Source organism: Culex pipiens, chromosome 3 (assembly GCF_016801865.2).
Source record: "Culex pipiens pallens isolate TS chromosome 3, TS_CPP_V2, whole genome shotgun sequence".
Taxonomy (NCBI): Eukaryota; Metazoa; Arthropoda; class Insecta; order Diptera; family Culicidae; genus Culex; species Culex pipiens.
Window position 1 is genome coordinate 27,590,629 of NC_068939.1, and position 60,948 is coordinate 27,651,576.

A 60,948-nucleotide genomic window follows, 5' to 3' on the forward strand; every position below is an offset into this window, starting at 1 on the left:
ATTAGCCTATTCCAGCCTCCATTTAAAAAGAAAAAACCTGAAGTTCTGCAGAAAAAATAAGTTATCATCGTTTAGCCGTTACAGGTACAAAAAACCGCTCATTTTGCTCAATGAGCAAAAATGAGTGCGGGCACGAGCGATGAGCATTTCCGCTCATAAAATAAATGAGCAAACGTGAGCCAGCTCGCGTAGCGCTCCTCCTCACGAATGAGCGATAAAAGCTCGCTCATGAGCGGATGAGCGCTCAAAATCGCCAATGTCGAAGTGTAAACAAAGAGTAGGTATATCCTGCTCACGCCAGTTGATGTTTACATTAGAAACGAGTAGGATAGACCTTTTGTTGACAGTTCAAGAGAAATTTGATTTTTTGACATGCTTTTTCCTTTTCAACTTTACCTGGTGGCGACAATTCACGTTGCTACCTTTGCAGAGTAAAACACCCTAGGAAAAACATCAATTCACCAGCCTTCGATAGCTCAGTTGGTAGAGCGGTGGACTGTAGATGTGCTTTGTCAAGCTACCAATAGTAATCCATAGGTCACTGGTTCAAATCCGGTTCGAAGGAGTTGTTGTAACATTTTTTTTGTTATTGCTTGATTGGAAAAAACAAGTTTACTCAACAGCATTTGACGTTTGAAAACAGCTTCTAAAATTCTTTTTAAATTAAAATCAAGTTGTAAACAGCTTAACTGCCCACCATTGAAAAAACGGCTAATATCCATTTGGCAAAAACGAGATATTAGCACCAGGTCGTAGAGGATGTTCCAACGCATCTCCTGGATTTTGAATTTCACTGAAATAGTGTTTAGACTTGGCTGCCGATGCGAAAAACCAAACGGCTAATATGCCTCTCTTATGGGAACTTGCCTTGACGGAGGTTTCGTGACAAACACTAAAACGCGTTTTTCTCGGAATACTTGATTTGGCATAATAGCCGAATTTTCAATTATGGGCAGTTAACCTGAAGTGAGTAAGGGAGATTTGTAAAATAATTGGTTCATAAAGTGACAAGTAGCAAATTGGATGAATATTGAACCCAACCGTAACCTGGGTTGAAACGGGACACATGAGGCGAATTGGGACAACTGTTTTAGCCTTGTTACTGCACAATATTAAGAAATTTTAATTAGTTTCGGATAGAACAGACACAAAACAACAGAGAAACATCGTACATCGATTTCCAAATTTCAAGCTTTTAATTGCTTTAGACTGAAGTCCCGATTTGCTCCAGTTGACGGTATCAATTCTGTGGTCACCCTAATCAAAACGCTCACCAAGATTCTACCAAGAACGCTCAACGATCTTCTAACCGCGCTCTTCTTCTTGTTCTTATTCGCCACCCGAACTGCGTCCGCGCGCTGCTCCCCCGTCCATCGAACCTTCGATAGCTCAGTTGGTAGAGCGGTGGACTGTAGATGTGCTTCGGCAAGCTTTCAATAGTAATCCATAGGTCACTGGTTCAAATCCGGTTCGAAGGAGTTGTGAAGCTTTTTTTCGTTTTTTCTCTTTTAAGGAACGCGAAGAGGAGCAACAGGAGCTGGAAACGAACCGGGAAAACGCGGCCATGGTCGCCGAGCTGCAGCACATTACGGTCGAGGCCGTCACCCGGCGGGACACCACGCCGAAAATTGTAAGATTTTCTCGACTGTTTTCTTTCGATTTGATGATTTTACAAAATAAAATCTGTTTCAGAAACCGATGCCGATGGTGATGCGCAAGAACCCGTTCAAGCGCGCGGACAGTGCGTCCAAGTCCTCCCCGGCGCCGTCCAACCCGCTCGGTCACCTGACCGGCAAAGCCATCGGCTTCAACTCGCCCAAGACGCTCGACCCGGAAGAGGTGCCATCCACGCTAGAACCGGAGAACAACGAGAACCAGCCGAAAAACTCCGCCACCGGCCCGAAGTTCATGCCCTGGTTCGAGGACAACAAGAACCGCCTCAAGGAGCAGCACCCGGACGCGGCGACCGACGCCGAGCTGATCAAGATTGGCATGCGGCAGTTTAAGGCGCAAAATACGGCGGCGGCGACACCGCAGGTCGGTGCCGGAACGCCCGCCACCGAAAAGCGCAAGCTGGACGAAACGGACAAGGGCGAGTCCGGGGTGGCCAAGCTGGCCAAGTTTGGCTTCACCAAGAACTGACTCGCATTTTTGTTTAGGTTTAAGCTATGAATTGTGTTATCTGTTAGAATATCTATTAAGTGATTAAAAGAGACTCGGAAAAAGATTTCAAGATAATTAATTTTTCGAACTTCCAAATCGGGGACTGATATCAACCCCAAAAAGGCAAAAAGGGATAAAAACGATTAATTCAATCATTCAACCTTTTTTCCTCTTGAAAATGGTTTAAAAGGAGGCACAAAATTTGTGTCGGGATGTAAATGATTGACATGCGACATCCGAAAAAAGGCAGCCGCGTGTGGCAAACCAAGAAAACATCCCCCCGAACAATTAAACGGTTTCAGAGGGAACGGTATGAATTTTCCATTAATTGTGGTTTTTGTGCTGGCGACAACAATTAACGGGATTGACAAGTGAAAATTTAAAACGTGACCGTTTCGAATGTGGCGTGAAATTGTGACACGATTTTCGGTCTTTTTTTACGATTAACACTTGTTTTTATATGATGAAAAATTAATTCATTCGTAACGATTCAAAATCCCTTAAAGATTTACAAATTTACAGCATCAAACCCAAAAATCAACCTCTGACAAAAAGTGGCGAATTCCAATCTTGCCTCAATTCAGCTAAATAAAGCACACACATAAAACCATAAACGTGATGACGAGACTTTGCCGTTTCCCGCGTGCTCCTCGTGCTTCATGAACAAACACGTTTTACTTGGCGGGGCACATGAGGAACTGCTGCTAAGAAATTGCAAAGCCGGTCCTGGCACTTTATGGGAAAGGAATGCCAGGTATTTCGTCGGAGGCAGCAGATCTTGCCTCCGACCTCCAGACGAAGAGTTGAAAAGGGAAAATCAAGAAGCGAGGTGGTGTTTGCGCGCTAAACAAGTTGGCAAAACGGATAAAATTACAGAAGAATTTGGCAGTGCTTGAATTTGTCGAAGAATGTGTTTTGCAGCAGTGAATCTGGCTGACGGCGATTAATTTCCTTTCCCGAGAGGGTCGTTGAATGAGTCACCTCGGAGGATGTGTCGTGTCGTGGGAGCGCCAGATGCACTTTAGCAGCATCCATCAATTCGACATTATTGATTTGCAACGGCCAACCACCCAACAGCCTAGAGGGAAATGCAAATGTAACGACAGAGTCAGCGAGACGTTTGAAAAAGAGTTGAACGTGGTGACAGTTGCACATGTCCGCGCGCGCGCGCGCTCGAAACCACAATCCATTTCCACGTGTCCACACTCAATCATCCGCGTCAATCGATGAAACCTCCCGAACCAACTCAGCAAAAATTATCAGTTTCCATTCACCAAACCACACAGCACACCGGATTATCAATCGTCATGTCCTCGAAACGGGTTTTCAGCTAATTTTGCTACTGTTCGAGTCCCACGTGATTTACCCCCTTTTCACACGTGATTTTATCCTTTTTCCTCCACGAGAACCTCGTTTTTTAGCAATCGATACATCGAATTGCTGGTTCATTGAGCACACACCGGTGGTGACGAAGTCAATAATGAAACCTCATCGAAACGCCATCAATCATAGTTACTTTGTGAGGTGGCCCGGCCCAGCCGGAAGGGTGGAGTGTTGATGAACTCCAAAAAGGTTTCGGCCGAAACTACAATGTGTGTTGTATTCAAGTGGATATAAAATATTTTTTTAAAAACCGCTCGGGGAAAATCATGTCACAATTTCACGCCACATTCGAAATGGTTACATTTTAGAGTTTCACTTTGCAACTCCATTTTACCCTCAAGCGTCATTCGAGTTACATTGCTGTTAATATATTTATAAAGATTGAAGAGAAACACGCGTTTTGTAGTAGATGATAATTTTCCTTTCATTTATTTAACCCTTGAAGTTAACCATAGGAAAGGTAGAGAAGAGAGCAAAATCTGTTTATTATAAATTACTCAGAAAAATAGTCAATATAAAATAGTTCAATGCCGCCAAAAAATAGTTTTTCAAAGTTCGTTCTATCATAGGGGTGAACAAAGTATGGCCCGCGGGCCAAACGTGGCCCGCGAGGTGATTTTTTGTGGCCCGCGAATCCATTTTGAATGATCATGAAAAATGGCCCATTGACCATTTGTAAAGTAATTTTATATTTTTGTTTAACAGAAGGGTTTTTTTTTAAATTTTTATGCTAACACAAATATTCTGTTCAAAAATCTTTCTAATTGAAACAATTTGACAAGTTTCAATGGGGAAATAGTCAATGAAAATGATAAATTTCAATACAATTTTCCTCAAAAAATTTCAAAAATATTGAATTAAAAATTCAAACTCAAAAAATGTGGACATGTTCCATATTAATTTAACAGTCATAATGACCCATTTTATGAACTGAGCCTCAAATTAAATTTATAGTTAGAAATCTTCCACCTCGAGATTCAAACTCATGACAGTTGGATAACGAATCTGATTGATTATGAACTGATTCAGGCTGTCAAAAATTGGTTGAAAGTGGATTTTATATTTTTCAAATTTGAAAATCGGCTTGAAAAATTAGAGATTGTAATTTTTTTTCAAAAGTTCTTCTGAAATTTGAGTACAATTAACTGAAACCAATTTAAATTGCATTCCTGTACATATTCTGGTTTATTCAAAAATAGTTTGAACTACCAACAAGTTTTTTTTTCGCTGAAATGTTTTTTTGGTCATATTTTACATTTTTTTAATTGTAAGGATTGCATATCTATACGGGTGTATAAAACATTTTTTCATTGAAATGTTGAAATTCTGGTTTTTTATTATATTTTTTTTTTTCAAAATCATTTTGCCATCCTTCGACCATGCCTAGAGTCGAGCGACAAAAACTTTTTTAAACATTTTCAACGGCCCTTTTTAAAAATATAAAAAAAATCGAATGAATAACCAAGTACATTCAACTAAATACTATTTTTTCAGTAGATAACAACATCAACAGAACTTTTTAAAATTATCATTTTCTGTTTGCTTTTATTTTAAAATGACGAAAGTGTAAAAAAAATACATAAATTTCTAAAAAATTCAGCTGCTAGGTGTATTGTTAAGTCTTTTAAATTAAAATAACGTGATTTATTTTTTTTTAAACATCCCATTGTTTACATTTGGCCCGCAAGCTTATTTCAGCTTCAAATTTGGCCCAGCTTCCAAAAACTTTGAGCACCCCTGTTCTATCAGGTTCTTTCCAAACTGTCCCTCAATTTTCAATTGATACTATCTTGGAAACCGTTGGATTTTCAACGTTAAAAAGTGAAACTTGTGTGAAACTTTCCCAACTTTTTGAAAAATGTACATTTTTTGAAATCGCGACTTACATTTCAATATGACCAAATTATATGTAAGTCGTGATTTAAAAAATGCAAAAAATGTGTTTTAAAGAGGTTGAGAACATTTCACAAGTTTCACTTATTAACATTGAAAATCTGATCACTGGTTTCCAATATTATTATCATTACATACTTTTTTAAAAGGTCCTATGTACATAGGAAGCCTATGGCGCATTGGGCTCAGCAACCACATCAAAAATGTTAATAATAGAAAATTTATCTCAGCCTTTCGAATATTTTTTTCAAAGGTGGAAACAATTTAAAAAAAATAGCAAAAGACAGATTTCTTGAATATTATCCCTTTTGAAGCTATTACTAAAAAACGGAGCACATTACAAAAAATTTCACAAAAGTTCTTTTCGATTAAGAATTCTATTTTACATTTAATAATTTTTTAAAAACTTTTTTTGTGTGCATTTCCGATGCAATTGCAAAACATTGGAATTTCACGGCAATTTCACGGCAATCTAAAATCTGCTTAAAATAAACGTAAAATTATGTTATTTTAGCGTAGTTAAGAACAGAAAGGTGTCTAAAAAAGTTAGTAGTTGTTCAACATGTCCCCTGGTCAAGACCCCCTGACACAATTATTTATCTCCAAAACTGTATATTAAAGGTAGAATCAGTAAAAAAAAAGTATGATAAAATTTGGTTTGATTTTATAAATTTCAGCAATAGGGAAATTAATTAAAATGAGTTAAATTGAGTATTTAAATTGATTAATTTAGCATTTCATAAAACTTTAAGCAAAACTTCATTAAAAGCAGTTATTTTTTAAACTTATTGATAATTCCGGAAAATTATAATACATTGCAACATGATTAGTAAATTGTATTTCAACATGTATTGTATTTTAAATTGATTTAAAACCAATTGAAAAAAAGCGTATTATATACACAAAGAATCCTATTTCCTCACGTCATATACATTGTTCATCGTAATTTCAATAAATTTTACGGAGATTTAAAAATGAATAAGCTCAAACCTATTTGAGATTTTATTTAATTGTTGTGTTTAATAGCGTTCCTTTTAATTCATTTAAGAATTTGGCGGAATAAATAAATTTTGCTTACAAAAATAGTTTTAAATCTTCTAAATATTTATTTTACTTGGAAACTGCTTTCAAAATTCTTGTTAAAAATCTTGAGTTTGAATCGAAAACATTCTGGAGAAACAAATTTTCGAATGTTTTCGTAGCACTTTTATATGGACTTCCTTTAAATTTGTATAAAGAAACTAATGATGCAAAATGACTTATTTGGATATAAGGAATCGATTTTTTTTTGATGAAATTCTAATGAACTGCATACCGAAAATCGTCAAAATATCAATGAATTTATGAACATTTTTTGCCTTCCTCACCTTACTGAGGAAAGGCTATAAAATCACTCGGAAAATGAACTTTTTAATTAAACCTCCTAGACCTACTTTCATTTGTACATATCGACTCAGAATCACCAGCTGAGCAAATGTCTGTGTGTTTGGCTGTATGTAGACATGTGTACCAAATCAATGTCACTGGAATATCTCGTCACTGGCTGAGCCGATTTTGATCGTATTGGCCTCATTCGATTCGTCTTGGGGTCCCATAAGGGCCTATTGAAATTTAGAAGATTTAGTAAAGCACATCAAAAGTTATACTTAAAAAACTGTTGCATATAAACTTCACAATTTGCAAAAAAGGGTGGTTTTTGCATGAAAACCTACCATATTATATATTTTTAGAAAGGTTTTGAAATGACCTTTCTTGTGGATTAAGAATTTTCAAGATCTGACTTACCTTTCTAAAATTACAAGCAGTTTTAAAAATGGTCTGAATTTACATAACCTCAATCTATTTTTCCATGGGTTTTTGCCTTCCTCACTGATCGCCACGAAAAAGCCGTGTAGAGGGATGCCATTTTCCTCAAAGGCGGTGTCTGTATAATCTTGACAAAAAGTCTGTAGGCAGTCTGTTTTTATTTACTTATTTTATTAGGACCTCTTAGGTGCTGCGATCACGTTAGGGGAGATCCATAAACCATGTGGACACTTTAGGGGGTTGGAATCACTCTAAAAATGAGAGGAAGGCACCAACCACCTAAAGGTGGATTAAGTAACGTTTTTTTCAAAGGTTTACGTCTTTTCCCGATCTGTTGTCCCAAAATTAATAATTTGCAAAAAGTTTAACAGTGCCCTATTTGAATAAACATATAGAACAAAACTTTGTATATTTTTTTTTAAATGCAGTCATCAGGGATGACATTGGGTCTGGGGTAAAATTAAATCATATCAAAATGCTGGAATTTGCATCACCCAATCTCACCCCACGATGACGGTAGTATGCATTCTAAATATTTAAGTGTATTTTAAATATTTAAAAATAGTAAATAGTGTTTCAATGATAATTTGAATTTTCATCAATACAGTCCAGACTCGATTATCCGAAGCCTCGATTATCCGGAGTCTTGATTATCCGAAGGTTTGTATGGGACTTCGGATAATCGAATCATGAACAAAACATTTTTAACTTACTTTTTACATCAACTTGGAACTCTGCGACCCCATTTTTGTTAAATTTGAATGTTTTGTTGCATATTAAATTGAAGAATGCATTTTTTCCAAATTATATCAACGCCATTTTGGCCGCCATCTTGGATTCAAAAATTCTAAATCACTTTAGGGTGCGTTCTTTACGTAACGCAACAATTTGGATTGTAAGACCCCCTTCCTCCTCGTAACAAAATTTCCATACAAATTAAAAAAAAAATTATTTAGCGTAACACGGCCTCCGACCCCCAAAAAAAATCAAATCGAATAATCGAGTCTAGGCTGTATTAAGTAACATTTCTTACATAAAAGCAATCGCGTTTCAGCAGCTTATCATTATTTTTTTAAACATTTTAAATAATTATCAAACAAAAAAGTACACGACATCAAATTGACAGCCAAAACATTTAAAATAAACCGGTTTTTAGAGAAAATTTAGCTATATCATCAAACGTTTAGGTTGCATCTAATGAGAAAAGCCGAAATCTTGCTTGTTTTAACCCAATTTAATATTTCAGAAATTTTTTAACCTTAAACAAAATGTTAAAAGATGTCTTCAAAAACAATGTAATACAAAAGAAAATTAACTACAGAGACAATTAAAACCAGCTTGCAATACAATTAAAAGTACCGGAAGTAATAACCTCTTGTAACTACTGCAATTTACCTTCAGGGCAAAAATTAACGACCCATATATGGAAGACTTACATGACGAAATAAGTGATCTTTTTCTTTCTCTTTATCGTTGTTCAGTTCATCGTCATACAAAAAATGCCCTACTGTATAGTTCCTTCGAACATTGCACAAAAAATATATTTTTTCCATATCAAGGTCAACGAATTGGACTTTGGCGGGCTCAGAAATTGATGCGTTCATATTTCCCACGCTTGTTAAGTAAGGTAAAAATGTAAAGCAAGTCTAAAAAAAATACCGAATCAAAAATTTGCGCAATTGCTACTGCGCGCGAATTACGGCGAGGCGATATTAAATTATCCGGAAATTGTAGCTGCCCGTTGATGGAAGGGTTCGCACGCAGGGTGAATTACGCTGATGATCATCTTTTTTTTGACTGATTCGTTCGAATCGTGTTAATCATAGTGATTCATGGCATGGTTGGAGGGAAAAGCCTACCGTGGGATTTTAGTTTCTTTATCTTTAATTCGGATTTTTTTTAAAATTATTAAAATTAAATTTAATCTTATTTTTCCAGAAAATTTTAAAATGAAGTATTTAAATTTTACTCAAAACTGAAAAATTAGACGTTTTACAACACATCAAACTTATGGTGAAAGCAATCCAGGAAGCAGCATCCTGCCCCCCAAAATGACACTTTTCTTGCGCAATGAAGTTAAGTGCGCAGAGCACGCAAAACACCACGTGTGGAGCGTCGCAAGGGTATGATAAAGTGCAAATAATTGGCTCTTCCTTGCTCTGGCCTGGCCCCCATCAAATCAGACCTAATAATTACAACCCGAATAATGACCCTGGCCCAGGCCCAGGCCCTGGTGGAGATCGAACTCGGTAATTAATTCCAATTTTTCTCATCGCTTCCTTTTTGGCCCCGGGCGGGCCTTCGAAAGGACAACTTTACTCGTTCCCACACGTGTGTTGTTGTGGGTCCTCGCTCCCTCGCCGCCATTCATAAATGGCACCGTGGTCCAATCTCTCCTGGTCTCTTGGTCCTGTAGATTGGTCGCGGAAGGTGCTCCCCCAAATTTACCGTGGTGTTACTTTGACTGACGGTTGGACACGATTGGAAAGGAAGGTTTTTCCCATACTTTTGGATCATCATGGGCAAGCGGATTTAACAGTCTAAAATTATTTGTATTTTTGTAATTGAATTAAAAATACCAAAATGATGTTGTTGTAATTTGTGCAATTTGTTTTGAAAAATTCAATTTTTAGGGTCAAGTTTGGTAGTGTTTTTAAATTACATCCCCAAAATATCAAAGTAAAACTTGGGTAGATGTCCCTATGTTGGGCCTTCTTAGCATGGTGAAATTTGAATTTACTGTATTCTCAGTATATTTTTCATGATTTTAGCTATAACTCGTACATAATCCATTTTCTTAAAAAAATAAATAAAGTTACATTACATAAGCTGAAAAATTAAATTGTGTTTTTCGCCCCTAATTTTGTTACATTGCTCTTTTGATCCGGACTACGATGTACCTAAATTCGACACATCTTCAGATTAATTTATTCCTAATTTTAGAGAAAAGAAATGTTTTATTTTTGTTCAAATATTTCTGAAAATTATCGATGAATAGCAGAATTTCGTTAAGTTAGGTTTGGTAGGTCAACTTTAGGTTCGCTTTTACGACTGCGACTCAACTCTAAACAACCCTAAAATAAAGAAACTGCAGGTGATGTTTTAGTCAAGGGGTTGCCAAACTATTCCAATTTTGAAGATATTTTTGGCCGGGAATTCACATCCAAATGTGCGCGCCCGATACAGTCTAATTGCCATTTTTTATTGACAGTCACAGGAATTGAAAGCGTAGGGCATCTGTTGACAAATTTAAAAAGCTGTCACAGAATCGAGAAATGCTTACGTCTTTTGCATAATAATAAATTTAAAAAAAGTAAAATTCATGAAGGAAGTATTAGACTATGACAAACAATCAAACAAACTAGACAAGACACAAACCAAAAACGCATCACAAATAATCAAACAATTAAAACTACACATTTTTGGTAGCCATATTTATTTTCATAAATAAGGCCGTTATTAATATTTTTCAAAGTTTATGTCTCTCGGCCTTGACCAAAGTCGTGAGGCAAAAAAATTAAAAATATGAAAATTTAAATTACAAGCCTAGGTTTCAACATTTGGATGAAAAAAGTGTTTTAAAATTCATTTTACACGCATCCAGTTTCTTTTTAATCATTTGTTTTCAAAATATCGATGCTTTGACGAACATTTTTTTATCGCAAAAAGAAAACTTTTTGTGGCACTGTACATTGGTATTTCATAAACATTTAAAATATGTATGATTATAAACGCAGGAAAATGCATTTTATTTGCTTTTCAATTGATAAAACTTTAACTTCCATTAAAATTTTGAAGTTTTTCGAAACAATTTTTTTTTGCCCCCCTGATTATTCAGGCCGACTTTAAAGGGGAGATGGGGGGAGGGGGGTTTCGATATAAACTTTGAAAAATATTAACAACGGCTTTATTTGTAATAATAAAGGGGGCAATTAAAATTTTACAGTGTAAAAGTTTGGTCAATCAGTTTTTTGGCTCGCAGCATCGTTTGCCAAGCACGCAAACTCTTTGTAAACTAATTTTTTCGCAAACAATATGGCGGAGCAGGCAAACTGTTAAACACCAAAAAGTTGCATGTCTCAAGGAGGTATTAGACTATGACAAACAATTAAACAAATTTGCACTTTTTGACAGTTTGAAAGTCAGCCTGCATAAATTTTGCTTTTTTGCGAGTTTGACAAACTGTCAAACACGAAAAAGTGTGAGTAAATTTAAACATTTAAGAAGTAAAATTACTCTTTTTCTGACATAAAAGAGAGGTATTACCATGACTTGTTTCAATGTGTAAAACAATTACAGAGGTTTTAAAACATTTCTTGGCCGCCTTGGAATTGGCCGTCTAATTTTGCATAAAAGTTTCACGGAAACCAAATTTCGAAATCATTACAATTTGAGGCTGCAAGTTATTGAAAAAATGAAAGAGGAAGGGGTCGTACCGCCCTTCCGTCCCGAGGTTTCGAAAAATGGACCTCGGATTCGTGATCACCAAATCAAGATTTAAAACGAATCCTTTTTTTTTGTGGAAGTGAAGATTTTTAGTGGCCAAAAATCAGCCCTGAAAGTTTCGTATTAATTGAACAGCATTAATTTCAAAGTTAATGTTTTTTTACTGTTCACTTTTCCCTTTTAACTTTCTACGTTCACTGTTTACAGTTCACTTTTAATTTTTCACTTTTCAATGTTAATTTTTGATTTTCCCGTTTATTTTTTTTGTTTTCAGTTTTCAGTCGATTTATAGTTTTCAGATCAGGTATTTGCTTTTAATTTTTTAACCCCTTCCCGCCCAGAGCAAATTCCAGATTTTTTACGTTTTTCTACATTTCTCGTAACTGGATCGACCAAATTAGATGATATTTTATTGGTTATAAGTTAACATTCTAGGTCGAACAAGGTTAAAAAAATGCATGGTGAAGACAAAATATTGTGGTGCTTTGGAGTAACCATGGGCGTTAGAGGGTTAAACGAACGGAAAGCAGTGGAAGCGAGAGAGATTTGAAAAAATGAGCATTGCTCTTTCGCTCACTGTCTTGCAGGTTTATGACATCAGAGTCGAAATTGTAGACGATGGTGTCGTAACGCTTTGAGGATTGGAGTTGGAATCCGGATAAAAATCACAGAAATCGTCGTCGTCGTGCTAACTTGTTGTACGTGCATTTTGGGCCAAATTGAGTTAAGAACGCCATTTTGTGCAGCTCACAATGCCCTACCTTTTGACCTTCACAGATCCCCAAAATTCGATTTCAATCCTGAGATATTCAATAAAAACCAAAAAACTCCATGCATTGTTGTCACTCTACATTTAAAGAAGATTCAATCATGGCGTGCTATCTTGTCACTCCCTGAAAATTGATGTAAGTGCGACAACTGGCCAAAGGGATTTCTGGTCAGAACGCGTTTGACGCACGTACAAGTTAGACTACCGTAAACATCTGTAATTATAACTCGGGACTACATCAACCAACTTCAACCAAACTTCGGGACAATGCACAGAATGGTCAGCCAAACAAAACGTGTTTGTTATTGTTTACATTGCGTGCTCTAGTTTTTGTTTATTCAAGGTCAAACATTAAAACGCGATTTTCTCGGAACGTTGAAATGGCGGGTGCGACAAGATAGTACGACGACGTCGAAATATCAGTTCACAAATTCTTGTTGAGTGGTGTTTTTTAAGTTTTCAAAGGTCCTGCTCAAATCCTTCCGCTTGTCTGTGCCCCGTCAAACCCGTTGGAAACACCACCGGAACGTCCCCAAAACCACACTGGACCGGTTTTTCGTCGCTGTTGTTTCCACGCTGCATCAAGTTATAATTTTGAAAAGCCCACTAAAGTTACCTGGCGCACACCTGTGACGTCTCTCCGACCACCCCTCCTTCCCCTCCCCAGTGGAAATTGTGTTTGATTTGCCTTTATTTCATAAACGCTCGTGCACTTATTTTGCGCTTCGGTTTTCGTGCCTGCTTGTAGACGCCATACATTTTTTTTTCATTCATAAAACTGTTGTTGTTTTTCTCTTCCCGGCTTCTCGAGCTGCTGGACCATGTTCCTTTTTCCCAATTTTATTGCCATTTTCGCTGGAAGTGACCACATGGAGCAACAACAACAACAACATCGCCAATAACTGCCTATAGTAAAAAGTTGATTGCTGGGTAAATTTATGAATGAAATGCACCGTTACTCGCGATCACTCATGAAGCGACATCGTAGTATTGCTTGAGGTGGACGATGGGGGGAAACGGACAGGTTCTACTGGTTCTGCAGGATACCCGATCGAATGTTTTGTTGTGACTCTTCGGAACTCGTTGGTGAGCCCTGTTGTGGTCAGCAGTATAATTACGGCCAGCAAACCTGATCCTGACAGGAAGTGTTCTACGAAGACGATCAATCAACCATCAATGAAAAACCTGAAAATCTTGTTCGTACAAATTATCGCGATGTTGTTCGCTGGAAGTTTCGGGAAAAACAAGGAGCTGACGATGGTCGTTTTTATCTTGTGTCGTCAACCTTTGAATGATCTGAACGGTTTTTTTTGTGATTGGGGAACGAAGGCCTCCAAAACATGGAAAAGCAGAATAAATTCTGAACATTAACGTCATGATTCGAAATCCGGACACTTAGAAGCATATCATTTTTGTTATAGCTGGCAAAAAATCATGTAACAAGTTGGAAATGTAGAAATATCATCAGGATGTAGTATAAACAGTCAGTTTTAAGAGAATGCATGCAAAATATGTCTTTTCTAACAATTTTTCATCAGAATTTTAAAATTAAAATGACTTGTTGTGCTTCGAATCCCGGACACTGATAAAAGCTGATTCGAAATCCGGACACTTTTGCTTCGAATTCCGGACACTCGATTTTACTTATGAATCGCACAAATTTGGACTGAAATGTTAGTGAATGGCATTCTTTAGGTCTCAAATAAGCTGTTAACATCAAAACAATCGATATTTTATATGAACATATTCTAGAATTTGAGGAAATCAAAACCATAAATTTCTGCTTTGCCTTCCCGGTGCATCGGACGCCTATGAAATATTTCAGTGAAATGTTTCACATTTTTGGTAAACTTATAATTTTATTTTATATAATTGTTTTGGCATTAACTACAGCGTTCAAACAAACTTTAAATGAAAGTTGATGTTAGAATTCATCAAATAACACAGCTTTGACATTCATAATGCGAACTTTTAGAGCACTTCTGGTACTTATGTACCCGACCTTCTCCGATTTCAATGAAACTTTGTAGACATGTTCTAGTAGGCCTATATAAGCCATTTTTGTATATATGGAGCCAATTGTACTCGTAAATAACATTTGAGAAGGGCGTAAGTTATTTAAATATTTTTGCAATTTGCATTTTAAAAATGACTGTACCTCGAAGCCGTTGCATCGTATCAAAAAGTGGTCAAAGACAAACTTGTAGGAAATTGGACGGGCTTTCTGAAAAAATAATCCACTGTAATGAAAATACACGCCGCTTCTATGTGATTTTTTGATTTTTAAGTTTAAAAGTTAAATTTAAAGGTGATGTCACGATTTTTTTTCGTTCAAAATTTTTGAGGAAATAGCCTAAAATGTTACAAAAAAACAGACGAAAAATGCAGGATGGTATATCTCTCCTTAAAAAATACAAAAATCATTTACTAAAACTGTTTTTTTGAAAAGTGGTCTAAACGTCAACATTTTCAAAAACCGATAGTGGTAATCAATTTCCCAGACAATTTTACATAAAAGTTGGCAATTTCTATATGACAGACTTCATTTTTCATTAGTAATTGGCAAAAACCAATGAAAACCCTATTTTTTCAACATTTTTATTTTTAAAACCGCTGTATCTTCCCAAGGATTGGACATAGGATAATGGTCAATATGGAGACTTTTATGTAAAATTGTCTGGGAAATTGATTCCCACTATCGGTTTTTGAAAATTTTGACGTTTAGACCACTTTTCAAAAAAACAGTTTTAGTAAATGATTTTTGTATTTTTTAAGGAGAGATATACCATCCTACATTTTTGGTCAGTCTTTTTGTAACATCTTAGGCTATTTCCTCAAAAATTTTGAACGAAAAAAATCGTGACATCACCTTCAAATTTAACTTTTAAACTTAAAAATAAAAAAATCACATCAAAGTGGCGTGTGTTTTTATTTCAGTGTATTTTTTTCAGAAAGCCCGTCCAATTTCCTACAAGTTTGTCTTTAACCACTTTTTGATACGATGCAACGGCTTCGAGATACAGTAATTTTTAAAATGCAAATTGCAAAAATATTTAAATAACTTACACCCTTCTCAAATGTTATTTTTGAGTACAATTGGCTCCATATACACAAAAATGGCTTATATAGGCCTAGGATAACATGTCTACAAAGTTTAATTGAAATCAAAGAGGGTCGGGTACTAAAGTACCAGAAAAATTACTGATTTGAGCTGGAATTGCTCTATATCCAAATAATTGATAAAACAAGATGAGGTGTCCGGGTTTCGAAGCGTCCGGGAAATCGAATCATGACGTTATTTAGTTTACCCTATCGAACACATGTTTCAGATAATTTTCAATCCAACGACTCTTTTCACCAATCACGAATCGTAGTCCAAGCCAAATGCTGATTTCCCTGCGGAACAATCGATCCAAACTCAAAAATCAAACTGTCCATAAAGCTCTGTTCAAAACGTGCCACTGGACCGAGGACCAACGATTAACGCACCTTCATTAGGCAGCCCATTCAAATGAGTTACGATCGAAAATATTTTGCATCGTAAATAATTTTAATGCCCACGCACGCGGAAACTCACTGCCATCATCGATAAGCGATAAATTTTAATTTGCACCATAACTTTAATTTGCGCGCAACGTGCCTTGCTGGCCCAAATTAAACAGACATTAAAATTTAAATCTCACTCCGGGGCGTGAACGACATTTCCATACGATTTATCAATGCAGTCCTCGCGTCAGGAGGTCAAGAGACGTTGACCGGTTTGGGCTCGTAAATTGAATTAGTACCACCCCAACCGAAAATGTGCCATGTTTGTGGCTTTTGTTCCCAACAAGTTTGGGCCATTGGTTGATTTTGGGGTTGTAATTTAATTTCTGTTTGATGGCACGTTATTCATACGTGTTCGCATGTCGAGGGAGGGAAAAACAGATCGATCGATTTTCACCCTTCTTCCTGGATTCTTCCAGAAGCAAATTTGAATAAACGAGCAAGAAGAAGGTCCCTCGAAAATCGTCCAGTAATGAATTAAAGGAAGTTCTGTAAGTTGAAATTAACATTTCCCCTTTTGCCACCCCATGAGAAACGCATTAACAGCGAGAGAGGACACTTTTTGAAGTTTGGCATTTGGGGCACGTGGCCGAACGTGTGCCACCTACAAAATTTCACTTTCATCTCAGACTTGCTACACAACACCCCACACAGCGAGGTTGTTGTCACCGGATGCATACGTACTTTATGCCGTTTTCGATGAGTTTTATTGTTGCTGTTACTTGGTGGCGTTTCCGAGGTCGTTACTTTTATTACTAATGTTTTGTTTGTGCCAACGGGGATTATGCTGTAGATCTTGGCGATTGCGCAGAAATAATAAAATTAATAATGGCGGAAAGTATTGAAAAATTGAAAGCATGTACTCTGAATCCTTTAAAAATATTATTTTTTTAAATCTGATGAAATAATCATTAAATGTAGAAAAAAAATCACTTTTGACGTTGTCATTTGAAGATCTGTTATTTTTTCCATGATTTTTTGAACGTAGGATGAATTCGCAGCTGTTTAAAGTAAGTGGAATGACTGTATCCCTTGACCAAAGTCACCAAATTCTTCAGAAAAATACACTTACGTTATAAATTGAACGTTATAAATGTTAAACTGAGCGGTCTCCACAGTTTAAACATTTCAATTTGAAGTTTATTACTTGTACGTTTTAAAATCATTTTCAAATTGGAGCACTAAATCTTAATTTATTGTAATTCTTAAACGTTTTAAAAATCACGAATTAAAAAAGCATTGGCCAAAGCAAAAAAGCAATTTAATAAAAAAAGTTATTAGTATCATCACTAAATTCCTTAATAATTCCTTATTGTACCTTAAAAAAAAAAATAAAAAAAAACTGTTGACAATTTGAAAACAGACAAAAAAGACAAAAAAGACAAAAAAGACAAAAAAGACAAAAAAGACAAAAAAGACAAAAAAGACAAAAAAGACAAAAAAGACAAAAAAGACAAAAAAGACAAAAAAGACAAAAAAGACAAAAAAGACAAAAAAGACAAAAAAGACAAAAAAGACAAAAAAGACAAAAAAGACAAAAAAGACAAAAAAGACAAAAAAGACAAAAAAGACAAAAAAGACAAAAAAGACAAAAAAGACAAAAAAGACAAAAAAGACAAAAAAGACAAAAAAGACAAAAAAGACAAAAAAGACAAAAAAGACAAAAAAGACAAAAAAGACAAAAAAGACAAAAAAGACAAAAAAGACAAAAAAGACAAAAAAGACAAAAAAGACAATAAAGACAAAAAAGACAAAAAAGACAATAAAGACAATAAAGACAATAAAGACAATAAAGACAATAAAGACAATAAAGACAATAAAGACAATAAAGACAATAAAGACAATAAAGACAATAAAGACAATAAAGACAATAAAGACAATAAAGACAATAAAGACAATAAAGACAATAAAGACAATAAAGACAATAAAGACAAAAAAGACAAAAAAAGACAAAAAAGACAAAAAAGACAAAAAAGACAAAAAAGAAAAAAAAGACAAAAAAGTCAAAAAAGACAAAAAAGACAAAAAAGACAAAAAAGACAATAAAGACAATAAAGACAATAAAGACAATAAAGACATTAAAGACAATTAAGACAAAAAAGACAAAAAAATTGAGCTTAGTTTTAAAGACATTAAAGACATTAAAGACAATCAAGACAAAAAAATTGAGCTTAGTTTTAAAAATATTTTTTTATCAAAAAGGTATTTTTTTTATTTCTCAGTTATAAAGTGAAAGTCAAATGTTTGAATTTTTGTCTACTAAACATTTTTTTAAATCGGATAAATTAACTAAAAAACGGCCTACACTTTATCAAAATTTCAAAGCATAATTCGAATGCAAATCCAATTTTACATTCAAACCTGAGCCAACAATTTCTTTCTGCTCACGAGAAAATTAGGCTATTTATATCATGTATGGATTGTTTTTGAATTAATTTGTAATTATAAGAATCTACAGATCTCTGCATATTGTTATTTTTGTATTTTGTGTTTTTGTAATGAAAAAATATCAAAGACAGATTTTTGAAAAAATAATTTGGTGTTGTTAAGATTCCTAAAATCAATTGTTTAATAAAATCATAATGTAACTGTGAATATATTTTAAATTTATTTGAGTTAAAATTCTAATTACAATCCATTGTATCAACATTTTGACTAAAAAAGAGCTGTGAAATGTTTTATACACAAGTACAGTTTCTTTAAAAACTTACAAAGTACAAATAAAAAAATATGAAATATGACAATCCGTAGTCTCAACATTTAAGTGAAACAAGTGTTTTTAAATGAATTTTACACTAGTTATGTTGTTTTGCAATCATTTGTTTTAGAAAAATGTAAAATTAGACGAAAACTTTTTTTTGCGAAAAAAACAAATTTCTGCGGTACTGTTCATTGAAAATTTTCCAAATTTTAAAACATTTTTTAATAACCCCAAACATATTTAAAATAATTTTAAACGCAGGTAAATTCATTCTAAATTGATTTATGCTGATTGCACTTTAATTTCCATTGAAACATTGATGTTTTTTCGACAAATTATTGTTTTTGCCCCTCATTTTTTGGGGATTTCGCGGGGATAGGAAGGGAGGGGGGGGGGGGTATGACAATTAAAACTAAAAATATTTGTACCAACCTTATTTGAACATAAGAAATCGATGAAAAAAGTTTCACAGAACATAATAATAAAACTTATGCAATCAGTTTGCAAAAATGTACAGAATTGCTTCAGAGTATGATTTTTTTCGTGGAATCTCAGAAACCCCCCCACTCCAACGTAATAGATCAGATTATTGCAGCAAGCTAAACTATATAAATAAATAGCGAAAGTTTGCGTGATTCAGTCTGTTTTCTAATCACCATGCAGTTCCTTGTAATACTGATAATTCTGCTGCCATCGGTTGCGATTGCCACGAGTGCGATTGATGAGCGTGAGTATTGTCTTTAAATCATGTTTTTTTGTGTTTATAGAGGACAAGCCAATTATTGCTTAAACTTTGATTGCGCTATCCAGAGATTGCAAATATCTTTTGAACTATTGTGCATTCCATTCTATATTTGCAGAGAGCAGTTCCAAGCAGCCGAGTATAGCCGTCATGGTTCGAGTAGTTCAGCTTAACCTCCCGAACTTGAAACGTAGTGTCCGTGCTCCCTGTGTGCACCAACCGTGCCGGACTCCGTTTCGTGCTGGAGGATCAAAGCCCGAGCATTACAACTATAACTACAATTGGTTTGCGCCAAAAAGTGGAGTGAAAATTCTGGAAAATGAAATAGTCGAGCAGGAAGTCAGAACTGATGTTCAAGCAAGTGATAATAATTAAGCTCAGCTTGAATTGTCAGGAAAACTCAAAGATTATTTTTATGAAAAGTATAATTGTCTATCTCAAAATTTGCTAGAATAAACACAGAAGATATTTAAATGGAAATAACCTTTAACCAATAAATAACAATTTGATGCAAGAGCAAATCATAAGTTCGATTGCTTTCCACGCAGCGAAAAAGAAACCATTTACACAGTTCCCTCCAAGGGAGGGAACATTATATCCATCAGGATTGGTTCTAATTGCACCTCTGGTGTATTATGGCTAATGCTCGCCGTGCCGTGCACATTGCGGTCTCGTCGTAAAATCCCCTTCCCCTTGGAAGCATATTTTTGTCGTTTTGATCCTTGAAAAACATTCGAACCGAATTTGCTTCCTCGTTTCATTTTCCGAGGGGTGAACTGTGAGATTTTTTGCTTGAGCGTTGAGAGGGGGGAAAATAACATAATTATGTACCTCTGCGGAAAAATTACGCTCTCGTGCGATTAATCCACTGCGTGCTTGTGACAAGTATTGTTTTGACCTTTTTGTGAACTGCGAGAAACTATTCAATTTCCCACATCGAGTCATCGCGATGCGCAAGTGAGGGAGGACTTTTTCCTGAGAGAAACAAGAAATCGACCGATTCCCAAGAGAACCAATCCACTTTCTCATGAATTTCATGAGAAACGAATCTTTCTCAGCGCGCACGGTAAATTTCGGTTGGTCCTTTTAATTGAGTAGCGACTGCACTCAACCGAACCGAAATATAAGGACAATAAAAGACAATGCTAACAAGCCCTCTTCAGTCAATTGAGTGCGTTCGACAGGGAGCTCGCAATAATGGACTCATCACTCGCCATTCAACGCCCGACCGACCAGCCTAGGAAGGTCCTTTTAATTGTCCTTTTTGTTGTCTTTGCAAATTTTTAAAGTCATCTCCCACTTTTGACCGAACCACGTGTCAGGCAGGAGTGCAGAACAGATGGGTTTGTTTGTGGTGGGCGCGCGAATTTCTAAACCGAACAGTTGCGCAAAATCTGCCCACTCATTCGGGAGTCGTTTGTTTGAAAAGGTTTGTGGCGTGTAATTCAATTAGAGTGGTCAACTTGTTATTGTACTGGACACGCCGCAAAGTGGGCGACAATTGATTTCACTTAATTTTGAAAGTTGAACTCTTTTGTGTGCAAAATGTTCAATCCTCACTAAATTTCTGAAATTAGATTTGTCTGATGTAATATAAGGCTATTGCAAATATTTTTAAAGTTTTTGTCAACCCAAAAATCGTCTTGAAAAAACAGGGGCAAACCCAATAATTTTTCAAAAATCTTCAAAATTCAGCGATCAGCTGAAATCAATTTGAACCTGCATTTCTCTGCGTTAATTTTATCATATTCGGGTTTGTAAAAAAGTCATTTGAATTTTAATGAATTTTCGCTTTAAATACCATTAAAAGTTTTTTTTTTCGACAGTACGATTTTTGAAAACTAATGGTTTCGAAATCAACTGTACGGCTACATAATGCATTTTCAATATTTTTTCATTGAAATGTTAAAATTCTGGCTTGTAATTTAAATTTTAATATTTTTTGCTCCCCTCCCCGCTCCCCGGGATCTCAGTCAGAGTCGAGGGAAAAACACTTTTTTTAATATTTGCATCGACCAAATTTCTAAAATTTGCATAATGTCGTTGCAAATATTTTTCTTATATTTTTCAAAGTTTACCCCCGAGAATCAAAAAATGTCCGGAAAATCAGGTGGCATATTTTAATTTTTTAGTTAAAAAAACTTCAATATTTTATTACAAATACAAGTCTGATGAATTGAAAACAATCTAAAATTATTTTTTCTGCATTAGCATAGCATAGCATAGCATAGCATAACGGGTCTGCACCACGCTGTAGGGGGTGCCACAATGGTCAATTCAATATTTTTAGACAATTTGATTGCTGCCCGGTACAACCAAAAATATCTAAGAACGTAAATTTCCACACTGTGCTCCAAGGCTACGCCCATACAGTCCCGTGGGGATTTGGGAGGGGATGTTTTTGTTGTTCACTAGTGGCAAAAGTGCAGGGAACCCATGCGACTTTTAAAAGTGAACGGAATATTTTTGGGAGGTTTGGAATGAGGGTTAGGGGACTTTCATCGGGCCGATGAAAATGATTGAATGCATAATGTATAAATGTTTTGGAAGTTTGTATGTGTAAGTGTGAGTCTGTAGTGTATTATCTAATAAGCATATAGTTTTGTAATTATAATAAATAATAAATATAATAAATATAATAAATATAATAAATATAATAAATATAATAAATATAATAAATATAATAAATATAATAAATATAATAAATATAATAAATATAATAAATATAATAAGGCCGTTGCAAATATTTTTTGATGTTTATGTCCCTCGACTCTGACCAAAGTCGAGGGGGGGGCAAAAAAATAAAAAAAATGAAAAATTGAAATTACGAGCCATGGTTTCAACATTTGAATGAAAAAAGTGTTTTAAAATGCATCATACACCTGTCCAGTTGTTTTGCCATCATTAGTTTCCAAAATATCTAAGTATTGACAAATTTTTTATTTTTTGCGAAATTTTTTTTTTTTTGCTCCGGTACATTGGAATTGCATAAAAATTTAAAACATTTTTAAACAAGCCCAAACATGCTAAATATGATTATCAATGCAGAAAAATGCATTTCAGATTGTTTCCAGTTGATTAGACTTCTATTTTTATGGACATTTTGAAGTTTCTTGGAAAATTATTTTTTTTGCCCCCTGATTTTTCAGACCAATTTTGAAGGGGGGGGCGACATAAACTTTGAAAAATATTTGCAACGGCCTAAATATAATCAATATGATTCCAGGAAGCTGAAAACAAATAGCAATAATTTAAAATACAATTAAATTATTTTTTCTGCATTAAACATTAAATATTAAACATTAAACATTAAACATTAAACATTAAACATTAAACATTAAACATTAAACATTAAACATTAAACATTAAACATTAAACATTAAACATTAAACATTAAACATTAAACATTAAACATTAAACATTAAACATTAAACATTAAACATTAAACATTAAACATTAAACATTAAACATTAAACATTAAACATTAAACATTAAACATTAAACATTAAACATTAAACATTAAACATTAAACATTAAACATTAAACATTCAACATTCAACATTAAACATTAATCATTAAACATTAAACATTAAACATTAAACATTAAACATTAAACATTAAACATTAAACATTAAATATTAAACATTAAACATTAAACATTAAACATTAAACATTAAACATTAAACATTAAACATTGAACATTAAACATTAAACATTAAACATTAAACATTAAACATTAAACATTAATCATTAAACATTAAACATTAAACATTAAACATTAAACATTAAACATTAAACATTAAACATTAAACATTAAACATTAAACATTAAACATTAAACATTAAACATTAAACATTAAACATTAAACATTAAACATTAAACATTAAACATTAAACATTAAACATTAAACATTAAACATTAAACATTAAACATTAAACATTAAACATTAAACATTAAACATTAAACATTAAACATTAAACATTAAACATTAAACATTAAACATTAAACATTAAATATTAAACATTAAACATTAAACATTAAACATTAAACATTAAACATTAAACATTAAACATTAAACATTAAACATTAAACATTAAACATTAAACATTAAACATTAAACATTAAACATTAAACATTAAACATTAAACATTAAACATTAAACATTAAACATTAAACATTAAACATTAAACATTAAACATTAAACATTAAACATTAAACATTAAACATTAAACATTAAACATTAAACATTAAACATTAAACATTAAACATTAAACATTAAACATTAAACATTAAACATTAAACATTAAACATTAAACATTAAACATTAAACATTAAACATTAAACATTAAACATTAAACATTAAACATTAAACATTAAACATTAAACATTAAACATTAAACATTAAACATTAAACATTAAACATTAAACATTAAACATTAAACATTAAACATTAAACATTAAACATTAAACATTAAACATTAAACATTAAACATTAAACATTAAACATAAAAACACACACAACACCATTATTCGAATTTTCGATTATTCAAAAGTTTAAAAAGAGCTTCCTATAATCGTATCATGGAGATTTTTTTTTCGTGTTTGGACACATTTTTAGCAGAATGTTTCCAAAGTCCAGATCAAAAATTCCGAGTTTGAAAGAAATTTCGAATATTTGAATCACGCATTTTTTTGTGCCAAGTTCTGCCGAAAAATTTTAGTGTGTATTCTTAAAGTTGAATTCGAGTTTAGCAACCTCATATTTGTCAAAATTGTGTCAAATTCCTAATATTTCAACGACGCCACCTCAGGAAAACCCTCTGATTCGATTCATTCGGCAAAAATAAGTAACTGTGAACATTTTGAGCGAAATCTGCTAAGGTTTAAGGGTCGCTATAGATCGTTAAAGTTGATGAAAAAAAAAATTCATGCAAAAACGTCTTCTTTAAATCGCTAATAACTAGTCAGGGTTAACTCGGATCGTTATGCGATCTTGCACAAAGTTGTTCGTCATAAAATTTTACATAAGAATTTAACACTTGACAATGATCCGATGCATTTAACGCCACTTGTTGATTGAATTTTGAAATTTTTGCTTTTCCCCATAATTTTTTTGCGAGTTTTCCCATATAATCTTCAAGGATAAAAAACGACCCTTAAACCTAAACCGATTTGGCTCAAAATTGGCACAGTTTCTTTTTTTCGCACCAGAATCGAACAAGGGGGCATCTCTTAAGATTTTCCAAAATTGGGTCCTAAAATGAAGCTTAGATTGCTGATATTATTGTTTACAGCGATAAAGCTTATTTTTCTGAGTATAATGACCCTTTGTACGACCACAAAGAGTTTAAAATGGATTTTTAAATCAATTTTGAAAAATTAACCTCGCGGTCCTTCTTGACAGAAAAGCTCCTACTTGACAGCTCGCTCCAAGGGGACCATAGTTGATCCATCGAAAAAATGTTGTCTTGTCAGAAAATTTTTTTGCATTAAAATGAAAAAAAGTGATCAGAAATGGTTTTTAATCGTGTTTTTTACCGTTGTACATAAAAATTCACATAGGGCTTTGGTACCCAATTTCTATTTTTTCTTGTCACCCTAGTCCAGACTCGATTATCCGAGGACTTCGATACGATCCCAACTCTACTCTAAAGTGATTTAGAATTTTGAAATCCAAGATGGTGAGCCAAAATGGCGGTGATAAAATATTGAAAACAGTTGTGTAATTTCTAGAGTAATTTTTCAAAACAACCTTTGAGTAATGGGCTTCCTATGCAGATAGGACGTTTTGAAATTTTAAAGGCAAGAAAAAAACACGAGCAATATTATTTTTCTTAATTTGATTTTTCTAAGTCCCATACAAACCTTCGGATAATCGAAACTTCGGATAATCGAGGCTTCGGATAATCGAGTCTGGACTACATAAAATAAGTATTTAATAAAAAAAACGTGATTCAGTCCAAATAGAAAGACCAATCTTTAGCTGCATGTCTTGTCCAACCTGCATGCTCCTTTCACCACTCCTTCGATAGCTCAGTTGGTAGAGCGGTGGACTGTAGACGGTTGAAACAACTCACCTGGAAAGTGATAGTTGAGCACAAGTACAATCACTTCTCTCTGGTGTGTGCGCACTCGCAGTAATCCATAGGTCACTGGTTCAAATCCGGTTCGAAGGATCTCTTTTTTTATCGCTTCGTTCCCAATTGAATCTCGGCCCAAATCCCTTAGGTCATTCCCACTGATGGTAATCTATTTTTTCCATATTGTTCGAGCAACTCGATTAGCGCGCGCGACATCCCGAAATCAAACAACAACAAATTTGAAACTGATGTTAAGCCCAAAAGTGTGGCCCGGTTCCACTTGTCAAGGGCTCCAATGAGGGTCTTGCCCAGACAAGTGTGGACTTATCTTGATCAGAATTTATGGACGGCACACGGCCGGGCGCAACGCCGCCGTCACTCATCAGTCATATTTCTGTTTTCCACGTAGAAAAGTTTTATTTATTTTCCGAAGATTGCTTTTCGCGGTTTGGAGAATCGGTCCCAGGAGGAGCGCGGTGAAACCCGTTTTGTCCTGCCATAACAATTAGAGCCCTTGGCAGGAAACTCGTTATCCACGGCGTGTGTGCGTGGCCACGTGGCGCATCCAAGTTTTGTTTGTTGACATGGCACTTTTTATCTTTTTTGCTAAGCTTTCCTACCCAAAACAGTAATGCAATTATGGTTTATGTTTTATGAGCATTTCCTCCCCCGCGCAGCGTGCACGGGGATTTCAATTTTCGCTTCCACATTGACGGGGCCACACTTACTGGATTTACACTCAAACGAAACGAAAACGATAATTCTCGGTGAAAGGGTTCTTTTCGGAGGAACGGAACGTGGGAAAGCGACGGTAATTCAAGAAGGCAGATTAAATTGTTGTTGACTCACGATCGGTTGTTTCATTTTTTCCGGGAAATTCCTTTCGAGTGCATGATTTTGGGATTCTTGCTTACTTACTTACGGGTTTTTGTATAAATACATCGACTGATGATAACTCAATGGGAACGGAGATCATGAGAACAGGCTTCGACAGGTTGGTGGAAGTAATTTGAGGTATTTGTTGTTTTCAGAATTATCCCACGGGATAAGCGGATTGAGTCGCGAATGCTTTTAGTGCGGTTGATGGCAAGTTATCTTTAAGCGATGAGAAATCTTCAAAAGTAATTTTAAATAATAAACTTGTGTTTAAAACCCCTTTAAGTACTAGAAAGTTGGGAGTAGGCTCTTTCGGACGCTATCGATGCTAAAAGTTAATAATTATCAAATAAATCAAATAGATTAAATAAATCAAATAAATCAAATAAATCAAATAAATCAAATAAATCAAATAAATCAAATAAATCAAATTAATTAAATAAATCAAATAGATCAAATAAATCAAATAAATCAAATAAATCAAATAATTCGAATAAATCAAATAAATCAAATAAATCAAATAAATCAAATAAATCAAATAAATCAAATAAATCAAATAAATCAAATAAATCAAATAAATCAAATAAATCAAATAAATCAAATAAATCAAATAAATCAAATAAATCAAATAAATCAAATAAATCAAATAAATCAAATAAATCAAATAAATCAAATAAATCAAATAAATCAAATAAATCAAATAAATCAAATAAATCAAATAAATCAAATAAATCAAATAAATCAAATAAATCAAATAAATCAAATAAATCAAATAAATCAAATAAATCAAATAAATCAAATAAATCAAATAAATCAAATAAATCAATTAAATCAAATAAATCAAATAAATCAAATAAATCAAATAAATCAAATAAATCAAATAAATCAAATAAATCAAATAAATCAAATAAATCAAGTAAATCAAATAAATCAAATAAATCAAATAAATCAAATAAATCAAATAAATCAAATAAATCAAATAAATCAAATAAATCAAATAAATCAAATAAATCAAATAAATCAAATAAATCAAATAAATCAAATAAATCAAATAAATTAAATAAATCAAATAAATCAAATAAATCAAATAAATCAAATAAATCAAATAAATCAAATAAATCAAATAAATCAAATAAATCAAATAAATCAAATAAATCAAAAATCAAATAAATCAAATAAATCAAATAAATCAAATAAATCAAATAAATCAAATAAATCAAATAAATCAAATAAATCAAATAAATCAAATAAATCAAATAAATCAAATAAATCAAATAAATCAAATAAATCAAATAAATCAAATAAATCAAATAAATCAAATTAATCAAATAAATCAAATAAATCAAATAAATTAAATAAATCAACATTTTGAAATGTAAAATTAAATTTCAGAAAATATTTATATGAAAAAAATAAAACATTTCACAACGGATTAATTCGTATCGAATCAATAGTTGCCGAGTTGATTGGAAAATGAAGGCTTAGGACACAGCGAGACCAAAACAAGAGTTCTTTTCCAAAAGGAACTACGCTCCATGGATTTTAATATGTCCTAATAAAAAAATATTTTTCAAATGTTTTGACATGAAGTGCCTAAAATATTTTCGAAATATTTTTCAAAACAAATGTTTTGTATCACCACTCCAGTGCCAGATTTATTATCGCCCTTAACTCTGTGTCAAAAAAATAAAATCATATTTTAATCCCCTTAAACTGAAATTAAATCAAAAAAATATTGTTTTCCGTGTACCGTAAACCGGGGTGACTTTGATAGGATTTCAATTTGTTTTTAGAATATTTTCCAACAGGTAAGGTTTTTCTCAAGATTATTATTTTTAAAACATGTACTGGAGTAGGCCACACAAAGTCCATGCACTAATTCGGAAAAAAAGTTTTTTCAATAATGTTTATAAAAATAGTTACGTTAAAAATTCTTAGTTTTAATTCCGGGGTGACTTTGATAGTCATAGTTTTTCTTGTTAAAATCATATTTAAGATGTTCAAACTTTATTTGTACGCTAAATGTACCATCACTAAAGTAGCTGATATAGTTTTTAAGAAAAAAAAATCAATGTTTATATTTAGTTAACTAAGTGTATAAGCTTTTTAGCAAAATACATATAAATTTTAGGTAAAATTGTTAAAAATTCGGAATTTTGCCTGAAATTTGTTAAAACTAGTTTTGTTTATAAAATTATCGATATATATTGCATTTTATACTGAATTCGAAGCACGAATCACAAGTTTTCACATTTTACATGAAATTTGTTCAACTGAAATTGCCTATAAATTTGGAGATTTTTTTTAATTGTGTTTCAAAAACACATATTATTTATTATTTACAAACTTTTTTAACCTTCTCCTAGTGGAAAATTGTCCAAAGAATCCGAAAATGCATTCCGTTTTCCGATTAAAAATCATGTTCATTGAGAAAATCATGACACTTTGAGAAGTTTAAAATAATGACTTTCATCAACATTTTCTTAACTATAGTTAACTAACTTTTTAAACTTGTCAAAATTTTATAAAAAGTTCTTCATGAGGTACTTTGAACACTTCTCTACCACGGTCAGTATGTTTCTTAACCATTCCTTACGTATTTTAATTGTACTCTTCATTTTGCGGAAGAATTGCAAACCTATCAAAGTCACCCCGGCTATCAAAGTCACCCCGTTTTACGGTACCTATTAAAAATTACACATTTTTTTACACAAAACCTGTCAACATTCCCAGATGTTATTGTTCCATAATTTTTTTTTCTTTGCAACTTATATAAGAACGCACCAAAACATGACCTACAATTTGCCGAAGACATCAAATCGATCAGATTCTTTTTCTGATTTTTTAAAAAAAATATTTGCTCAGTTTTGAGCTCGAATCCATTCCATTTCATTGGTGATTCATTGATATTTTTATTGAAACTGGAAAGTTCATTCGTCAAGCTGTTTAAAATTATATCTACCTTGTAGAAATGTAGACGTCGACAATAATACATGGCGCTGATTAGAATTCATAAAAATCTAATGTTTTTTACTGTTATAGTAAGTATGCTTTAAGAAAAATACTGAGTCTTAAAATAGCATTATTAAATTTACTTCAAAAGGAGTGACGGTAAACCAAGACAATGTTAGGGTAATCAATCTATAAGTGAAATGCAATCTGAAATAGCATTAAATTATTTAAAAAAACATCATTTCACTATTTTTTCTTCTGTAATTATTTGATCAAATGTAATGAAACAAACACAAAATTCGAACTAAAAAGTTCACAATTTGCATTCAACCATAAAAAAGACATTGCTGCAGTGGTGGGAAACGTGAGGCTTAAAATAGACTTAAATCGCCGCAAATCGCGCAAAGAAATTATGCAATCGCTCGCGCACGAGACGGCTTTGCACTGCTTTCCTTTCACTTGCAGTTGATTGGCTGCTGGTACAGCAGCAGCAGAGGTGACTTGGATTTTGGGCAGGAGCGAATGGAGTTGCCTTGTTTAAGTTGGAGTTAATGAAAGTTTTTTTCAAGTTCAGTGTTTTTTATTTAACTTACGAGACTGCTTTTAAAATTAATTAAATTTCGAACAATTTTCAATATCATGTGACAAATATAATTAAAACTTTTTAAATACACATTGTAAGGTTTATTTTTCCATGAAAACATCAACATTCATCAACCTTCGATAGCTCAGTTGGTAGAGCGGTGGACTGTAGACGAAGAAACGCGTGCAAACTGTCTCAAGTACAGCCTACACACGAAAAGTAGCAGTTATCCATAGGTCACTGGTTCAAATCCGGTTCGAAGGATTATTTTTTTGCAGTTATTCATGTTAAAAAAATGGGAATCGAAGTAAATTAAACTCAAACAAAACAAGTACATTTCGCTTCGATTAACTCTATCAACTTTTGTTCACACATGACGATTTCGTTACAGTCAGTGTGACAAGTGCTGTCAGCTTCAGTCAACACACAAAACTCATCTCTTTTTTTCTGTATTCCTGCCCGGTTCCCACAAGAGGAAGCAAACCGCCACACTCTGATGGCACAGATTCGCCGGAATTTGTTCCCACTCTCGTCGGTTTCCCATGGCCACACACACACGTAATCACTTTCCGTTTTTTTCCCAGCAAACTTTGTCTAGCGCCCGTTTCCCACAAGAACTTTGTTTCCCCACAGTTCTCGTCATTTTTACGAGAAGTCAATCAAACATTCAGAGTTTTTGTGCCTCCCTTCTTCCGCTACCCCTTTTTTCAACAACAGTGGAATGGCTCTGCCTCTTGCGAACGTCATATCATATTTATCATGCTCTCTTCTCTGCTGGCTGTTGCTGCTAGTTGGTGGTATTTCACCACATAAGCGTTGCATAGTAAAATGTTCTCTTCTTCTTGTCCTTGTCCAACGTGCGCGGATGTCCGATGCATTCGGAATGCGCTGTTGCATTTTGTTTAAATTCAGTTGGTTAGGGGTGTTCACATCAGTCTTTGTTTGTTCATCTATTTCAAAAACAAATGTTTTTTGATCACACATAATTTTGATTTCCAGAGTTTTTTTTTGAAAAGGTTCTATAAGCTATTGTCTTTCATATGTTTATAGGACCTAATAAAAAAGTCATGATTTGTGCATTTGCTTAACTAAAATATCTGCTTTTATAAATAATTGATTTATACGTTTTTAGCAAGATTTTAAGATCGGGCTCCGTCATGCCCATAAGATCTACCATGAGTGTCTTTACCCCAAATTTCATCAAATTTGGTCCATCCAATCTCGAGATATTGTGGCAGCCGAAAATCAAATGATTGTTTTGAGAAAAATGCTCAGCAAATTCGACAGGTCGCTTTGCGAAAGGCAAATATTCAAACTTAAATTCTCTTTTACTTACTTCATTCATGGAATATCTTCATGAAACTTTCAGATGCAAAAGATATTTTTAGATAATTTGATAAAAATTTCTGAAATATTTCATTTTTTGATTTTCTACTCGTATGTAACTTCTTTAGTTAGCAAATGAAAAGTTCCTAGCTCTTCGAGCATTTGAGGATAATTTTATAAGATTTCCAGTGTTTCGTTTCATTTTTTTTTTTTGTAATTTGTAACAAACAACATTTTTACACAACATTTCGCGCTTACTTTTATAAAAGGTTCTTTGTACATAGGAAACCCTTCGCGCATTGGTTGTTTTGAAAAAGTAATTAAGATTTCTCAAAATCAATGAACTCTTTAATTTAATTAGTCCTTTTTTGTCTGTCAGAAATTAACGAATTCATAACAACGTCAATTTTGAAATTTATTAATCAGGTACAAATTCTTAAAAAAAATAAAACCTTAGCTCTGGAATTTAAAAAAAAGATATTTTTGTATGTAAATATTAAAGAAAAAATTAATTATAAGTAATTTTATCTTTAAAACGCTACTTAATCCACCCTTAGGTGGTTGATGCCTTCCTCACAATTAACGTGTAATGGTTATCAAAATAGATACATGCATTCAGATCTTCATAATTCAGGGCACTTATGTGCTTATAACTTTTGGGATTAGGGTTGTCAGATCTTTAATCTTTTCGACTCGTTGGAAAGGTCATTTGATCACCTATCCATCGACAGGTCGCATGATAGATCCGGACAACGTTTTCATCGAAATATATGAGAGCCTCTAAAAAGTGCATAAATAACACTTAAGTGCGCATAACTTTTGATAGCGTTACTTTATTATTTTCAATAGCGACTTATGGGACCCCAAGACGGATCGAATGAGACCAATACGGTCCAAATCGGTTCAGCCAGTGCCGAGATAATCCATTGCAAATTTTTTTGATCAACATCCCACCACACCCACAGACATTTGCTCAGAATGTGATTCTGAGTCGATAAGTATACATGAAGGTGGGTCTAGGAGGTCAAATTAAGAATTTCGTTTATCGAGTGATTTTATAGCCTTTCTTCAGTAAGGTGAGGAAGGCAAAAACATTAAAATGTGATAAAAATTGGCATTATTTCATAGGGGGTTTTCAAAAATTCCCTACAAAAAATAGGACTTTTTCAACTTTGTGAAATTTTGTGGAATACTCATCTGCTACACAGTAAAAAATTGATGGTAATATTACAACTGGGAAGGGGTACATCTTTTAAGTCGAAAAAAGTGTAACAATACCTCTGAAAATGTGTTATTTTTACCACTTTTCTGGTGTAATGTCAATTTTTCGGCTTTAAATGAGGTGAAATTACATCATAAAAGAGGTATTATTAAACCTTCCTAAATTAAACCTTCAAAATTTAAACATTTTTTACTGTGCAAGTTTACAATTCAGCTTGATAGGATATTCTCATTTTACTCAGATTTAGGTTAATGAATTTGATCAGATATATCCAAAATAAAGCACATCCTTAACAAAAGATTCATCAAAAGTACATTCAGCTAAATTAGTGAAATAAAATTTGGTGACAAAAACTTTTAAAAATATTTCCAACAGCCTTAATCCAGCATATATAAAAAAACGCTAAAATAAAAAAAACGTTACTTAACCCACCCTTAGGCGGTTGGTGCCTTCCTCACATTTAGAGGTTTATGCTATCCTAAATAGACACGCTTGTTTAAGTAGGTCTTTTAATTACCTATCCAAAGATAGGTCGCATGATATATTTGGACAACGTTTTCATCAAAATATCTGAGATCTGGCCTCCAAAAAGTGTATAAATATCACTTAAGTGCTGCTAATAACTTTTGATAGGGTTGTCAGGTCTTCAATGTATTGGTCGCCTTTCTAAAAATGTATAACATGCCGGGTTTGCTTACAAAACCCAGCCTTTTTACAATCTTCCGGACTTTTGTTAAAATCGTTTTTTTAGCATAACTTTTGAAGTACTTAACTAAACAGCATAATTTTTAATAGCGACTTATGGGACCCCAAGGCGGATCGAATGAAGCCAAAACGGACAAAATCGGTTCAGCCAATGTCAAGATAATCGAGTGACAATTTTTTGTTCAACAGCCCACCACACATACAGACATTTGCTCAGAATTTGATTCTGAGTCGAAAGGTATACACGAAGGTGGGTCTAGGAGGTCTAGGAGGTGGTTAAACTTGCCAATGTTTAAAAAAAAAAACTATTGTTTCTATTCCGACTTTTTCCGAATTATCCAATTATCGATGAAACTTTTATTTATGGACGAGAGTATTTATCCGCACATTTGTTAACCAAAAACGCACTTATTCTACAAAAACAACAATTTGTTTTTTGAACATTCAACACAACACTTATTTATGACCATCCCTACCAGCTAGCTGCTAGCATGTCTATCCAGCATTGTTCAACTAAAATCCACTATCCACCAGTCAAAATCGCGCTCGCAGCTCTAGACACCATGACTGACAGAGGGCCTCCTCATCCGAACAACATTTCAGATAGTGCACCACAGCCAGCACAGAGTGCAGAACAAACCCTATGACGTCCATTAATTCATGCTGGGCTGGGGCTGGGACCTGACTTTGACTGGTTGGCTGATGCTTCTGCCTTTTCGTTTTCTGATAGTTTCAGACAGAGAGAGAAAAAAGTTAGTTTCGCACGAGAAAATAACATTTCCCACCGTCGCAGCCCATGGGAACGGGTCGATTCGGACGATCATATGGGAAAATTCGTCCCCCAGGCCACGTGTCCCTGGGAAGCAGCAGGATTTGGTCGCCAAATAGTTGGATAGCTTTTTTTTTTGTTGTTGTTGGTGGTTCTGTTTTGAGCATTTGCAGCACATGTTTCGAAGAGATATGTACTTTTAAGTATTTCACTGGGTCATGGAAGCACGGAATGTGGAGCGAAATCTGCGGAATTTAATTTCTTTTTCCTGTTGTTGTTTTCGACAGTTTAGCAAGATGACACTGTGACACACATTTTGTTTCGGTGAAGGATTATAGCGTGAGAAATCTTTGAAAGAGACTGTTAATGTAAAAAAAATATTAGTAGGAAAAAAACAAGAATCAGATTTAAGAGAAAAGTCATGCCATCAAGGTTGTCAAAATTCTTCTTATTTTCTTCCATCTTAAATTTAACCTTATTCAATCGCATCTGCAAAGCATCAAATTACACACAAAAATATATTTAATGTTCATTTCCTTTGACTTAAAAATCCAGTTTTCCCCTCTTTATTCAATGTCGGCGTCACAAGTTCGATCATTTAGTGTGATTAAAATCGTTCTTAAAATCTCTCGCTCTCAACGAAAAAAAAAATCCCAATGCAATAATTGCTCTCAGATTTCATCGGCAGCCGATCATCGCGGACTGTCGTCAAAAGCTTTTCACCATTAAGAAACGGGAAATACATATTCTCCGGCTTGTTTTTGTGCCTGGGAATTCTCCGCGAATTAATTGCATTCTCGACGCAGCAAAATTAGTTCACAGGACGAGCACGGCCGAGACCGGTTAAAAACAGTGCAAACGCAACAAATTAACAAGGAGCGCAGCGGCAGCACCCAGGAAGATGTCGGAAACCTGTAAATTAGCAGGTTTTTGGCCTGAAGCGGAGAGTAGAAGCAAAAAAAAAACTAATTTCTTGCGATATTGCCGAATCCTGGTGGTGGACGTCGAGGATGGGGTTGGTAAAATTTTGTTTGTACATAAATATATTTAACATTAAATTTTTCAACGAGTTAATCATTGGAGAATGATAGTTTTTATGTTTTGATCTGCTTTTCATAATACAAACTATCTGATCAAAAAGTGCAATGAAACACAATACATAAAAAATTAAAGCTAAAAAATAAACAAATAGTTTTGGTTCAAAAGCATTATTTGAAAACAAATTTGTGAAAAAACTGAATTTACCACCCATAAAGATCACAATCATGATAATCACTAGTATTTTATTCATATTTATTTATAAATAAACGAAAAAAAGGTCAAGAAAAATTCAACCTGTATTATTATTTAAAATAAATTTGATCATACAAACCTTTTATGGTTGTAAAACAAACATTAAAATCATTGCATCCTCATTAGCAGATCATTATTTGAAATAAAACTAGCAATTATAATTTTATGATAATCCCTTATTTTACACTTTAATATTGCTTTATTGGATACTTTTTTTAAACTTAGGTTTCTCTTGGGTTTTTTTTATTTTTGATAAGAGTATGGTTTGGATAGCTTTAAATAGAAATTATGCTATGCTGAGTAGAAATTATGCTATGCTGAATGACGACAAATACATACAAAAATAGCTGAATTAAAAAATAATCAAATCAGATAATTTTTTAGAAATTTTCGTTTTTCGGCATTAAATCTGAATATAATTTTAAAAATTAAAATCTTGAAATGGAATATAAAATAGTAGTTTATGCAACAAGTTGCAAAAAGAGGTTTCTTTCAGCACGAGTCGTAAATTTATCCAACGAGGTTCACCGAATTGGATAAATACGAAGAGTGCTGAAAAAATCAAGTTTTTCAACGAGTTCCATACAACATTTTTTGCAATTCCAAAAAACACACACTGAGTGAAATTTTATGTCAAATTTTCATGTATTTTGTCAATAAAATGTTTAAATCAAAAAAATGTTGAAAAGTGTTACTTTTCGAAAAAGTGCTGAAAAGTGTTGCTATTCGATTCTGTTCTTTTTGGTACAGAAAAGTAGGCTATTTCGTCGTTCAAAAATAACAGGAAAAGTAAGTAGTTTCACGACGGAATTGCAAAAATATATTTTTTGCAATTCCTCTGTGAAACTGTCAACTTTCCCGGTTCTTCTGGAGGAACGAAATGGTATTGAAATGGGTGCTGAAAAGTTGAACTTTTTAACACTAGTATCAAAAAGTAACACTTTTCAATATTTTTTGTTTTGAACAGTGAATTTACATAACAAATGAATGTTTGACATAAAAATTGACATAAATTGTTAAGTTTTTTTAGTCCTTTCAGAAAGTTAATCTTGATTATATAATTTTGATTAATAAGGGATAATTGAAGAAAATTGCACTAAGAAAATCTAATTCTCATATTTATTTTTTTATCTTTGCATATAATATTGCCAATTATTAAAAAAAATCACTTTGATATTTTTTATTTTTTTTTAGGGCTGTCCAAGCTCAGGTACGTGGGCCTAAAAATTGAATATATTGATTTTATGCAAAGAAACCATTTTCAAAAAAGGCTATAAGTTTCTTTGTTAGCTTAATTTTCAAAATCAGTAACAGTAAATGCTTTGAACAGGGTAACATTTACGTTGCTGTCAAAAGTTTGCAAAATGTTTTCGAATTTATGATTTTTTTTCTTGTATGATTCACGGCATTTTATAATTGTTATCTGCAAACTTAAAAAAATGTTAAGAAACTAACTAATAAATGTTAAAATAAATTATAGCCAATAAGTACATTTTTTTGCTCTTTGAGAAAAGAGAAAAGAGAGTGCAGAAAAAAAAAATAATTCAAATTTGTGTTACTAAATGTGAAATTATCCAGTAAATTGGACTAAATTTAATTTTTTCAGCATTTTAAAACGGATTATTAGTTCCCAAAATATCGATGTAGAAAAAAAGAGGGCAACACAGAGAATAGCTAAAAGAATTTAATGAAAAAAAACATTAATGAAAATTTAAATAAAAAGCCATGGTTTCTACATTTGAATTAAAAAAGTGTAGAAAAAATGAAATGCAATCTTTTAAAATATTTGTACCAGCCTAATCAAAAAATATCCGGCCCACGAACATTTTATAAAAAAAACCTAATTAGGCTGGCAGGGCTTCAAAGTTGGGCACCCCTGATTTACGTAAAAGAGCAATTCAAGCTCAAATCAAGATTTCTTCTGGTACTTTTGTACCCGACCCTCTCCGATTTCAATGAAACTTTGTAGACATATTATCCTAGAGCTATATAAGCCATTTTTGTGTATATGGAGCCAATAGTACTCGAAAATAACATTTGAGAGGGGCGTAAGGTATTTAAATATTTTTGTATTTTGCAACTCAAAAATTACTGTATCTTGAAGCCGTTGCATCGTATCAAAAAGTGGTCAAAGACAAACTTGTAGGAAATTGGATGGGCTTTCTAAAAAAAAAAATACACTGAAACAAAAATACACGCCACTTCTATGAGATTTTTCAGTTTTTAAGTTTAAATGTTAAATTTGATGGTGATGTCACGATTTTTTTCCGCTCAAAATTTTTGAGGAAATAGCCTAAAATGTTACAAAAAGACTCATGAAAAATGCTGGATGATATGTCTCTCTAAAAAAAAAAATACAAAAATCATTTACTAAAATTGTTTTTTTTTTTTGAAAAGTGATCTTAACGTCGAAATTTTTAAAAACCGGTAGAGGAAATCGATTCCCCAGACAATTTTACATAAAAATCTCCATATTGATCATTGTCTTATGTCCAATCCTTGGGAAGATACAGCGGTTAAAAAAAAATGTTGAAAAACGGGTTTTTATGTGGTTTTTGGCAATTGCTATAAGACAGTTTTGGTTTTTCAGTCTCGTAAATATTTTTACCGGAAAGTTCGTCCAATTTCCCATAAGTTTCTCTTTGACAGCATTTCAATTGCATGTAAGGGCTTACAGATATAAGCTTAATTACATTGCTAATAACTGAAAATAGAATATTTTTTTCAGTGTGGTAGTAAATAGTAAATTAGCTCACGTAAATATCAAAACGAGTCAAATAAAAAAGCTGTCATAGGACGTTGAGATGACTACTTTAGGTCCAAAAATTACGTTTTAAACACTTCTTGCGACCACCCCACGCCACCTGGCTCATTCAATCTGTGTCCAGGTCCATGTTTGACCACAAAATCGCAGGTCCTCGGCCCGCTCCCAAAAGTTCGACCCAATAAAAGTTTGATGCGCCACGCCACGGACTCCCAAGGAAACCCAAAAAAGAAAGAAAGAAACAAAATAAAAAAAAACTGGTGGCAGCTGCGGGCACGGGGCCAAGGGACAAGGGACTCCTCCGTGGGGAACCAATATGCTGTCGATAAGTATCGTGAGAAACTGAAAGTCCCAAATCATCACTGAGCGAACCCGAATCTGAAACAGAGAGACGACAGGCGAAAAAAAAAGTATAAAAAATAAACTTCGAGTTCGAGCTCCGGTGCCGGCTGTCGCTTGTTTTTGTTTCCTTCTTCCTTCCACATACATGCAGCCAGGACTGTTTCATTACGTCACGAGGAGCAAAAAGGCAACCTTCTTCTTGGTGGTAGTGGGAGGGTGGGAGAGAGCGGAAGGGTGGCGAGGGTGAATGCACCTCGTGCTGATTGAGAGGGCAGCGGCAGGAAAGAGAGGAGAGAACGGATCGTGCCATCCTTGTCGCAAGTTTCTCACAGTTTTCTGAATAGAAGGCTCTGTTGGCTGGCTTGTTGTTGGATGGTTGCCTGGACGATAGAAGAGAAACAGCTGCAACTGGTTTGTGCTATCGACTGGCGGCGGCGGCGTCACGAATTGAATTAGAGAAAAAAAGGAGGACGAGGCACGGGACGAGGAGTCCTGTGTTGATGAGGTGTGAGCGCGAGCGCGGAGGGGAAAGTGTTCACTGCGTTGTGTGGGGGGTTCATGCAGGAGTGTTAGGGATTTCTATCGGAGCATTTCTGGAGTTTTTTTTGAAAAGGTCCAATAAACCAAATTTTCGGTTTTTCTTTTTGGATGTTCATTAGTAGCCCTGACTCAAGGCGGTTTCAAAAACACCCAAAAAGCAAAAACTGGAAATTTATTTTATTGGATTTGGTTTTCAATAAAACTCCAGATTTAAACTACTTAAAAATAAATACTATCAACTGGGGTGAATCGAGACTACAGTTTGAATAGGGACAGCAGGTTATAGAATTGATTTAAATCTTAAAATTTACACATTTTGCTTCTTAATGTTTCTGTTCTAACAGAAACCAATTAAAAATATCAAAATTTTATGCAAAACATGAATAAAACAGCTGGCATGATTCGCCCAAGTGTCCTAATATTTCCTACACGGAGAAAAAAGAGTTCCCAAAATCTTGAACAAGCGTTCATGAAAATAGGAACCACGAACAAAGTGTTCAAATCCCATGGTACGATTTTGAAAAACGAACCATGGTATTTGAACACTTTGTTCGTGGTTCCCATTTTCATAATCGCTTGTTCAAGATTTGGGAACTCTATTTTCTCCGTGTAGATAAACAGTAATGTAAAATTGTACCTTTTTATTTTTCATTTGAAACATTCTTAACTTAACAACTAAATTATAAAATAATAATAATATTGATTTTGCTTGATTTGAGAAATCTGCTAAAATATTTACTTTTTCGGTTTAAATGTTTGAAATTTGAAGGAGATGCTTTTTTTTTCATTCGCCCATAAAAAAACAGCTTTATCAGCATTTTAGTCAATATTTCGGTAAAGTTTGTGAGTATTTTGTATTCTGTTAAACTTGAACAGTTAAAGCAATACATACAATCATAACATACATTTTTTGCATATCAATATTGTCCCAAAAAACTCTTTCTTGCTGTTTCTTTTCTTTAACAATTAAAGATTTAGTAGAGTTACTCAATCTAATTTATAAGAAACTTTCTTTACATTTTGGAAAAACAAATTTTAAACTTTGGTCACTGCTGAAAAAAATCAAAAATGTTCGCAGATGGACCTTTGTATATATTTTTTTAATTTGAATGAAACTTTGCTCATGCATTCCCCTTGTCAAAAGAGACCATTTGGCATCATTAGTTTTTTTTTCAATTCAAGGCTCCATATAATTTTTTTAACTTCATCATCCCGGTACGAGAATCGAACTCACGACCTCTGGATTGGAAACCCAGCACGCCGTTAGTCGAAACTCATCCCCTACTGGTCAGTATTCCCAGTGAGCAGATTTGCTCTTTGAAGGGATCTGACTTTGCCGAGCCAGACAGGAATCGAACCCATCACCTTCCGCTTACAAGGCGAAACCCGTAACCTCACGGCCACGGAAGCTCGGCTAATTTTGCGAGCTGCTTATACAAAATGGACATGTGAATATTAATTTGGTGTATTCGGTGAAGTTGTAGATGTAAAATTAAATTTAAAATATAATATAATTATTTGATAAAGTGCACTGATTTTTTATGACACTTTTTTTTTTAAATTTATGTCGTTGCAAATATTTTTCAAAGTTTATCAAAATCGGTCCGAAAAATCAAGGGGCAAAAAAATATTTTTTCAAAAAATGGGAGAGGGACATAAACTTTAAAAAATATTTGCAACGGTCTTAATAATATTTTATAAAGGAAAAGATTCCCTGCAATTTTTTTTTGAATGGAGATTTTTTCTATTTTGATTAAAGCATTTTTCCTAGGCCTTTATTGTAAATTTTTCCATATATTTGAACTATGGTACCATCCTTAACTCTTGCGCGAAAAATGCTTTTTTATTCCTTTAAAAAAATATCACAAAATATAAAAATGCATATTTTCGGAATTAAAATTTTAGTGATTAAAAGTTAAATAAAAAATTGATAGGTTTGCGATTTTTCCGCAAAATGAAGATTACAATTGAAATACGTACGGAATTGTTTAGAACCATACTTTTAGTGGTAGAGAAGTGTTCAAAGTACCTCAAAAAGAATTTTTCATAAAATTTTGAAAAGTTTAAAAAGTTAGTTAACTTTAGTTAAGAAAATGTTGATGAAAGTCATTATTTTAAACTTCTCAAAGTGTCATGATTTTCTCAATGAACATGATTTTGAATCGGAAAGCGGAATTCATTTTCGGATTCTTTGCACAATTTTCCACTAGGAGAAGGGTAAATAAGTTTTCAAATATATAAATAATATGTGTTTTTGAAACACAATTAAAAAAATCTTCAAATTTATAGGCAATTTCAGTTGAACAAATTTCATGTATAATGTAAACACATTTGATTCGTGCTTCGAATTCAGTATAAAATACAATATAAATCAATAATTTTATAAGCATAACCATATACCAAATTCCATCTTTTTAACAATTTAACCTTAAATTTATAAGTATTTTGTTAAAAGCTTATAAACTTAGTTAACGAAATATATACATAATTTTTTTCTTTAAAACTTTATCAGCTACTTTAGTGATGGTACATTTAACGTACAAATGAAGTTTGAACATCTTAAATATGATTTTAACCAGAAAAAACTATGATTATCAAAGTCACCCCGGAATTTAAACTAAGAATTTTTAACGTAACTATTTTTCTAAACACTATTGAAAAAACTTTTCTTTTTCAAAACAGGACGTGGACTTTGTGTGGCCTATCCCAGTACATATTTTAAAAATAATAATCTTGAGAAAAACCTTACCTGTTGGAAAATATTCCAAAAACAAAGTGAAATCCTATCAAAGTCACCCCGGTTTACGGTATACGGTAAAGTCACAGCCACACACACAGGTATTGCCAACAAAATTTTAACAATCTTTACAAAATCTATTTTTTTCACCTTAAAACATAAAAAAATCAATTGCAATGAATAAATATATTTGAAAATTATGATTTTCTGACCTCATATTTAGAAACTGACTGGTGATAATGAGATCTGTGAAAAGAAAACAAAAAAGTTATTTAAAAATGTTTAATTTTGTAATAAATTACGTTATTGTGGTTGATGAAGAAACCAAAATAAAATTAAAAAGCCTAATTGCTTTATCCCAAATCTCTTTGATCTAATTTGAAGAATCACTGCGTTGGAACACAAAGTTCATTTCAAACCATAGAAAATGAACACCTTCGAAGGGGAAATCCAATCCACCATGCTCTAAGGGCCTCTCCTGCTTACCGAGCATAGATTCATTCTCATTCAATCTCCTTTTTTCTAACGATTCTCCTTTCACAGTTATCCTCTCGCCACACAGCCAAGCCATCGGCATGAACCGTTAGTTCACTCTTCGCAAGGGGAATCGTCCCAGTACGCTCTCTCGCTCTCATTTTTTTCTGTCTGCTCCTTTTCTCTCTCAATTCCTTCAACATGCCGATGCCCGATCCAGTCAAGTGTGTGCCCGCTCGGCGTAGATTCCTTGGTTCCATTCACTTGCTCGACCGTGGTCGAATCGGACGCTTCGAAACCCGAACAGATCAAGTTCTGTGTTCAGAGTATAGTACAGTGCAAAGGGGGGCGAACTTTAAATCCCAGCACGGGCCACGCATTCATTCATCGTTCGACCAGTGACGGAACGTGTCGTGAGTTCGAATCCCGAAGCGCGCGCTTAACAAATTTTGTCGTCGTCCTTTCACAATACAGTGAGAATGTGTGCGAGCTGAAACAAAAGGAAAGGCAGAACCGACGACGACGTGTGGGCAGCTCTCCTTTTATGAATGGGGAGGCATTGTGTGTGCGGTGAATTGAATTGATAACGGTAAAGGCTACCGAGTGAGGCCGTTATTCGGCAAAAAGGATTAGTGGCGACAATTGGTGCAGTTCTGAACACCGGGGATTAGTGAGTGGAAGTTGGCAGTAGTGACGCATCGGCGCGCTAACGAGCTTAAGTGGATTAGTTGTGTGACCAAGTGGTGGATGCGATTCCACGTGACGTGGAGTTTGTAGTGTGCTAACCGGTTCGGTGGATGATCCTGGCGGCTGGTTCCGCCCCCACAATGACCATGTCGCAAATCCTGAAGCAGACCAAGAAATGTTGCTCGAAGGTAGGTGTCAAAGTGCAAATTGTGGTTTGGGTTATAACTTTGAACTTGATCAATATCGAGGCAGACTAACTCGAAATGACCAACCAGCACTCCAGAACTTTCATAGAGGTCCCAGCTACAATTTGGAACGTCGAGGACATCGAACCGGTCACAACCTTTCCCTACAGTGGAGTTCGTAGACAAAGAGTCTACAAACTCAACCGCTTCAAAAGGAACAAATCGCATCGATGTCCCCACAAGTCCAAATCCCAGCAGCGACCTCCACCGACGATCTGAACGCTCAGTTGGTCCCCGTCAACGCCACCAAGCGTAAGCCTAAAATTAACAACCGGGGATTTGCCCCCTTTCAAAGGCTCCCTCGTAAAACTTGTGGGAATGGGAAGTGCCGATTCGGATGTTCCCACGCCACTGCACCCACGTGAACCGAAACAACGTCAGGGGTGGCAATTAATTTTAACAAGTTGTGCCCGAGCCAGGATAAGGGGTGAAATATGAAGCTTCATTTGAGAGAGGCATCGCAGTGTGTGTTCGTCCCGCAAGGGGTGTTGTGGACTCGGATGCACATTGTTGCTCGAATGTGGGAAGCTCGTCACTGCTTTATTTCACGGGGATTGTCGGATCGTGTGACCAGAGGAGGAGTCCTGCAGGTCGAGGGGTTACGCGCGTGGAAAAGTGTTGATTGAACGATGCGGTAATAATGAGTTTAATTTGAGTGACTTTTTTTGTTGGAGATTTGTTGCTGTGTGTGAGGGCTGCCGATTATGTTAATTGATGGCAGGTGGAGTTTTATCGATGAACTGATTAATGCTGTTTCGGTAATCGTATTTGTCACGTTGGATGAGTCTTTTTGGATAGGTGACAATTTCAATTTGTGTCATTTTAATTTAAATATTTAACGATATTTTAATGAATTGAGGAGCGATTAAGCACTTTGGCTACGTGGATCAATCCCTCTATCATCTAATATCAATTAAATTACAAAACCAAAACCATTTTTTCCTTAGATTTTAATTAAATTTTTAATCTTTTATGAAATTCATTTATGTAAGAATTGATTCATAAAATTTCATAAATGTTTAAAAATTGAATCTCAATTATTTTAAGTCATCGCCAACATTTCAGTATTTGGGGACGCTGAAGTCCAACTTGACTTAAGGAATCACATCAAAAAATGTTTTAATTACAAAAAAAAAAAACATTCTTCGATCAACCTAAATTCTATGAAGTGCTTCGGTTTGAACTTTGGATAATCCAAGGATTGGATGAACATAAACTTTTTTTTTTCAGTGAAAATACCTATTTTTCAAATCTCTTAAGCCTTAATTATCCGAAGTTTCATTTATCCGAAGTCTTTTATCCGAAGGTTTTTAAAGAACTTTAGATAATCAAATCACAAACAAAAAATTTTTTTTTTCATGTTTTGTCTCTGTTAAAGATGGCTAAAATGGCGGTGATGAAATACAGTCCAGACTCGATTATCCGAAGCCTCGATTATCCGAAAGTTGGTATGGGACTTCGAATAATCGAATCACGAACATTTTTTTTCAGTCAAATTTGAATAGTTGATTGCCTATTAAATAATAAAATGCATTTCTTCAATATTTCATCACCGCCATATTGGCCACCATCTTGGATTTAAAACATTTAAATCACTTTACTGCCCCTGATCGCATAAATGTCCCATATGCATTTTTATCGATTTCGAGTTATTGATGCAGTTTGGTTCAAAATTGTGTGCTCTTTCAAAAGAGCCTATAACATCCAGTACTTTGTTCCAGAAATCAGGAGGAAATCCATTTTTTTCGCGAAAACTTAACACGTAGCCTTATGTATGGGACAAACTTCAAATGCGTTTTTCTCAGCTTGCTGTTTTTGCATATGGGACATTTATGCGAACATGGGCAGTTTAGCGCAGGACAAATAAGGAATACTTTATTTTTCCAATATTTCATCCCCGCCAATTTCCAAATCACTTCAGATCATTTTTAGGGGAAATTTGAACTCAACAACCCTAACCAAGCTAACAAAAAAAAATGTTATCGAATATCCGGAATGTTTTTTTTCCGAGAACTTTGGATAACTGGGTCTGGACTGAATGCCGATTTTTTAAATGTTGATTGGAATTGGAATTTCAAATTTGCCGATTCCAGTTTATTTGTTACAAACTTTGGTCTTTTAATTTATTTTGAATCAATTTTTGGTGAAATTTTGTGAATTTCTTTATTACTGATTTCGGTTAAAATGTTTGGGAGTTATATTTCCTTATATTTTCCTTCAATGAATCATGTTTAGTTGAATGAGGTACAATTTTCTGTTGCAATGTAAAATTAACGATACTTTATAACTTTTTACCATGCAGAACTTTAAAACTATTTTTTCCAAATCCTGATAGAGAGCGAGATCGAGAGAGAGTGAATTTCCCTCTCAGTGAGTGCCCAGCAGTGAAACAGTGAACAGTGAAAAAATGTGAAACTCGCATTTTTTAAGAATATTGGAAACACCCATTTTTCATTTCCAAAATCAAATCATTTTATAATAATCGTTACAAACTTTCCTCCACAAACTCTTCTCCCAAAAATGCCACTTTTTATCGTTTATATCTTTTTTGGGACAAGTTGAAAAATAGGGTCACTCTTAAAACAGTAATTATTGTGGTTTTCAATGTTTAAAAGTTGAATTTTGGAATGATGAGAATGTGGTTGGTTGAATACAAACTTTTTTTTTGTAATTTTTCAAAATAATGTGTAAAAATGTGAAATTCACCTGAAATTTTATGGAAGTTTCGGATGTAAAATTGTTTTTTTTGCACACAACCTTTCACCATTCCCTTATGTAATGTTACCATCATGTTTATTCCTGTGATTATTCATGAATTTAAAATTTTTAATTTGATAATTTAAAGTTAAATCGACGTACTTTAAAGTATTCGATAAAAATATCTCCCTCGAAGCATTCCTGAAAAAAGACAAACAGACAGCGAGCAAAAAAGCAAATAGATGGCACTGTTAAGTGCTTGTCCTGGCTCACAATGGCCGCCCACCCACACACACACTCTCGAACTATGATGGCGAAACACTTCGCCCACTCGAGAGGACGTACTTTACGGTACCCCCCTTTTTTCTACAACCACAATCAATTCCGAACGATGCAATCAGCCAATAGCTCTCTTCCCCCTGGGAGAAGGTCACAACTGGTAATGGATACAACTTTGTGCATTAGTGGTTGCCTACGTGTAGGCGTACTGGCTTGAGGGGGCGCACTCTGGTGGAGAAAGCTAGAAATATGCCTTTTGGCATTCCGACGAGGCGCCAACAAGTATGCAGTTTTTCACACTCTGCGACAAACGTGACCTCTACTAATCCATTTCGTGCAGACCTGAAGGCGAAGCCCACTTTCAACTTTGATTGCCCTACCGCGGTGCTCATTATCGGTTCCCCCCACTTACTGGCGGGCCGATAATTTCCCACACAATCTCCGGGGCAACAGAATTCCCACCGAAATCGCTCCACAGACGGGTTAAAAACAACTGCAACGGCGAAAAAGAACCAGAAGCAAGGTTGAAATTTATGTGGGAACTCCAGCACAGCAAAACCACCGATATCATCGTCATTATCTTCACCATCGGCGGCGGATCCCGCGGGAGCTGCGCTACTGCTGCACGGTTGAGAGTGCAATTTCCTCGAACCTTGAGCTACTTTCCGGCGGCGACCGGTGAAAGTTTGGGGTGATTCATTACCAGCACCCCAAGCGGGGTTGCCTAGCTGCGGGCGCTTTCGCCGTGCAAAAACTTCTTGTTGGCAGTGTTTTTCGAGATGTGCCGCACCGCAGAAGTGAAAGAGGTCGATGGGACCATATATTATGAGGTGGGCGCCCTCCGGGCTTCGCCCGGGTTCGAAAATCTCGGAGATCAGACACGAAAAATCAGTCATCTGTGTCATGGGCGACGTCCCGCAGTCCTCGGCAGAGGACTTAAAAGGGCTCATGTGTGTTGTTTTTATTATTATTACTCCGCACTTCCTTTCGGTTGGCCCTTTCCGAGAGGCTTTTAGCGTTCCCTTTTTCCCTTCTTGTTTTGTTTTTCAAGGGTCCCAAGGAAGCTGCACACATGTCTGCGCGCACACACCGGGAACAGGTGTGATTACGAGCTTTTTCCCAGGGAATCAGGGACCTAGGGTAGCGCGATCTACTTGGGACTCGCTCAAAATCCATAGAAACCCTTAAACTTTCGAGGTCCCAAACCTAACATCTGACCCTAACGTATGGTATAATACGTCAAGTGAGATTCGGTGAGAACTTTTTGGGAGCGCTGTTTGAAGGACGACTTCCAAGAAAGAGGAGAAAGAAAAAACCAGTCTAGTGATGTGTCTGCGAGAGGAAACAGCTCCGAGTTTGGGAGGAAGGGAATCAAGAAAAAAAAAAAACGATACAAAAATAAAGTCATGCTCGCGCGCCCCCTCCCGCCACCAGCTGCTGCTGCTGGTCCGTGAGGGATATCGGTGGGAAAATGTTTAAGAAGCATCATAACTGACGGAGTTTTTTTTTTATAATATCTCAAGCCACAGCGTGGAAGAACCTCAAAAAGGAGAGAAAGGAACTTGCTGGAAACAAAATCAACATCACCGCCGATGGTGAGATCCCACGGGTCGGCGCGGGGAAAGAAAGCAGGAAATGACTTGGACAGATTTTTGTTTTAAACATTTACTTCTTTTTTTATGAGGTGGGATTGCCACCTGACGGTGGGCCATATTGAAGTTGAGCTGAGATTTTTATGGTAATTGAGATGGTCGCCGCAGCAGCAATTAGTGTGAGGAGATTCTTCTGACAAGGATAAAATTTCTTCGATGTCATTTTAATTGGAAATGAGAAGATTTCTTGAACAAGAGATACATAATACAAGCTTGAAGTACTCTCCAGTTAGACTTCATGGGCGACCTTTAACATTCTAACCTCTGGACTTAAGAAGGTTCTTAAAGAGATTCGTCTAAAGGTAATGAAAATTTAGATTTGGTTGAAACAGAACTGACTTAAAAATGATTTCGTAGGTAAATGTCATCCATGATTTAATTTCTCTCAAAAGTTACCAAAAATTAGGTCACTCCCTCAAAATCAGACATTTGCGTTAAACTCAATTTCAGAAATAACTGTTTGTAATCCAAGTTGTGAATCTTTTGAATGAAAGCAAATTGACTTTTTAATAATTTCGCTGCCGGCTCGCGGGTATCGCGCAGTGGTACCAGCATTAGAAACAAAGTGTGGTTGTCAAGCCATTGCACACTTTGTTTCTAATGTTGGTACCACTGCGCGATTTTGATATTTCGGGCGTGCACCATTCGTAACGCCATCTTCGCTTAAAAATCTGGATTAGATTGGAAGCGCACAAAAATCAGCATAGGGGAAGTATGCCCATTTTAAGCCGAATAAGCGGTCGTGTTTGAATGATGCTTGATAATCTGGATTGTTCCTTGAAATTCACTAAAACCAAGTACACCAACGAGTAGAGCAAGTTTTTGTGAACATTTCTGTTTATTTTCACTTTTATTAAAAGTTATGCTATTCCTTTTACAAGCAATTAACGGTGCACATCAACCAGAGCTTTTGCACCAAAATTTTTGTTACAGATATTTTAGTATTTTCGAAACTACTGGAACTATCGATAAAATTTTTCATTCGTCCCCTAAAGTAGTGTCTACTAAGCGATTTACAACACAATTTGTCTATTTTTACAATCAGATTGTTGCAAGATTGGGTCCGTAAGTTTGTCAATTTTGGAATAAGAAGACAACAACTTCCTTGGTTGCTGTGCACCCTTAAAAAAAATATTTCAAAAATGCATTCTAATCAGTCGAGTGCATTGGGCCACGCCCATTTTTCTATTTTCAGCTTAGTTCTTTTTTTCTTCCAGCGCTCTTTTGGATCTGCTTAGTGCTGCCAAAATTGATGAAATTTTAAGCGAACACTCACGAAAAGTAGCATTTATAGCGAAAGTTTCCTGGCACCACTTGCCCACTCCAACAGGCGCTGCACCAGCATGTTGGTGGTGTTGGTGGCCACCCTTTGTTCTTCATTTGCCTTCGCTCCTCGCTCGGTTTTCTTCAGCCTTCGATTGGAATGGGTCGTCAAAATTCAAACGTCAAAAGACATGGCGCGTTTGTTTATTTTATGGCGCTTGCTAATTATTTACATGTTTCGGGATTATTTTTCAAGTGAGTGACTAACTAATGTGCAAAAGAACATGTTGCCGGTAGTTGGAAGCAATTTTATATCTTAAGCGCTTTGAAATCGTTAGCGCAAGTGAAAAGATATTGATGGCGACTTTCGTTAAGCAGTTAACCTCTGATCTTGCGTGTGGATGTGAGTGCCACCAAAATGATGAGAAATGGTCTCGCAAAATAGAAATTATGATCAAAAGTGCATTAAATTTGATCTTTTTGGCCAGTAAATTGCATAAATTTGCGTGCTTACTCAAGGCGGTGCTGTTGCTGGTAAGTTTATAGCCTAAATAGTATTTTTTGAGCTTTAATCGAGCATCAAACTCTTCATATGACGAAGATAGGTGTTTGATTAGAAAGAATATATTTCCCCTAGGTTGTCAAACTGATCAAAATTTCGATCCAAAAATCGACTTGACAACTCCAAATCTGAAGAATCTTGAAGGCTTCAACTCTCTTACCTCAAAAAACAACAACCCGCAAATTAAAGCCAAATAAAAGCGGCGCTCGGCACAATTCCACAATCAGCCTCCGATTAATTGTTGATTGCTCCCTTGAAATATCGCAATGCGCTCTTTTTTTTTGGTTTCGCCGAAAAAGGGTTAATTAAAAGCGATTCGGCGGCGATGGCGCCAAAAGGTGTGCGCCATTTTTTTTTATCTCTCTTTCTCGATACAGTCATCCCACATATTCGGAACACCCACAAATTCGGAACACTTTTGTGGTAATTTGTCAATAGAATACAAAATGCACCTTTTCTGCCGACCCTGCTATTTTTAGGGCCTTTATTCGGACATTCTCTTGCTATTTCACTAGTAAAAGTAATACCTTTTAAACAAAAACTGCATTTCAAGACTATTTTATCCAGAGCAGCAAAACACTGCCAAAACACTGCCTCCAAATTGCCTGTTCCATGATTGTGGGATGTTATTGTGTCTCCCACAATTGTGGAACACCTGAATTTAACTGATATTTTCACAAAAAAGTTATCAAACCATTCATAAAACATTACTAAGCATGAGTTTTATTGGTTTGAGAGTGCAAAGTCATTATTTTGTAAAAAATATGTACTCCTGGAAAGAAAAAAAAGTTTGTTTACATTGTAAGAAAAAAGTGTTCCGAATTTGTGGATTTCAAGGGTCAATGTTTTTCTTTGAAAACTTGATATAAAACGTAAAAATGTACAGCCGGTCTATACATCAATCGAAAGATCGTTAGAAAAGCTTTCACATGAAGGTAAAAGCAAGTCATTATGTTCAATTATAGATTTTATATGATTTGTTGAACATTGGCCGATCTGTAAACTGTTCCTAATATGAGGGATGACTGTACCACCGGAAAATTTCCAGGATTTAATTAGTGTTCGAATTGGGGAACGAAAATCGGATTGCCACAGACTTCCACGGTTTGGGGGGAGGGTGACACAATTTTCGATTTCCGGGAAGCAGCCGAGGCTCTCGAGGGAATGTTTGAAGTTCAGCTCTCTCGAGGACGAATTCCGGCGAGTGCTTTCACTTTTATCACATGAAGAGGCTGCGCGGTACTTGATGCCGACGAGGGTCATTATCTGCCCGTTGTACTTGGACAACTTAGAGCTTGTCGGAGGGGATTTCTAAGAATTTCGTAATAGAACGCTCTCTGCTTGAAGTCTTGTTAATTAAAAGCACGTGTCTAAGCCAATTTTTTTCTCTCCGTTCCCTCCACAGATCATCAGAAAGCTGTCGTTCCACCCGAACGGAGTCAACGGGCCGTCCTCATCGTCGTCGTGTGGTGTGGGTTCCAATAACGGCGGTACGGGAACGCACGGTCGGTCGATCTCGCTGAACAACCGCGCCACCACAAAGTACGTCCTGCACAAGAACTGCACGCCGACGCGGTGCAAGGTTCAGCCGACCAGTCCGGAGCGGTTCGGAGCGGGTCCGAGCTGGATGAGCGAGGACGATTCGCCGGTGCGGCGCAGGCTGGACCTGTCGCCGTCGGCCAACGAGCAGCCGGACATCCCGGCCACCCAGAACAACTACCGGGTCAGCCGGGACGGCAAGAACCTGCCCAAGAAGCGCACCAACATCACCAGCAACAAGAACGTCAACCTGCGAAAGTGCTTCCGGATGCGGAAGGGCTTCAAGGAGGAACTCGGCGAAGAAGAGCTGAACAACAGCGCCAGCGTGGCTTCGTCGAAGCTGGACAAGATCAGCAAAACGCTGTACCACGGAGCTGGAGGGAGTGGCGCGGTGGATCACCGAGACGGTGAAGTGATCTACACCCACGAGGGCAAGCTGATCAACCTGGCCAACAACCTGGCGTCACAGGCCAACGAAAAGAGCAAGATCTCCAAACCTCTCTTCCTGAGCGGGAAGCACAAAAACTACAACCAAATCGAGACCGAGTTCGGCGCCGAGCTGGACTACGACGACGGCGACGATGACGAGCTGGTGGCCTGCGAAGTGGACGCGATCCGAACCGCCGCCGACGGCAGCCGCCTCCAGTTCGAGCTGAGTCAACCCCTGCCGGAGGCGCACGTGTCTCCGCTGCCCGGTCGAAGCCACTACGAGGACATCGTGTTCGAGAAGGTCAAGTTCGACCACAGCAAGCGATACCTGCGAACCGGCTCTCCGTCCACCGCAAGCAACCGGTCCCACCCGGGCGTCGTCCAGTCCGCCGACAGTCTCCTCTCGATCAACCAGCTGGCGAACAAGAGCGACGACATTGTCGACCCCTGGCGGAACTACAACGTCTCCAACGCCAACACCCGGTGGAACAAGGTCGCCAAGAACCCGTGGGAAATCGAGGCGCAGAAGGTCGACTCGCCGACGCCGACCTCCCCCCTGCGGCCCTCGTGGAACCCCTTCAGCGAGGAGGAACCCGAAACAACTCCGCCGCCCAAAGTGTACCCGCCCCCCTACCAGGTCCGCACCGACATCTGGCAGAACCTGAACAACAAAAACTACGAGATCGACTCGGACGTGGTGTGGCGGACGTCGAGCTCCAACTCGCGACGTACCTCGGCCAGCACCGTCGAGACGTGGATCGAGGACGAGGTCTTTGACAACTCGTTCAACGAGGAGCTGGAGCGTCGCTGTGCCACCCTCCAGATCTAAGCAGGCGCACAGCTGTGTGTGCGCCGGAGAGAGAGCAATACTTGTGTCTTTTCCTTCGCGCGAAAAGACGATCAAAGTAGGCGCGTCCAAACGTAAAACATAGTTTGTAACTTTGCATTAATATATATGAAATTTGAGCATGTGATATTAATTATTTATGATACTTATAAATTAACGGAATAAAGACGAAGGCGAACAAATCTAAGTCTAGTTTAGTTTGTAACGATAATATGAATTGTGTTTTTGCTGTTTTTGTGATTTTATTTTCTGTTGATTCAAACTAATGATCTCATTTAGATTTGTGACACTAATTATAGTATTAATATCCAACTCAGAGGTTCACGACTAACGCTTAAGCTGCGGATCAATCGAAACAGTTTCTTCTCTACCTGTACGTACCTTAACATATACATCATTCATAAAAAAACTGGATTAAAACCGAGCGCAGCAGCGCGCAAAGCAAAATTAAATAATAGTGAGATAATAAGCGCGAGTGAGCTTCTTTTCTATTCCCTTAATTTAATTCCCTCCTCAATTTCGCTAATATGCCGACGAAGAGCGCGTGAGAATTGAAAAATAAACCAGTGAGAACACTATCATCCTTTATACTGAAATTGTACTCGTAGAACCGTTGAGATATCTATTGCTTGCAGCAGCACAGTCAGAGACTATATATCGTAAAAGTAAAAGCAAAAAACTAAAAATAATAAATCGAGAATGAGAATCGAAAGCATAAAAGAACATGACTTGTTATTTAGCGCCTCTTCCCTGACTCCCCCCCTTCTCATCACCCCGCATAGAATCCATTAACTCTCGTTGGATGGTTCTCGGATTCTTCACACGGTCCGGGTCTGTTTTCGCTTCTGCACTCTGTGTTAGTTGACTTTCAATTATCTGCTCGTTGATTGCTGGTTGGTCGGAACGAACGTGGTACGTATACTGCTAACTGGTGGTAAGTGTGGCGATGTCTGGGAAACGACAAACGAAAACGGGGGCAAAGTATATCCTAGCTTTGCTCTCGCCTCTGTATCAATCAATCAATTCGGGGGAAGGATACGTGAGCGTTTCGGAATGGAATCGTAAGCGTTGTTTGAACGCTTTTTGGGTTTTTCGAAAATGGGGAAGTGTCTTTAGATTGGGAACGTTTTAATTAGGATATCAGAAGAAGACGAATCGTTGCTGGGAATGGTCGACATGAGATTTTGATTTTATTAAATTTTATTTCTTGGTTTTTCGAGTTATTCTTCATTAATTTTCCTTCTTGGAGGTCAATTTTAAATAATTTTCTTCTACGATATATTGATAATTCTTGTTTTGGGTTTTTTAATGTTCTTCAATAGTTCATATAAATAGATTCGGGCTCCCTAAACAAGCTCTAATCGACAGAATTAAAATTTAAGTACATTCCCTGCAAAAAAAAAAAAATGTAAATTTGGGTATAAATGCTATGGAATCATGTTCAGTAACCATGCGCACCCCTTATTTATTCTACCCCTAAAGGCAAATATGGGTTCGCATGTTTGCTTTAAATAATAGCATAACATTTATACAAAACATTAATTTTTAAATTGCGAGAAATCTTCTAAAATTCAATTCTGTTGATAAAAGCGTGTTCAGGGAGCCCAAATCTATTATACCTAGACGAAACTGAATCGTTTACTGGCATCAACTTCAAACATGTCGAGATGATTGAAATTGATTAGCTTTTCAAATGAAACCTTTCTCGTTACTTTCGTCTTAATTTGACGCCTTATTTAATTCAAAATTTAAAACAGGAATAGTTTTGTTTTATTATATTCTATAAAAAGTCATACATTTTAAAATCATGAATTTTTATAATGATGTTATAAAAACATAGTTTTCGATGTTATTCTGTTACCCAAATTACACAAAAAATGTTTTAAAATATTAGCCTGGCCTTCACACTATTTCAATGCTATCGATCACACTAATGCTATCGATTTGCACTACTTGGCAAACTGGCTTGGAAAATAAAAAAAAAACTCAAAAATGATCAAAGCAAGCCAGTGCCTTTTCTGAAGTACCGTCATCAGGGGTGACATTAGGTCTGAGGGTTGAGATTGAGTCATACTTAAATGCAGAAATTTGTATGACCCAATGTCACCCCTGATGACGGTACCTTTTGCTAATTAGAAATATGAGCTATTTTCCGGAACCGGAAATGGATTTAATTTATGTTTTTTTTGAATTGGTTCAAACTTTGTGGGGTTCTTCCCAATGAACAAAGAAGCCATTTTGTGTCATTGGTTCATCCATACAAGGCTCCATACAATTGGCAGCGGTGGTACGGTATGTTTATATTCGAAATTCTGTTACTGGAAATATATTTTTGACGTTGAAAAACATACAAAAAAATCAATTTCACATATTTTATATTTTTGATATGTTTTAGGGGAAAAAAAACCACAACTTTTGAGCCATTTAGAAGTATGGACAAAAGATTTGCCGCCTGGTTATGATTTCTTGAAAAAAATGAGTTTTTTTTGAAAAAAAGAAATGTAATTTGAAAAAAAATTACTTCAGTTTTAAATGTAAAATTAAATAAGCATTCGAAAAGCACTTTACAGATTTTTTGATAAAATGCACCGTTTTTAAGACATAGCCACCTAAAATTTAATTTTAACTGAAAAAATTCCTTTTTATTTAAAAAAAAGTGATTGCCATGATTGCCCTTTCTAGATTTGTTTTAAATGTGCAGAAAATGTCAAATAAAAATGCCAAAAAAATAAGAATGGACCTCTGGTAGCTGAAATACAGCGAATAAAAGAAAAAGAAACAAATGTCTCAGCAACTAATGGTCCAATTTTCAATATTGAAAATGAAACTTTAATGAAATGAATATTTTGAAAATTTTGAAATCAAGACTAACATTTTATAACGGCCAAACATTAGAGCTGGGACTTCGGATATTCAGATAGTTTACAATTTTTTGAGCATGAGCATGAGCGTGGTTGACTGCCAATGAGCTGCTACTCCGTTATTGACAGATCAGCTGAAGTTAAACAATGAATAAAAAATGATCAGTGGGAGCCAACCATCTGTTCACTGATTAACCTCTGAAGATCCCTACTTTATTAGTCAAAACCGGCGCCCTCCCAAGAAGCCTGCAGTTCAACGAAAGGGAGGAATGTTAGTCCGATAATTGAAGTTGCAGACTCATCAAGCATACAGCTTTTCGCTGTATACCTGTTGATACCGCATGAGACCGTTGAATCCACAGCATCTCCTTCAAGCAACACGTGATTTATATTTTTTGGGTTAGTAGGATAAGCTATTGGCTTTTCGATGCCTCCCGAGCTACGATGCTATGGGGAGGACTTTCATAACAGACCCGTCGGCGAGCCTTCCGAGCAACGATGCTATGGGAAGGTCTTTCTGGTTAACACACAAAATCACTCACACACAGTTATTTTGCTCCACTATTATCTCGACGTTCCAAAATGTCAGCGCGTCTTTCGATCATTATATAGAAATGGCTTTTTCACCGTAAAAAATAAAACCTTATTCAAAAAATGTAAACACAATTTACCCGACGCCGTGCCTTCCGATCAACGTTGATATAGAAAGGGCTTTGAAAATCACAAAACTGTTAATTAAGATTACACAAGCACATAAAACACAAAAAGGCACATAAAAAAAATTTTCACTCCGACTTCCCTTTGCCAATTATGCACTCTCATTCGATTACCACAATCACTCACCCCATACGAACAGCGACACAAAAGCACATAAATAAATTAACCTGAATAATCACGACAACGCGTCCCCACTTCCAATCAGATATCTTCTTTTCCAAATGAAACCAAATGAAAAGAAATGTAGGGAAATCGTATCAGAACTAAAAAAAAAATTTGGATAAAAATATTTGAGGAACCCAAAATAGATTTAAGAATAAAAATGTAACGGATCGGATGTGATATAAAATTTAAGGGTCTTTTGAAAACCTGTAAAATTATTTTGCTTCGTCTTAATGTCGCCCCACAGTCGTGAGACAAAGCAGGCATGTAGGAGTTAGTTAATTTTCTAATAGAAATACCAATGCTGCGTTATCCGGATATCCGAAGTCCCAGCTTTACCAAACATTCAATATACGGGAGCGAATGACCCATAGGGTTAAAGTTCCCATAATAAAATCAACAACAACAACAACAAACATTCAATATTAGGCCCATTTAAAATGTAAGTCTTGATTATTTTTTTTAAATAGCCAAATGAAAAGTTTGAAAGTTTGAAACCAAATAAAAAAACATTGTTATATTTTCATAGAGAAATGCACATTTATTAAACAAAATAATCCAAAGATTGTTAAATTTGTGATTGTGATTCCTTTTGAAATGTTGGATTCGAAAATTTCGAATTTCGATATTTAATGTTCAGATCAATCCATGAAACTTTTGTAAAACAGATCACTTCATTAAAAATAATAATTTCAAAATGTTATGATTATTATCTGCATTTACCGAATTAATAAAAAAAATGTCGCTTGAAGGGTTTTTGGGCAAATCAATTCCGCTACAAAATTGATTATTTCATCAAAGAACATTTTAATTCTAATAAATAAACTTTTTGATGTTTCCAGATTCTGATTTTCTCAACAATTTGTGATACCCCATGCCTTAAATTTAAAAAAATCTGAAATGTTCTTGTTAGTTATTATTTATTGATTTGGCTGACTTCAAAATAGACATCGATGTACTATTTTCGTTGATCTGCATCTGCTCTAACCGAAATAAATCAAAAATTACCAAATAAAGTGCAATAACCTGGCTAAAACAGCTGTCCCAATTCGCCCATGTGTCCCGATTCACCCCAGATGACGATATCTTATGACCTTCAATATTATTCAACATTACTTTCGAGTTCGTGTAGTCCTTGTATAGCTGCCCTTGTTTTGCTCCTAGCTGGAAATTGATGTGGTCAATCAGCTAACATCGCTTACATTGCTCCAAGTGATTCTGACGATGCAGAAGAATGCACACACACAGGTCCCAGAACCAGACCTTCGATGAAAATTTTCCCATTTCCTGTCCGAGGACTGCTAAAGGGCTGATCTTGCTCTTAACCCTCAAGAACCCGAACCCATCTCTAGATGGGCTTCAAGTCAAAAATAATTCAAATATCAATTATGTTGAATACTAGAGTTTTTTTCTGAATAGGTACTATAAACACATAAAAAACAATAGCTAGACCTTTAAAAAAAAAAAAAAACTCTGGAATGAGATTTGGAATTGGAAAAAAAAAGTTCTGATTTTTTTGAAATATATTGGGTTTGGTGGTTTGACTAGTTCTGCAATCCATGGGTAGTAAAATGAAACACAATTTGGAAAAATTAGAAACACAAAGAGGCAACAAATATGTACAAAAAGTTACAATAAAACAAGTCAAATGAATACCAAAATAAAATACTTGAAAAATATAAAACAAGAGAAGTCAAGTTTTTCGAAGAACAATAGTTGTTCGAAAATAACTTCAGAACACAAAAAAAATAAAAATAAAATAAAATAATAACATACAATTTAGACAGAAGAGGGTTAAGAGATAGAGCTAAGCTACCACCTGGCCACATGAACAAGGCGAATACGGAGGGAAAACTTTGCTCTCAATCCTCTGCTTTTGATCCTAATTGGTCAAGCCACCATAAAATCACCTGTCGTTCACACGGGAAACTTTACCCCCTAATCCTTTCGGTTTCTGTCGATGCTTTCAGGATGGTGAGTTTCTTCTGTGAAACTTTCTTCCAAAATAAAAATAAAAGTCAGATTTCTTCAAGTTGGAGGCATTTCAGTTGGCAGCATCGGGCTGGTATCGGAAATGGAAGACCCAAAAACACGTTCAAACATGAGAAGTTGAAGAATTCAATAAAGGAAAAAAACGAACTTTTCCCTAAAAAATACGTGAGAACGCCAGGGTAACAAAAGTCTCATCAAACTCTAGACAACACTCACACGTGGTGCACAGGCAGCCACGTCGATCTAAACTTGAGCCTCGCTCTCGCAGCAGCAAGAACAAGTCAGGAGGTTGTTTGGGATCTAGACAAGCTGTCGATGCACGTACTCTGGCTGAAACTTCCGTCGAATCGACGACGACGACGCCCGGTTTGCTGGTGGGAAAAGCGAATCAAATGACAATCGTGCTGGAATTGGAATTCCGTTTGAATTAGGAAAATAAAATGAGCAAGCGGAAGTTTGTTTGATGAAGTGGGATTTTTTTTTACGAGGTGAAGAATTTTTATGTGTGTTGGAATGATTTATTGAATTGAGTGTCGTAAAGGACAATTAAGAATGCTAATATTGATCGTTGGTTTTTTATGAGGGTATACATGGTTTCTATCACTATATCCCAACAGCAACAACGATTTAAAAGATAACAATTAACCTTTTTAGTGGAAATAATGGAATGGAACTGCATTCGAATTAGCGAATCCGAATTCGCTTATTGGAACGGCTGACAGCTGTCAAGAGCTTGACGCCGCGTGCTTCGAATTCACAAATCTACTCTTTAAAAACATTATTGGAACAAAATTTATTTTAGAAAAAACGTTATTTGTTGGAAAACAAGCAAAAAAGGAAGTAAGGATTTTCTGTTCAATTTGTTGTCTTTGGTAAAATTGTAGGTATTGTCGGTATCAAGAATGTTTAAAAAACAGATACACGGAAAACTAAATTTCTTGATTTCTTGTTTCAGTTTTAATCACTAAGAGTGGAATTACGAAACCTTTTTATTTTTGAAATTTTTAGGGCATTGTTTCGGCATCTTTGGCGTTGGATGGTGCAAAATTGATTCCGGAGTTATTTTTTTTGTAAATGCCTTTTTTTTCAAATATGAAAAATTTAATCAATAAAGTTTCAGTTCAGTTTCAAACCATTTTTTTTTAAAGATCAGTTTTAGATGCTTTATCAAATTCAGAATCACACACCTTAATGTTGAGGATGACGGTTCAAGAGATTTTAAATTCGAAGATTTTTAATTTCCCGCAATCACGAGGTCATTTTGAGCAACTTTTGTTCTAGGAACCACTTGACTTCTCTTTTTGATGTATTTTTGTTTCATTTTTAGTATTTTACTTTTTAGCTGTTGCAAATGTTTTTAAAAGACTCCTTCCTTCAAAAACGGTCTGAATCATCACGAGTTTTTTTTTTCAAAAAACTTCAAAACATCAATATTATTTTGCGTTTATTATAATTTTTAACATGTTTTTCGATTTTTTTAAATTCAAAATATTTTGTTTTTTTGTGAATTTTCGTTGTACAGTACCGCTAAATTTTGTTCTGCAAAAGAAAAAAAAACCCGATTTAATATCACCAGAGGTGAAATAGAGCCTTTCTTACAAAATGATGAAACTCCGAGAAATATATTGGTGCAATTAATTTTTCAAAAACATAATGATGCCATCCAGTTAGAATTTTACCTAAAGCTTTGAATCTTTTTAGGCTAAACCTCAAATGAGCAATTCTCTACCAAAACTGGAAATGGATTTTATTTTTATTTTTTGATTTGGCTCAAACTTTGTGGGGGCCTTCCCTATGACCAAATAAGCTATTTTGTGTGATTGGTTCATCCATACAAGTCTCCATACAATTTTGGCTGCTGTCCATACAAAAATGGTATGTAAATATTCAAACAGCTGTAACTTTTGAGTGAATTTTCCAATGCCATTTTTTTAATTTCAGAAGTACATTATTTGTCGCAAGACATTTAAATTTAATTAAGAAAACCATATTGGATGGACATTATTAGAAAAAAATAAAGGGTACTCAGTCTATAATGTTAGTCTATGATTAACTTAAAAAAATATGTATCGCTATTGCACTTTGTCGATCAATTATGAGAAGCCAGAAAGAACACTTTCACGCGCAGCGTAAAACGCGCAAGCGTAAAAGCGCTGGCGTTGAAGCTTCGACTTGACGACTTTTCAATGGCTTTTTGTTTGAAACATGTTTTCGAATGGCTTTTTGTTTGAAACTGAATTCTTTAAATTTAAAAGTGTTATCTGTAAAATAGTCCAAAAAATACCTCTAAAAATGGCTTTGACCACATTTACTGGTCGAAAATTGTGAATCGAAAAATAAAATGTTCGTCTCCGACCCCACGGCTACAGATCTGACTTATAAAAATTGTGGGTTTTACGAGCGGTTTTCCAGTGATGGAAGACACAAATTTTTAAGAGCGGATACAGACATCGCTCATGTATTTCAGAAAAAGAGCTCTCAAAAATCATACTTTGAGTTCCGGGTTTCGGGCCAAAATTCAATCGAAAGAGCGCATCTAAACCTTCAATTTAGTAATAGGATTTTTTCCTGGGACGAATCCTCGCCGTGCACGATTTTTTTTAGATTTCTGAAAAAAGCGTTTTTCCAAAAGCAAACCTTAAACCTTTCTTTTGTAAGAAAGGCAAAACTTAAATTTTTTAAAAAAATATGATTGAAAACCGACTTTACCGCTGTATAATGCATATCCCATGCCTTTATGCATTGAAATGTTGTAATTCTGGATTGTTATTACTATTTTTATATATTTTTATATTGTTTTTTTATTGATTGATTTTTATATATGGAAATTTCCTGAAATTCAAGCGGCAGTATACATTTTCTTAACTTTTTGACAGAGTTTTTTGAAAACTACAAACAAAAATT

At 35.2% G+C, this 60,948-nt stretch overlaps 3 protein-coding genes and 4 non-coding genes across 7 annotated transcripts in view; all 7 read left to right on the forward strand.

Annotated features, from left to right (window-relative positions):
- LOC120426403 (WD repeat and HMG-box DNA-binding protein 1) overlaps positions 1–2,227 on the forward strand; it is a 6,229-nt gene extending 4,002 nt beyond the window's left edge. The window contains exons 5-6 of the mRNA XM_039591163.2: positions 1,514–1,630; positions 1,693–2,227. Coding sequence (XP_039447097.1) covers positions 1,514–1,630; positions 1,693–2,142 — 567 coding nt within the window. The 3' untranslated portion in view covers positions 2,143–2,227. The remainder of the gene's footprint in view (positions 1–1,513; positions 1,631–1,692) is intronic.
- Positions 466–565, forward strand: Trnay-gua (transfer RNA tyrosine (anticodon GUA)). The gene is made up of 2 exons: positions 466–502; positions 530–565. It is a non-coding gene; the product is annotated as a tRNA-Tyr (tRNA).
- On the forward strand, positions 1,379–1,478 carry Trnay-gua (transfer RNA tyrosine (anticodon GUA)). Its single transcript has 2 exons — positions 1,379–1,415; positions 1,443–1,478. It is a non-coding gene; the product is annotated as a tRNA-Tyr (tRNA).
- A 17,106-nt stretch (positions 2,228–19,333) lies between the features above and the next one.
- LOC120426383 (uncharacterized) lies at positions 19,334–19,872 on the forward strand. The gene is made up of 2 exons (XM_039591144.1): positions 19,334–19,434; positions 19,568–19,872. The coding sequence occupies exons 1-2, from the start codon at positions 19,365–19,367 to the stop codon at positions 19,822–19,824; spliced, it is 327 nt and encodes a 108-aa protein (XP_039447078.1). The 5' UTR covers positions 19,334–19,364; the 3' UTR covers positions 19,825–19,872.
- Positions 19,873–25,471: 5,599 nt separating this feature from the next.
- Trnay-gua (transfer RNA tyrosine (anticodon GUA)) lies at positions 25,472–25,625 on the forward strand. The gene is made up of 2 exons: positions 25,472–25,508; positions 25,590–25,625. It is a non-coding gene; the product is annotated as a tRNA-Tyr (tRNA).
- A 4,449-nt stretch (positions 25,626–30,074) lies between these two features.
- On the forward strand, positions 30,075–30,204 carry Trnay-gua (transfer RNA tyrosine (anticodon GUA)). Its single transcript has 2 exons — positions 30,075–30,111; positions 30,169–30,204. It is a non-coding gene; the product is annotated as a tRNA-Tyr (tRNA).
- Positions 30,205–42,371: 12,167 nt separating this feature from the next.
- On the forward strand, positions 42,372–53,029 carry LOC120426377 (uncharacterized). Its single transcript, XM_039591137.2, has 2 exons — positions 42,372–42,987; positions 50,903–53,029. The coding sequence occupies exons 1-2, from the start codon at positions 42,910–42,912 to the stop codon at positions 52,292–52,294; spliced, it is 1,470 nt and encodes a 489-aa protein (XP_039447071.1). The 5' UTR covers positions 42,372–42,909; the 3' UTR covers positions 52,295–53,029.
- Positions 53,030–60,948: the final 7,919 nt, after the last annotated feature.

Excerpts from the sequence above, each read along its gene's own strand:
- LOC120426383 (XM_039591144.1), top strand. The coding sequence starts at position 19,365 with ATGCAGTTCCTTGTAATACTGATAATTCTGCTGCCATCGGTTGCGATT. Across the intron at positions 19,435-19,567 it reads CACGAGTGCGATTGATGAGC|AGAGCAGTTCCAAGCAGCCG; the intron begins GTGAGTATTGTC and ends CTATATTTGCAG.
- LOC120426377 (XM_039591137.2), top strand. The coding sequence starts at position 42,910 with ATGATCCTGGCGGCTGGTTCCGCCCCCACAATGACCATGTCGCAAATC. Across the intron at positions 42,988-50,902 it reads CCAAGAAATGTTGCTCGAAG|ATCATCAGAAAGCTGTCGTT; the intron begins GTAGGTGTCAAA and ends TTCCCTCCACAG.